General features: G+C 46.1%; 1 protein-coding gene across 3 annotated transcripts; it reads right to left on the reverse strand.

Annotated features, from left to right (window-relative positions):
• Window positions 1-9117: 9117 nt before the first annotated feature.
• CSNK1A1 (casein kinase 1 alpha 1) lies at window positions 9118-44266 on the reverse strand. Of its 3 annotated transcripts, none has more exons than XM_086621669.1 (11): window positions 43845-44266; window positions 42875-42981; window positions 30390-30516; window positions 28502-28600; window positions 25992-26075; window positions 22571-22710; window positions 19192-19270; window positions 18124-18198; window positions 16810-16916; window positions 15850-15962; window positions 9118-10613 (listed from the first exon to the last, which is right to left on the reverse strand). In XM_086621669.1, exons 1-11 carry the CDS (start codon window positions 43965-43967, stop codon window positions 10606-10608), a joined length of 1062 nt encoding a protein of 353 aa, XP_086477795.1. In that variant the 5' UTR covers window positions 43968-44266; the 3' UTR covers window positions 9118-10605. The 3 variants fall into 3 exon arrangements, with proteins under 3 accessions (XP_086477795.1, XP_009977765.1, XP_009977767.1); XM_009979463.2 differs by having other exon boundaries at window positions 15814-15962; XM_009979465.2 differs by lacking the exon at window positions 25992-26075 and having other exon boundaries at window positions 15814-15962; window positions 43845-44264.
• Between the last annotated feature and the right edge of the window lie 20043 nt (window positions 44267-64309).

Here is a 64309-nt window from a genome sequence, read left to right on the forward strand (position 1 = left end):
AGATGAGCAGGGAAAGCTAAACACACAAACACACAGCGGCTGGGAGTTAGAGAGCCTGCACAGGGCAGGAGCAGGCAGCTGCTGGGATGGGCCCTTGGGGCTGCCCAGCTGCTCTGGGATCCCCTTACAGCTGGGGCACCTGTGGGGTCTGCACAGCCACAACAGGCCATGAGGAAGGCCAAGAGCAAAGCTCACACTGTCCCCTCTCTCCAGCACTGTGCCCTTGCTGGGGTCTGCACCTCAGCTGTCACCTCCTCCAGCACCTGGCCTGGCACCCGCGTCTCCATGCAGAGCAGTTCTTTCAAGGGCAAAAATAGATGTAGCACCTGTTTCCCTTCCACCCACCCCATCCCACCAGACCAGGACTCCTCTCTCCCTTCCTCATAACAGCCACAATCCAGACTCTGGCTTTTACTATCTTCTCCCTGCAAATGAGCAAGGGTCAGGCTTTCGCATGGCTGTTCAGAGTCAGCCTAACCTGCCCTCCCCAGCTTCACGCACCAGCAACCAACATCCTGGAGCTGCAGAATCCAGCCCAAGCTGCAGCAGCCAACAAGGGTTTCATCACTCAGCCTTGCCCCAGGTCTCGCAGCTCCTGAAGTGGGTCTGTCCAGCCTAGGAGGACTAGAAGAAACAAGAGCAACTTTGTACTTGCCCTCAATTAACGAGTGACCTATTTAGAAGAAAATCTGGGCTAAGTGGGATGAAGGAGCCAGAGCCAGCTGCTTAGGGGTGGCATGGCACAAAACAGGCTCAACCCAGGAGCTCTAGATTCATATGGGACAGAGAAGCCAGTTCAGAGAGTTTTAAGTAATGCTCTAAAAGTTTTTATAGCTGCAGAAGAGAAGCCCAGTCTGGAAAAAACCTCACTCTGCACCCTCCTTCCTGAGCCCACCAGCAAGCAGACGTTCCCTGCCACCAGCCAAGGCTCAGCCAGCCCCAGTGCCTTGAAGGCAGGTAGAGGGACCAGGAGACAGGCACAGGGTGGATGTATGGGCAGGGGCAGCCTGTTCAGCAGCTCCTGTCCTGCCAGAGGTCACAGTGATGCTCTCAGCTGGGAGGGGGGAGCCAGGGGAGCCAGAGCCTCCTCACAGCGTGGGAGCTGGCGTTCCTGGGTGGGAGGAGGAGCCAGAGTACGTGTTCGCCTGATGAAATCCTGCTGACAGCACGAGGGCTGTTTCAACAAGATGGCAGCTTGGAAAGGTGGGTGCCAGTCCTACCCAGCAAGCGTGTTAAAAGGAGAAGTGCTTACCTAACAGGACCTATGAGTCAGATGTGTCCCTCTCCCTCTAGAGACGGCACTGCCCCGAGCTGGCAGCCTCCCCTCCTGCTCCGGAGCCTGGGAAAGCCAACTGCCCTGGACCAGCCCTGGTAGGAGCAGACGCCACACCTGGGGGCCTCTCTGCAGGAAGGAAACTGAGTGGCAGCTCTTGTGTTTGAAGCTGAAGCACTTCCCACACTGCGCTCAGCTTTCCATCATCGGTACCGCCACACTCCAGCTATCAGGCAAAGCCAGACTAGGTGCTAGGGATTTACCACGCTCCTCCTGATACGAGCTGAAGCAACGAGCTGCTTATTCTCTCTCCATCTGAAAGAAAAGCGGTGTTATTTCTCGAGCTGGACGGCAAGGAGCCGGGAACTGAGTGGGCAGCCAGACTGAGCTGTGCTATCTAGTGGAGATAAAACGGTCCCTTTTAATACTTGTTTTGAATCTATGTGCAACACACCGCAGCCATTTGCCTGGGCCCGCTCGCAGCAGCAGGTTAGCCAAGCAGGCAGAGACACAGCTGATGCTGCAGACCCAGAGAGGAGAGGAGATGAGCCCTGGCCTGGCTCTGCCATGCTCTGCCCATGCCTCCGCACCACCTGCGCCTCTTTCACAAGCTCTTGCAGCAGAGCTGTTAAAACGCTTCAGCCAGCCCCCAGCACCATCGCTGGCCTGGCCCAGCAGCACCTCCAAACACTCCTCTGCACTTGGACAAAGTGCTTCAGAAAACCTTTTTCTTGGGGAAAAAAAAAAAACCAAACACGCAGGATCCCCAGCAACCATCCCACTCGGGGCACAGCTCCACAGACTGTCACAGCCCTGGCAGCTGGGCATGAGAGAATTTTAAGGCTTCAGCTGCTTTGTGTTCACCTAACATCATCCACAGGAGGTTTAGCGGAATTGAGGCTTTTCCCACAGAGGCTGCTGGGGCTCAGCTGCAGGTGGCAGGCCCCAGGATGACAAGGCAAGCCACACAGAGCCGGCCCTGCCGAGGACATCCCCCCCCTTTGCTGTCACCCCAGGCATGCTGACATGCAAGGTAGGAGCAGACAGAGCTGCCGCAGCAGTATGGGTACCATCTCCACATGGTACCCCCATGCAGCCAGGATGCTCATGGCTGTTCCATGGCACCAGGGTGAGGACCTAGCTGGGTGGAGGGGAGCAGGGTGCAGATGGGACCATGCTCTGGACTGGGCCAATGCTTTGGAACCCACTCCAGAGCAGATGTGCAGGTCTCCAAACCAGGGCAACACCCTGAAGATGCCAGCAGTCAGCTCCAGGGCAGCTGGAGAGCTGTTAAGTGAGCTGATGAGGAGCTGGTTCAGCCTTTAGCTCCCATAATGCTGGCAAAGAGGCTCAGATCAGGACTTCAGCCCCAGCTCTCGATTATCACAGCAAGAATAAAAGCAGCCATAGACCCGCGTAAGAGGCTGCCCTGCTCTTTTAGAAACAGGATTTGAGCACAAGCACTTCTTTCCTGGAAAGCCTTCCCTGGGGTTTGGGATTCCTTCCCATCCCACAAAGCTCCCCTCGCAACACTGATCCTAAGTACCCCACATTCCCTCAGGACCAGGGCTCAGCCACATTAACAAGCATCAGCAGCTGGCAAGCTATTTAGAGGAGCAGGATTGTTCCCAGCACCACTTTCCTCCCCTATTCCCTGCCAGAGGCACAGCCTGCCAGCACTGGAGGTGACAGCCCTGCTGCAGCCCACATGCTAGAACCTTGCAACCTTGCCACCGTGTTCCACACAAGCCACCATGCTCCACACAAGCCTCCATGTCATGCCTAGTAAGAATCAAGCGTGCAAATAGCGTCTGTGCCCTGCTTGCTCCAGTATCTTTGTATTTAAACTTCTTCCTAGAGGTTACATGGAAAAACGGGGTGTTTGACAGGCAGCATGGGCCAAAGGGATGCTGCAGCTCTGGGACTCTCCGTGTTGGGCACAGAGCTGCAGCACAGGGCTGCTGTGGCAATGGCGCTCCTTTGGACAGCCAAATGTAATGCTCGGGTAAGAAACGTGTCACCTCCTGCAGCCCCCAGCCCCCAGGCTCAGGCAAGGAGCCCTGTGGAGGAGGGTCACCAGGACGTGCTGCACGCCTGGCTGGAGTGAGGTGGGCTGCTGTGAGCCGGGGCTCACCATGTCCCAAGCACGGGCTGTTCGCCCTTCACGCCAGGTCCCTCGCTGCTACCCTGGCTACAGAGCTCCATCAGGGACAGCTGTTCCCGGCTCCAGGATGGAGGGGGGCGAAGGGCAGACCCTTCTGCTGCCTTCACTGTGTTTACCAGTCACCCAGCAACCCTGCCGAGGGGAGTGGGCACCTGCTTTGCTTTCACAGCCTGCCCGGCTGCTGAACCTCAGAACAGCAAGGCAGGGGAGAAGGCGAGAGGACCAGAACCAGGCTTCCCATTGCCAGCAGACAGGGACAGGGACTGGGCAGCTTTCCCGGGGCTTCCCGAGCGGACACACACACCAGAGTCTTCTAGGAAAGAGGAGCAGGCAGCTGCCTGCACGATCTTGGCACAGGGACCACTTCTGTTAGAGCAACTGCTTCCTCTCCCTGCTCCCTGCCCTGTGAAGGGCCATAAATACATTTAAACACACCCTGCACGGTGCGCGTCCCACAGGCGTCCAGGTGTCCCTTGTCACCCATGTTCAACTGCTTCCTTGGAAAAGCCAGCCCAGGAAGTGTTGCCCAGCCGCAACTGAGCCAGTCGCATCCAGTACTGTGATCCCACCTCCTCGCAGCCACTGAAGGGATCGCGCCCACACAGGCACCCCTGCCTCCAGCTGGGTTTTGGGAGACACAGGACTGGGGTTGGGAGTAGTGGGCTGACAAACTCCAACAGTCTTTCACCAGGAAAGGCTGAGCGCAGCCCAGATGGGACCCTGTGAGCTGTTTGCACGTCGGGAAGCAAAAACAAGCCATTTCCAATCAGCATCGAGTTCCCAAGGCCCTGCTTTGCCTCCTGGGAACACGCTACCAGGCTCTGGTAGAGCCTGCTGGCACACTAGCCAGCCCTGGCCGGCAGCGGGCAGAGTGCAGCTCCGTGCCCAGCTCACATCCCACCTGCACGGTCCCGCGGCCGGGAGCCCCCTGCCAGCAGGTACGGGCAAGGTCAAGAGGTGCAATGTAAAAAGCTGTCACCAAGCAGTGACTTATGCCCGTCATCAGTTTATGGGATTTGTTAACAGCTTCAGGCGAACCAGCCAGAAACTCGCTACGACCACATCAGCTCAGCTTTCACACCTTCCCACGCCGGGGGAGCAACACCAACAGGGTGCATTGATGCTCCTCGGTTACCCAGACACCAGCAGTGCAGCAGGGCCATGGCAGCACGAGCCCATCTAATAAAAGGCATCAATTAATTCTTTCCAGGCAGCACAGGGCAAGAGTGGCCACAGGTGGGGTCCTCACCTTTCCCCCCTCAGAAGAAAGGGGTCTCAGGAAGGAAGGGAGCCCTTCCAGGATATGACTCAGCAGGAGTTTCTGGCCATACCTGCTGTTCAAACAGGGCCATGCAGCAGGAGTTACTGAGGTCTGACTCATGTCATAGGAGTGCCGGCCCTGAAGGAATACGGACACACGCTGCACTGTGCAAACACTCCTGATGCTGTTCGCAGGCTTCGCCCCACCAGGTAACCCTGACCCAGACACGCCTGCTGCAAACAGTCCTGGAACACCAGCTGCTGCCACACCAGCAGCCGTGAAGAGGAACAAGATCAGCACAAGTCAGAGCTGTGCCAGGGGAAGCCTTCGGCACACAAAAACAAATCTATTTGCTCCCGAAGTGATTTTTCTCTGCTTGAAGGATTCACACCAGTTTCTGGCTTTCCCTCTCTGCTCGACTGCCCCTGCCTGCACACCACGGCCAGCAAACGCTTCTTTGCTCCTCTCTGCCCGACCTGGGCAAAGCCCTACAACAGCTGCCAACAGATGGAGATCTGGCAAATCGTGTCAGCAGAGGCCAGCCAGGCTGGTCCAGCTGCAGGCCAGCAATGACGAATTGCTTTTGAATACCAGAGCAAGCTGCAAGCCCCAAGCTGGTCCTAGGGTCAGCCAGCTGTATCTACCTGGGGACGGAAGGACTTGCCAAACATCACTCCTTGTAGTTACACAGAGATGGGCTCAAGGATCTTTAAAATTACTCATGCTGCTGAGAAGCGCAGTTACCAGTTGGTGTACAAAAATGAAAGAAGCATGTGCAGCAGCAAGAGCGACGCAGACAGACATCAGGGTGAGCTACGCCAAGGAGACCAGCCTTAGAGCCTGGTGTTCTCACCTAAACACATCTGACAGTCTCACATGGAAAAGTCCCATTGTGCTGCTTTGGCATCGGCACATACCACAGCGACAGATGGGGGACTGATCCAAGGTGCAAGAACGGGAAGAGTTGTTCATCATGCCCCTGGTCTGGTGGACCATGAGGTCCCACAAAGCACAGCTGAGTCATGCCAGTACCACTGCTTCACCTTTGCCGGTTATCTGAATTGTGCTGAGTCCAGCACCTGCCCTGTGTGTTCACAGGGCTGTAAAGGACAAGGCTCATTACATGGAGGGGCTGTGACTGCAACAAGGAAAGCTCAAAAGCCAGTCTGCCCTGTATGACAGCAGGTACACTCCTTCAAGGTCTTCTGATGATCTCAAATTGCTTTCATTCAAAAAAAAAAAGTTCAAAGTCTGTCACCTGCAAAGTAGCTCAAGGCTCACTATTATTTCCAGGGTGGCAGAGAACAGGGAGCAGCACGGGCAGGAGCCTGCTCTTTGGGACACAAGCTGTGCACGCAGCAGCTCTGAAAGAGCTTCTCTGCCAGCTATACAATTGATACCATCCTTCAAACTCAGTGAGAGAACAGAAATTAAGGCCAGCTGTGTTTACAAAAAAACAACCTGCATTATCAACAGGAACCAAAGACTACTAGAGAGGGAAAACAGAAGAGCTAAGACTGAGTGTGGTCAGGTACTTCCAGAAGCAGCCCAATGTCAAAATGCCATGCTGCTCTCTGAAAAAGAAGCTGCATCACCTTGATAGTTATTTTATGGACAAAAATACTTGTACACCTATCTCTTGAGCCTGGTGTGAGAATACTCCCTAGCTCCTCCCAATTTCCAGCTACCTGAATTCAGCACTAGCAACAGTCACATCTAAGAACATCTCACAAGATGCAAATAGTCAAGTTAGCATCTTAACTGAAAAGACTTCATCCCTTTAGTACTGAGCTTTGCAAAGCAGCTGAGCCCACTGTGGTTCCTTTAAAAACAAGGACATGGTCCTGTGTTTCAGACACAGCCTTCCCCCAACACATCCCCTTTCCTTCATGGTTAAGGACACCACAGTCTTGGGTCTGTTTTGAAACGCTTCGATAATGCAGCTGACAACGATGAATGTCCTTGTGTCCTAGCACAATCTCAATTCTTTGCATACAGACCTGGTACCACCCTCTCCCCTTCCTGTTTAGCCCAGGATAACATGGATTACATTCAAGAGTCATTTCCACATTAGAACATGCCATGAACGCAGTCCTTCCACTCAGGCCCAATTAGGAGGGTGGGCACTTCCTCTGCACGGTCTCTCACCTCGTGTTTCCAGAGCCATTAGTGCTCGGAGCAGACAGCTCTTCCTCCCAGCTCACTTGTCTGGAGCCTGCCGTGCTCATAAACTTGTCTTACGACATCAGGCTCATATGAAATCATAATTTCACTGCGATTAAGTAAGGAGCAGATGGGGCTGATGGAGCTGGCTAAACAACAAATCTTCTAAATTGGAGAATGCTGTCAAGAGACATTAAAGCCTTATGCAAAAAGCCAACTTGAGATCACAGAAAAATTCCAGCTGGGAGGGACTGCAGGGAGGCGTCTGGCCCAACCTCCTGCTCCAAGTAGCACAGCTATGTCCTAGGTGCCTCCACCTCTGCTGCAGTCCGTTTTAGGAAAAGCACAGCACACAAAGCACATTCAAGTTCTTGCAAGTTGTAAGGAACGCACCTGAAAAAGCTAACTGAAACAACAGGCAGAACAATGCAACAGCAGAGCAAGTTGACACATTAGGTTGAAAAATAATCCCCAGCTAGAACTCAATAGAGATCAGCAAAAAATAAATTAGGATGAGACACACTGGATGGGCTAGAAACATGTCTGGCTTTCAGAGACCAACAGTGTTTTCAACACAGCCAGGGCTTGAATTTGTCACTTACTACGAATACCCACCACCACACAGAATAGTGGACAAGGCAGTGAGAGTGACATTACTGATGTTACCAAGAACTGAAACCTAGAGCAGTCTGTCCTTCTTTCAGAGCCTTTTATGTCAGGAGAGGAAAAGGCTCTCAATTGCTTCTAACAGGAATGGCTTAAATAGGTTAAAAATAATGAACCAGTAATGCTGCACATACAAGCAAATCCATGCTCCAAATTGAGCAATCCTTTAAAAGGTGGCTTTAGGACACCTCTCAGTTGTTCTTATAAGGAGGATAATAAATTGCTTTGAAACCCTGTATGCAGCTTAGTCAGACAACGAAGAACCAGTTGTCACAGCCTAATGTCATTACCTGAATTCTAGCACTTTCCAGGGAGCATGAGGCTGTAGTTCTTGCGCTTTATGGACTCTGTTACAATGATGGTTACTTGTAAGGGCCTGGGATTGTTTGCAGAAGTTTGACTTTGCATCAGGACAGCAGATAAACCTCCCAACACAACCTTTGCAGAGCTGCAACCAGAAGTCAAGATCCACATAGTTTTTAATGCTTTCAGTTTTAAGTCTGTTACAAACCAAATGGATTACACAGCAAATGAGTGTTCAGTATCACAGCATCTCTTTAAGGAAGGTTGCCATCTTGTTCGCTGTTCAGCATGTCTGGTGCAGGCTGGTTTTAAACACAGCTGACAGTCTAAGCTCACACTTCTGTGCAGAAATAAACTCTATTGAAAGACTCGCTGGACTCCAAGCTCTTCCACAGGACAAGGCTTGCAGTTGCAAGAACTACAAACCTCTCAGTTTTGACATTCCAAGCATATGAACTGTTCTTGCTTACATTGCTTATCAAGGGCAGTTGTTTCTAAAATTTGACAACCCTCCTCAAAGTCATGAGTAAATTTAATGGACAGAGGAAATAATTTCTTCTCCTGAAACCAAATTATTTCCTCCGACTTTTGAATACCTAATGTCAAAGCAAGAAAACTGGTGCCAAAACGATTCCAAGCAGCCACTCTGAGAACAGCTGCCAAGAAGGCATTTCATTGATGCTTCCTCCCCTTCTGCCAATGCATGTTGTCAAGACGCGTTGCCCAGACAGTAGAAATCATTTGTAAGGACATAACACAGTATTCTAGATGCCAGTTCTTAAACATACCAGTTTTCATAGGAGGCACTGCTTGTAAAGCATCCTTATTTGGACTCAGAGCCTAGGAAAACATCCCAGCCAGAAGAATAAACTACATTTCTTCTTCCACCTTCCAGGTAACAGACCGCTCTGACTCAGAAGTTTCCAAATGCGCACTGGTATCTCTAAAGCCTGGCAGACGTTTTGCCTCCCTGTACTCCCAGGTTATCTAAACAACTGTTTATTAGCACACAGTGTTCTCCAGCTAAAGTTTAACGTCTTCTCAGGGCAGATCCTTCTCGTAAAGCGAGTATGCATAGTGACCGCGCACGAGTGCGGCCTTGGTCCAGATTACCACTCCGTGACGACAGAGTGCACAGTGTAAGTATTATGATCTTGAAGAAACTGTTTTCAAAATGAAAGACCTTTTCAAACAGTAAAAATATGAAGTGTGAGCAGGAACTCTGCTTACATGCATGGAAACTGTCTAAAAAGCTAACATACAAACAACATTTACACAATAGGCATGTGGCAGCATTTTCAGACATTTTTTTAATTTATTCTGACATGCTATAAAGGAATAAATTACACTGTTAAAGAATTACCAGCAATAAAAGTATTTCTTTCTTTCAGCTGGGCTAGAATAGGAGTGAGAAGGAAGACAGCCTGGGGCAGTAATCAATGTGAACTCTGCATGGTGTGAGGCTGTCCCCAAGAACAAGAGTAAATCTGGTCATATCCACTTCACAAGAACTTGAAAGAAAATGCCTTGGTTTAAAACCATTCAAATTTTTCTTAAAACTAGCAATCACAAGTCAGTCCAGCCGATGCATGACATGGCAATGCTCGGAGGCTGCCAATGCCGGGTCTGCAAAAGATGCCATTTTGTTTTAAAAAAATCCAATCTAGTATAGAGGGCTGGTCTCAAACAACAAGTTATAAAAATGCAAGACTGCCCCTTCCCCCTCAAGGAAAAAATACAAAATTTATTTAAAAACAAAATGAGGAAGAGTTACAACACTAAAATGATTTAGAAAGAAATATGACTTCTTTTGCTTAACAAATGGCCTTGAAACTTGGTTTAAAAACAGGGTAATGTAGATTTCTTAAACTGAATTAACAAGGTAAATTAAAAAAAATTTCATTTCCTTACAGAAACAGTTTTTAGTTTTTAATGAACTTGTAAACAAAAAAGCTCCCGCTTCAAAATAAAAACAAAATCCCAGATCATATAGATGTTTACAGTGATTACATTTATCTAAGCAACTTACATACAGGTTCAGTTGTAAGATGTTAACTAAATTTTGTGACAAATATGCTGTTTTTCCTTTTATACCAAGAACATTATAGAGTTAATGCAGAGTCCTAAAGATTATCTAGTAGTCGCTAAGTTTCTCTTAAGTCTTCACTTTAGATGCTGTTATTTCTAGCACAGGTAAGCAGGCAGAGTCTTTCATACGCTTAAAAACTGGAATCTTTGGTTACTACCATGTCAGCTGGCTTGGTATGTTGCACATAGAAGCCAACAACTTTAAGAATGTTTTAAGTGTACAACTTTCAAAACCCAGGGAGGAATAACCAGAAAAGAGTGCACAATTGTGAGGATTTACAATTATCACAACTGTTGCCGAAGACTGTTCATGCCATTCTTCCAAAACAATGAGATCTCATAAGCAGTGTAGTTCAAAGTAAAAAGGTAACAAAAATTGGCATATGCACAATTTTCTCCACTTGTGTGTCAACCATTAGTTAACTTTTCCACTTGAAAAAATGCAATAGAAAACTGGACACCATGTTTCACTATCTCAGTAATATTCACAATTACAGCTGCTACAACTCAAAGTGCAGCATCACTGACACTGCCCAGAGCCAGTTTATACTGATATTAAGTTCTTTACACCAAGTAAACGGTTGCCCACAGCAACTGGCAAGTGTACGTATGAACTAAAATTTCTAGGATTTGGGGAGTGACAAGTCCTGCTCCAATCTGCTCTGCTTTGTCCCATCCTCGCCATGCTCAGAAACCTGCAAGATAAACACAAGGGCAACTTACTGATACGGGATGAAAACGAGAAACAGCCTTCACATTAGGAGAATCAAACATCAGTTATGGTCATTCAAAGGGGAAAATGCTGCTCCGTCTCAGAACTGCAGAGTTCCTAGTGTCCATTTCCAAAGCTAACCAGCATTTGTCACCACCCTTTAGCTCAAACACGCACTGTCACTCACACCTACTGCTGCACTGGAAAACAGGCTTATGCACCAGCTGGATGCCACATTCCTCCAACAGGAATTCAGACCAACAGTTTGAAAACGAGATGTGTTACTGCCACTGGGAAGCAGGGTGTAATTTCATAGGATTGTTTTCTACTTGTCTGCAATGTCTTATGTTTATATCCTTGAATGTCAAACTGTCATCTGATTGCAGTGGTGCTCTTCAGAGACACAGTACAGCAGCGTCACACAGAAGGAAAAGGAAAAGGAACAACTTACCTTACAGTAACTGGTGTTCACCACATGCTTGCATGTGTGATGCTCTGGACAACCAGAACAGAAGTGAAAACCTTTGAAAGTGACTAGGAACACAGCGTACTTTCCATCCTTGGAAGGACAAGTGAAACAACTTGTGTCAGGGGAAGGGGGGTGGTCAAGAACAATTCTTTTAAGGTTGAGAACTCCAAATGACAAGTTCAAGACATTGTGGAAAAGGGAGAGTAAAGGAATACATACACAGATCTCAAAGAACCAGTTACTGCAAGCTAAGCCAGTCTTCATGTGACTGCTTACATACTCATTTCTGGTGACTCAGGTAGTGCTTTAAAGAGGTAACAGGAGTCTCAACCAAAGACTACTTTGCCAAGCAAATTTCCGTTCTGGATGCCCTCCAAACAGCATGGTATTCTGTTGATGTATGAATTCATCTGAGCAATAGCTCTGAGTTTTTGCAACAGAAATCTCTTCGGAGTGAAACACAGACAAAGCTGACCTCAGCTATAGCTTGTGTCGTCATCCAGAGAGAAGCAAGTGCAAACAACTTTTAAACACAGCTTGACATTCAATCAAAATGTGATCTGGACAGTACTAAGGAGACAGCTTTAACTCTTCCAGAATAGACTATAGGTAATTTAGAAGCGATTCAATAGCTTTGTTTGAACCCAAGCTTAGTGCACTGAAGGACAAGTCTCTTTATACAGCACTAGCAATTCTAAAAAAAAAAAAAATCCTGCACCAGAATTAAGACAGTCATTTCCACTTGAGTACAAATTCTCACAGAAACCCCAGTGATTCCTTAGATCCACTGGCATAAAGTTGTCTGTAACCCTTACTTCATGCATACAACCAAAAGTTAAACTGTTTTTCCATTTAATGTGTTCAGCAGTGAACATTGACTCATCATTTGAACCACTTTCTCCATCAAAGCAGCCAAAACTAAGTCAACAAAGGAGGAGTGTGCTCCCAGTGTGGAAAGAAACAGATCAACTCATTGCTTTAGAAGCCTGGACATTTCAAATGAAAATGGGATCCTGAACCTGAGGACAAAGGACACGCTAAAAATTATATGCTACTATTTGTTAGAACATCTCAAATCCAAGGTATTATGGGCAAGAGAACACCCAACTCTATGGGGAGCAATAGGGAAATGGATTCAACCCACAACATCCTTGCAAGTCCTATTAAGACTACATACAAGTGTTCCCAACCACAGCTGTCAAATGACATGTTGAGACATTCATGTAGCACACAAGACTGCACCAGTATGAAGAATATGCTGAAGAGTTTATGCCAGCATGTCTCTAACAAATCTTCACTATGTATTGGGCCAGCTCAAATCTGCACATTGATCACTTCTTGTCTCCAAACTTTTATAATCTCTATGATTCTATGAGCAATACTCAAATTGCTTTACTATTACTATAGGTGCAGATCTGATCAACGGTGGAAGAGTAACTACACTGTCATACTCCAAGAAGCTCTTCTACTTCAGAAGTGTTCCAACTTTTTCTCTATTAAGTGGCTGCAAACACAAGCAGTGAAAAGTATTTAGTTGTCAACTGGCCAAGTCTCAAGTAGTGAACTAAGTCTGTTCTGACAAATACTGCCACAACCATAGGCATCCAGCGAATGCTAATGGGACTGCTGATGGGCTTACAGGATTCTACACTGAAGAGAATTAAAAAATGGAACTGATAGACTTCATCCTGGAGATTGACTGCTTGAGTCAGTTTTATGACTGAGGGAAGCTGACTGTAAGCACTGTTACAAATCACACCTGAACAACTGCTGCACTGTCAAGACATTCAAAGTTAAACTTCACAGAGTCAGCAGAGAAGCTCTGTCTGTTGAAACAGTTCACCTTTCCCAAGTTCAAAACCAGCTGATCTTGCTGTTACAAAAGACACTGCACAGCATTCCAGAGAGGAACAGGGAAAAAAAAAAAAAGAAAAAAGGCGATTGACAGAACAGGCTACCCTGGAATGAAACAGAATTTTGAGCCTGAATAACCTATAGGACTCAATGAAATGGTCTAATATGGATCTGAGTTAAGGCAGCCAGGAATATCTGTAAATGAGCACACTATCCAAACAATCCAAGTCATTTAAGTTTCTGGACATTATTTGAAAGAATTAAGACTTCACACTCTACCTGCTCCACTCCCAAGATGCACATCTTCAATAGCACTTGCATTTTATACAGTATACGTTAAGATTTTTGCCAATAAATGCACCTGTAAAGTGCTATTTCCAGAACTCTCATTAAACTGGATATGGTTACCAGAGGGGTGTAATGTGATACCGTGAAGCCTTTTAAGCCACTTCAGTATAGGCTTTGCCGCAACAACAACATGAGAATTTAACTGAACTATGGAAAAAATAAACAAGATATTTCACTAATCTTCAATGTGACAGCAACATAAGCCATGCAGCCTCCTGCTTGAGCTTAGATGTTTAAAAAAAATCTTCACTAACAGGCAGTATTTTCCACAAAAAGGCACGTAGGATTTTAGAAATCCAGAATCTTTACTCTGATGAAGAGACTAAGCTAACTATTCTAGAAAGTTGAAGAAGTCTTCAGATATTTGACAAGCACTGATGCTTTGCTGACACTACAGCCTGATCGATCCAAAGGTCACAAGCCTGTTCTTCATGTTGAGGGAGGGAGTCATTCCCCCAGATGGCTGGTACTCTGAGCAAGAGCCGACGAAATTCTGCTAGACAAACAACTTTCTCCATCGCTATAGTGATAGGCCTGTTACTGAAGGACAGGGCCATGAGGAAGGTTCATCAAGAAACAGGAATGGTCTATGAGGTTCAATTGCAAGACAGCCTCCCCGTTACTCTTGCTTGTCAGTCAGCTGCAGCTTTGCACGCTGTCACTAAATCATCACCAGAGTGGAGGCAGATAATCATTGTAATGACATTTTCTTCATTCAGAGCATAGCACTTGGTCAGGGACCACCTAAGCCAGGAGAGTGGCACATTAAACCTCAGAATACTTCACTGGCAAAACAGTATTTCGAGTGCATATAACTTGATTTTCAGGGCAGCATCCGTTTACAGATCATCATAAAGACCTTCATTTTAAACATGAGCTGTTGTGAAGAATCCACATTTTTGCACAAATTATTTCCTCCTGCTCTGACAGCCAGCCTCTCCACATCCCACCATCGGGCTGGATTCAGTAGTGGGTTCTAAACTCCAGCCAGAGCTTCTGTATTTCAGGAAGCAATCTAAGCTTGGGTGCTTAATCACCAAGTCTGCAAAGTACTGGTGTTACAGCTGAAGGAACCGGTTTACAGCATTCAGTGCTGTAATACCTGTTGGCACCAGCAAAACAAGTTGGACTCTTTATGCCACAAAAAAAGTCTGACATTTAATGGTACCCTAAGGAATTTTTTTTTCCTCAAGAAACCATTTCAGACTGAGTCTTCGAAAGGCCAGTAGATCCTTTACTTCATCCAGAATAATGAAAAAGTGCTACATTTTTGGATAGCTATTTTGACTAAAGCCACCTGGTAATGCTTGAGTGCTGCTACAATACATGAAAACCAATGTTTTGGTAAGTTTACTGTAAATGCTTCTGCATTTCTTTGACTTCCAAGCCTGCCACGTTAATATACAATTTTATACATACAAAAATGATAGTCAAGACAAGAACGCGCTGAAGAGTAGCAAGCAGCAGCAATACCTCAACAGGCTACCTCGGCAGCAGTAACTTAAACTTAGCTTCTCTATTCTCACTCAAACAACCTCATTAGCTTCAATTTTATCCACAGCTCATCTCAAGAAATCAGCTTCATTACAAGTCTGGCTGTAATACTCACTAGCTGTAGCAGTTTCACTCTAGTGACTTACGAGACTAACACTGGTAGATTTAGAACACAAATTTTAAAAAGCCTCTAGAATGTGTTAAAAAACGCGTATGTGCCTTTTCAGAACTGAGTTTTCAGTTTTTACAAAATTACATCTTGAATATTTCACAACATTTCCCTTTGAAACCATAACCTAGAAACATTAAAAATAGTCAAGAAGCCTGAAGCCCCACCCCAGAACAGCCAGATACTTCAGAAAATTGTGACTTGGCAGCCCACAGCAGTGTAGGATTACTCCATGATTTAGGCAAGATGTTTTGAGCTCGCTGGTCCTTTCCATTAACTCTGGACCACATGTCTCAATGTAAACCCACTGGAGGAAGCCAGATCATTCACAATTTTCTGTTTCCAATGTTTGAGGCATACAGAACAGAAGTAAACCCACAGCACTATACCAGCTGGAACAGAGTAGAACCCAAAGTCTCTAGATCCTTGCCTAGTTAATGAGAATCATCCCTTAAGAAGTGTTAGGTCTAGGATTTTGGATTGTATTATATATTTATATATATAAATATATATATATCATATATGTATATATATAAAAATAAATAAAAATGTCACATTCCCAACACCAAGTCAGTTTCTTGTTTTTGGAAAGTGGTTAATGCAGGAGCAAAAGATGCAGTGGTTAAAATGACCCAACATCCCCAGAAGAAATGATATGAAGAACAAGGACATTTTGGTATAAAGTTAGTAGTCAAATTCTCCAAGGACGTCTTTGTTTTTCCTTTTTAAATTAACAGCCAAATGGATTTTTTAAACCACCTCCTTGATCTAACACTTAAGTCGCTGACATTGTCCAAATTAGTGTAATTTTTTTTTTCCTGTAACGTCACTTGGTTCTTGGCTACTAACCTTTCATGTTACTCTTGGATTTGTCAGTTTGCTTGCCTGTGGGGGTTTGGGCCTGCTGCCCCTGCCCACTGGAAGAGGCTGCCTGCTGTGCTGCTTTCTGCTTTAACATTGTCCAGTCGAATGTGTAGTCATATTGGTGGTTCAAGGTCCTAGGAAAAAAAGTGAAATATTTTACTGTAACACATCCTCATTCCTCATTGCTAACACCAAGCTTTTGCTGAAAACTCTGAACTAGAGGTTAATTCTTTTTGTAAGCTGCTTTGGAGATTATGAATTGTATATAAATGCTATTACTAACTTAAAGGGATTCTTGAAGTAAGCCCAAATATCATCAAGCAGCATTTTCTTTACTGTTTAAACAAAAGTCTGCATTTGTAGAAGCAGCACTTCCTCACAACCCATCTTATCTGCTTGCACTAAGGTTCTCAGTTTCGGTGGGTTTGGTTTTTTTTAAAATATATAGTTTTAAGGAGAGACTGCAGTATTGTAGATCATAAAATAAAAATTGCTTTGGATTCCAGAAACCTGGAGGGACTCTTGAGAGATCAGTATCAGCTCTTCTTTGAAGAAGTTTTTGGTTGAGTTTATGTTCTGGTTTCTCTAACAAGCTCAATGAAACAGCACTATTCCCCTCCATTGAAATCCATCTCTGGGGCACCACTGCTAGTCCCATCACTAATCTCCAAACACTTCCATCATAGTGTGCATTTCTTAAGCTACCTGCAACTGAACTGGAAGTATGGGCACAACCTTCTAGCATTAGTGGTCAGATCATGCAACTCAAAACCAAGATAATATTTTTCTTCATGTTTAACATTGAACAGTATTTTTCAGGTCCTTTAAGCAGCATTTCAAACTCTGAAATGGAAATAAAGTCCCAGAACTCCCTACACCACACATATACAGAGTAGCTTTCTGCAGTGCAAGTCCCACAGAGCAGTTACCAAACTGATAAAGCACTGACAAATTTCTGTACTTTTCCACTTCGAGACTGACCTGAAAAGAATACGGAATAATTGCCTCAGATACATGTAATCTGGTGCCTCTTCAAAGCGCAGGCCACGACAGTAGTTCAGATACATGGCAAATTCTGCAGGGAATCCCTGTAAATCAACAGTGTTAATCAAGCCATGGCTTGCAGCAAAAAGCTTCTAACAACCCTGTAAGAAGGCAAAAAGCTGTATTTCTGTCTATAGTGGCAGAGAAAAACTGGCTGAAGATTCCTATGTGTAAATTCCACTTTGGAGATTTCCACTAATTATTAATTTATTCTGTACTTCAGAGTGGATTTGATCAGCAAGTTCTCTCCCCAGAATTGTTACATGATGCACGTTTTGCTAACACAAGTCCTCTGCTACCAAACCCTTCAACATACAACATATTTAAAGCACTTCGTCCATCCTAATTAAACCTAGTTCTTATTAACTAGGACTCTGAAATAAGTAGTAATTGTCTCTTAAAAGATTCCACTCATGTTTCCTTGATAATCTACTTGAGTATAGTGGAGGCAAGGTCAGTTACAACTATTAAGTGTGAAGACTTAAACCATGAAAGACTACTGTCAAAGATTCCCTGCTTTACATATTTATACATTTAATGCTATATTAAAGCCTGTATGCAAATAGGTAATAGCGTACAGCATAGTGCCATACTACAAGAAAGAAAACAGTGTCACAGTTCAGCAGCTTGGAAGATGTTGTCAGACTGTAAGGGTATATAAAGTGCATGATTAGGAAGTGCAGTCCTTCATGCTGCTGTTCGTTGTACAAAATTACCACGTGTTCTCAAGGTCCTTTGTTAACAAGCATGTGGCTGCCACAGTTCAAGAGAAATCTTAAGACCCAAAGGATAGCATTGGAAAAATAGCATTTTGTGACATGGCTTTAAAGATCATTTGACATCCAATTCCACTAAAACAATGAACAATCTTGAAGAGGCAGAAACAAGTATATACGGGCAAGCTATACAGCTCTACCTTGGTTTTACTTATTCAAGAGGGCACATGTAGACATTGCACAGTAGAAGCTGAAGAAATAAACACGCTCTTAAGGGAGCTTGAGAGCTTGCACAGCCAACAGTCAGAAGAACTGGAAAGATGGCATGAACTATGCCAGAGAACAGCAGTGAATGCCTGCCCTGTTTCACACACTGACAGTCTTGTTGGGTGGCCAGACACAAGGCATCCATGACTGCCAGAGAAGTATTATTCAGCAGCAAATGCCACGTGAGACTAATATATTGGCTCTAGTTTAAAAACAAGAAAGAAAAGAACTTCCATTTCACAGTATGACATCATTTGGAAACTCTTACCTTACACAAAACCTCAACAGGAGTGGACATTTTCTTTTCACTAATCTTTTCATACTTTTGCTTCTTTGTTGCAGCCTGTGGAACATGTAGGTCACATTATAAGAGATATTGTGCAACACTGGATTAACAAGGACAGTAGCAAAAAAAATTGTCAAAAATCCTTTGGTCAACCGTAAGTATTTTATGTGAAATCTCCAAGTCCCACACACTTATTGCAAAGAGAATGAAGGTCAATCTGGTATTAAGATTTGGACACAGTTTAATACCATTTGTCGCAGTCTAATGCTTCCATCACATGGCACAGCTCGTGTAGTTCTAGCTGCTGCTTTTGTCCATTAAACAGACCAGACTTGCATTTCCATTTGCCAAAGTTCTATTAATTCCCACTCAGCACCCTATTCAAGGACTGCCTGTGTGTTTCGGTACGCAGCCATTACATTCATTTGCAGCTAAAGAGTTCTAGTGTTCCACAAGCTGCTTGCCTTTTTAGAAAACTTGCAGCTGCAACACCATTTGAGTTACACAACTCTCACATGGAGGAAGAAAAACAATTAAAATATGAAAACAAATCACTGAAGTCTACATAACAGAAATAAGAAATATTTGCCATGCTTGTACTTGGCTACCATACATGATAATACTTGAAACAGGTCTGTTGCAGCTAATAATTACTCAGTCATAAACTGAAGACATCACTAAAGCTGAACTTGCTAGGCAAGAGATTATTTCCATTCTCTACAGCAATTCAAAAAGCCACTAACAATGTTATTTTCTACTTCCCAAAGAGGGCCTCAGCCTACAAGAGGACAATAATTTGCGAAGCTGATGTAATAAGCTATTGTTTAGCATAAATTTTAAGACAGTCAAACAATACACATTTTGCCTGCTGCACAAGAAGCAGAAAGAACCTTTCCTCTATGTTCTATAAATATCATGGCTTGGGAAAAGCTGCTTTGTGTAACTGAAGCTAAACATTATATACAAGCACCTGTCCAGACCAGCAGGCAGAAGCATGATATCCAAACATAAAAAACAAAGGCTGGGGGAAAAAAAAGCAACATAACCTACCTTTAATCCTTGCCAAGGCAGACTGGTTCTGTTAAAGTACATCAATACATAGCCTAGAGACTCCATGTCATCCCGACGACTGGAGAAAGATAAAGAACACAATGATTTACAAATGTTGGCATTTTGTACTTTATTGCAAACAGTGCAAGCATACCAAAATTAAAAAAAAACACAACAATTAAGGAATAAAACCTAAGCTTTGGTGCAAAGGAAAGTCTCTGTCTAATACAGCTAAGACCTTCAGGTGTTCAGGATTCCACTAGTAGACATGTAACAAGTCTTCACAAGCAGGAAGAAGGTACTGTTTATTTTTCAAGCAAGGAATAGTCAGTAGGTATTTTGTGTGGTAAGTTTCCATCCACAGTTACATTAGAATAATTTGGGAAATGTAAAACAAAAAATTAAATGTTAAATGTCTTTCTCATTTAATTAAGTAGCTTGGATAGAAACTAAAGATTTACCTGCAGGAACCATGGAATGCATTGTAAGAGAGATACATGATGTTAGCCTTAACTTTATTAAGGAAGATTTCTCCCTGAATATTACCTCATTCTGGAACAAATAGTGAACATCTAGCCCTGAAAGGGCATAATTCGTTTCTTTCCCTTTCTTTCTCAACTTCTGTTAAAGAACTCTGATTTGCCTTGGTGATTTTTAAAAGAAGTAACATTGAGAAAAGTGCACGGATCTTTAAGAGATGCCTCTCCTTTCTTCCTACAAGAAGTCTGTGTCAAGGTAGCTAGAGAACTCCAAAGTTATTGATCCATAGACTTCACTTAGAATTTGTATATGCTCAAATGTTTTCTGTACTGCATATGCTCCAGATCCACACTGTAGCCAAACACACCACCATACTTTGCTACACAGCTTTCATGATTACTAAGGCTAGTACAGTTCACTGAAGTGGAAACAATGCTCCATGATTTTTTTCCTCTTGGCAAAGTTGCCTCTTCTCAGCTGCGGTAGAATCTGATCTTTCCTGACTGCCCCTCTGCAGCTGACATCTATTTAACATGAGACAGAAAGAGAACTTATTTTTCTCCTCCCAGCTCCATTTTTAAGAGACCCTGACAGGTATTGCTGCTGCATTGCCACCCAGGCAGATCTGCAAGAAAAGTATTTAAATGGTGGCAGGAAAGACTACATACCTACTACCCCCACAAGTGAGTAAAAGGCTGAAAGCAGTACTGCAAATAGGATTACACGTACAGGTGAGGGCAGAACAGCTCCCTTGAAGTGAGAACTATCTGTAAGAACCTGGACAGATCTACCTCCAATCTTAGTATCAGAGGAAAGCAGTTGTAGGTGATGCATTATGTTACAGCCAACCCAATATAACCACTAACAATCACCAGAACGGCCTGCCTGTCACTCCCTCAACCCATATTCCAGCTCTCTGAACCACTGGGAAACCAGTTCAGGGAGCTATCCCAGAAGAAAATTATCTCGGCAATCAGCTTGGCCCCCTAAACCATTTCACCACAAGGACAATAAAGCACTAGCTGTGCCCAGGGGTCAGGGAAGAGAAGATTGGTTCTCTCCTCTTGACAGCAGCTAGCTCTGAGGTCATCTCAGCTGTAACATGAAACCGTAGCCGAAGACAGAGGGATGAAAAATGATACTAAGACCACAAACTCCAGTCTGCAAAACTTGCTAAGTCTATTAGAATTGCAAATTTTAGTCATCAACAGGATTCAGTGAACCGGTATGGGGCCATGACAAAATTACATTTTCTGAGAAGGCAGAGGTAAAGTCAGAAGAAATAAAGGGATTAATAGTTTCCATCCTCCATCCAGTTCGCTGTTTTAATGTTTAATTTCATTATTTGTTTAGTAGGAAATATTTAGTTCTGTAAATCTGTAATGAATATATTACATTTGAGCATATACTGATAAAAGTGATTTTCAGGATCTGGAAAACAAGACAATACTCTCTCTTACTAAAACAAGAAATGAATTACATTGCAAACAGCTCAAGAATAGCTGTCGTTACATGTAGGAAAACATGCCCTACAACAGTTAAAAGTATAGCACTAACAGTTGAAATATTCTGCCATAAGCTGGAGGACTGGTTTCTCTTGATTACAGGAATATTTTATTTGCTTGCCTCACTGTTGGCTTGATCTAGACAGTTTAATAGCTTTTAGCATGCACCAAGCTACGTTTCTAATTATATCAGAATTCCCAGTAGCAGCAGAGATGATACAAGACCTCCAACCAAATTCAAAAGCAATAGTCCTTTGCAGTCCCCCCCCTGCACTGTAAGGTGCTAGTACAGCTATTCCCTTACCAGTATGGCTTGGGTTCTATGGAATGTACTTACTTCAGAAATGACACCTGTCATTTACCCTACTTGACCCACATGTCAAGTAGGCTTAAATAATGACACTGACAGACAAAAAAATACACTTAAGGAAAATAAAGCAAAGAAGAAACATGGAGCATTTTAAAGCACTAAATATTTTTAAGTTACATGTTCTGTTGAAGGCGACCACTAGAAATTCTGTCATTCTCATCTTGATTAAATTGAAGGTCAGAGGCACAGACATTCATGTAAGTTTTAACTATGTCTAAGCCACCTCAGCATCATGTGGTAAAGCCACACAATTACACTTGTACATTACAACACCTAGGCGTAGGTAAGGAAGGAGGAGAGAGGCATCACTTCATCTCATGAATGCCCACATAGCACTTTAGATTGTTTGGAAGTGCATCTCCACTGGATGACTGCTAAGATACTGTAGTAGCAATATGATTTTGATCCAGATGATAAAAATGGGTTTGTTGATTAAACAAAGCTCAAGCATATATATATACACACACGCAAACACATACATACAGAGCCACAACTACGGCTGTGTATACCAGAAACCAAAATACAGTATTAGTGAAGCAGAAGACCTTTAAGTCTTGCTTGCAGGCAAAAGGAGGATAAACAATAGTTTACTAACTTGAAGGGAGAGTGAGAAAACAGGACACAGACATCAACTTTAGAATACACTCTGGCTACAGAACTGCATCTCAAGCTGGTCAGCAGTGGTATCAACAGATACCAACACAATCAGGAAAGTTTACCATTTTATTTGTGAAGATCCTCTAACAGATCCACATGAAAGCATAGCTTATCCTTAAAAAAACACAACACTGAAATACTGTGCAGAGCATTCACCTCATGCCTGCAAGACTTCGACTCTCTTCAAGATATAAATTAGGTATCTGGATTTTTCCCCCTCCTCTACCCTTGCAGAGGCAGCCCAAAAGAAAGGCACTTGCAAAGGGATATATACACTTATATAGAATTAGTTCAGACACTTCAGAAGCTTACAAATAAGATCATCTTGCAGCCTCCAAACGTACAACTGTTGTCTCCTTGAACTCACCTCTGCTCGATGCCAAGATGTGCATTGATACTGGCATATCGAGCTGTGCCAGTGAGATTTTTGTCTTCTCTGTATGGTATATGTTGCCTTGTCCTGTTGTCCCGGTACTTTTTGGCCAAACCAAAGTCAATAAGGAATAACTTAAAGAAAAATGAAAATAGATTATATTCCTATACCATGCAAGGAATCCTCAACCACTTTCACTAGGCATTAGCTACATTAAGACATCCACACAATGTAACAGCCTACAGTTAAGAGGAAGCAAATTAACAGTGCAGAGTCACAACTAGCTTTAACTAGACAGTTCAAAAACTTAACAGTGAATTAGTTCAAGCTTTTTCTCAATCCAGTGGAACAGATTAGATTGTGCTACTCAGCATCTGTAGCTTAGCTCTACAACTATTTTATGTTACTATTGTACTTTGTATCACATTAGCTCAGTAACTATAGTGCACAATTTAGGAAGGAAACCTGTATGTGCGAAAGCACACTTCACAAAAACCCATTCACACTACAGCACTTTACACACAGATAGTTAAGAGCAGCTCGGCAGCTTAATGCAAATGATGCACATCCTGTATTCTTCCCTGTGTCTCAAAGAACACTGGCCAGTCTGCAGAGCACAAGGCCAAAACCTTCAACAGTAAACAAGACATCTTGCTTTCAATCATATGCTCATTTTAAGACTACCAGAACACTATCACAGCAGCATGACACACTTGCTGATGAAATTAATACAGCCAGGAAGCTAAAGCCTAGTATATGGAATCCAATTTAGGTTTCTAATAACCAAGCTTGCCCAATGATTTGGTATGTAGCAACAACTGAGTGTGTGCTAATTAGTGTGCTAATAGCCAGCCTATCTACAAAGGTTAATACAGACTGTACCTTCTTGCGACAAGACTTCAGGACTAGCAAAAAAAAGCTGAGGCAGAAGTACATAAGGCACATTTCAAATCCTAGGAATCAGTCTTCAAGCTACAAATACAAATCAGGCTGAGCTCCTGACTCCAACATTGAATTACTACTACGGGATCAGGTATTACAACCCCTACAGATTAATGAATGGTGCAAAAGTAACTTGGGTGGGGGAGGGAGATCATGGAAAAAAGACATACGGTTCAAAAAATTCTCAGTAAAAGCCTATTCAGTATCACCTTAAAGGTGATTCCAGAACAGAAGAGAGAGCTTTAAATTCAAACAAGTACTGGAGATGGATGCAGGTAAACCTGCATATCACAGACTGAAACAAAGGGTCACTCTGGCACACTGGAAGTGCTGTGAATTACAAAGTGACACTCCACATGGAAGTATCAAAGATACTGAAAGACTGAAAGTTTCTGAATTGCACAGTATATATGTTTTAGAATTCTGGTTGAAGAATATAGTAGTCTAGACAGAAAAAAAAGCTGAAAACCTCTTAAGCCACTGAAGATGAAGCAGAAGTCCTTGAGTTGAAGTCTTGTAATGATTCATATGCAACCACAAAGCACAGCAGTTCTACATTCGATGTCCTAGTGAAAGTCGTCCTGAAAGCCCAGAAGGCTTTGAACAAGAGGAGGTAAATCCAAGTTTTTACATCAACTACACCAGTCAGATAGTGGGGGTCTGGTCTTTGCTGCACCCACCACAGCCACCACTAGAGGTAGTTATTCACTTAGTGAGCATGGATGTGTTCTCCAGCTACCAGGAAATGAGCAATTTTCATACTGAAGTACATAGTACAAAGCTTCTATGTGATTACTATACTGCAAATGCAACTTTCCTAGAAGCAAAGCCTGAGCTCAAGCGCAATCCCTTGTTTTCTGATTAAGGCTCTAATGCGATGACAGCCTCTGATGCGTAGTTTGAAATAGCTACTTCTGAAGGCCTTCGCCCATTAGTTTAAGCAAATACTACATCTTGAAAAGGAAGGGAAAATAAACACTATACACAGTCAGAATATTTTCACTGCACATTTAGTTACAAATACTAATTCAAAGTCATGTGTTTTCTGTAAACCTAGGAATCTTGCCATTAATTAATGGTATGAAGGGACGAAGTTCATGAATCCAAATAGTTAATACTAAGTGTCTCTAATACATAAATAGCTGGTGTCTAGCCCTGTTTAGCAGAGACATGGTAAGACTACTTCTTTCAAAAGAGTTATAAAAGTAAATGATGCTCTGCCTTTTCCACAGCTGTTACAAACTCTCAATATTACACCTGAAAAAGGTAATTCTGCATTCTCTCAAGAGGTATGGGCAGAACCTATTAGGGAAAAAAAAAGAAAGAAATTAAGCAACACAGACCCATTTCATGCTAGTCAAGTAACTGGTTATTATTTTATGACCCTGATTTCTCTGAGGAAGTTTACTCTGTTCCCTAGCATAGGCTCAATCTGTAATTCCCATTCTAGATGGGCAGAAGGCAAAGTAGTAAGCTCATCTTCCAAAGAGTTAAGTTGGAGGATACAGCCCGATTTGGATGAGCACAGAACACAGCGATGCCAACCAGAAGGAACACACAGATGTATTCCCACAGATAACCTCATACCACCTTAACTATGTTTGTTGCACAATCAGCGGGAAACTGAGAAGTGGGGCAAGATTTTTGCCAAGAGCAACTAGAGAAGTAGATCAAAGCCTCTGCTTCAACCGATAAGAAAGTTTCAGCAGGAGACAACAGAAGCCTGTCAGCTTGCATACAGCAGCTAGCTGCCTGAGATTTAATACACGAAGACTGTCATTGTGGAAAGCTACGGACTGATTTTACGGCCAAACTCATGAGCTATGATTCATATCCAGCAATTTCCAGCTATCCTGCTACAAACTGGCCTATGCCTTCATTTCTCTCTGATCTTCTCTTAAAGGAGTCAGGAGTACTACATTTAACACTATGAGATAAGTTCACGCTTCTCCAAGGCACAGCTTGCTGGAGTAATTTCATTTTATAAGCACAATGGATGAAAATATGAGAGTCCTCATTACACATTTGGAAAGATTTTGAACAAAAACTGCGAGGGAAGGAGTCTGGCTGAACCGATAACAGAACTTCTCCACGTGCATTCAAAGACACTGCAGGAACCCTACAGGAAGGCAAGCAGACAGCCCTATGCAGAAGTCCTACAATTTCACTATCCTCCAACACATTCAACAGATTGCCTTTGAGTTTTAAAGGACAAAAATAAAACCCCCTTCTGCATTTGAAATCAAGCACGTACATTTAGCCCTTTTTAATATCAAGTTTAGAAATAATTCCACAATTTAAACAAGCGCCACAGGGAAACATCTTAGTAACGTTACATGTTTGCCAAGTATGTCTGAATAATGCCAACATAAGAGGTGCTTTTGCAAGGTCTACATTCTCCAGAAAACAAAAACAAAACAAAAATAAAGCACATGAATTTGGGGTTGAGGTTGGAATAGGAGACAGTTCAGACCTGGTTTAATCCTGAGAAAGATGGGTCCTGAGAAGTACTAACAGTCATGCTTCTTTTCCTCTTCCCCACTGGAGATTCTAAACACTGAACAAACAATAGAGGGTGGCAGTGCATCAAACAGTATTGCTTACATTGCAACAATGGCCGGCGCAGACAGGCAACACCGAGGCGTTCGAGAAAGAACAGGGTAGCCAAATGCCATCCTTCTTCCATCAAGCACTGTAGTTTTCAAAAAATTATGTATGTTCATGTTTTTTTTTTTTCCAAGGAGAAAATTTGAAAGATGTGACAAGGTAAATTTCAACTGTGAGCCACTCCAAAATGGCACTGCCTTGACCAGGGATAGCAATGGTGACATTTGGCTCTATTAAAAAAGGAAATTGAATTTTTGCTTACAAAAGCATCCTTTGGTTCCACAAACTGCCCTTCCCCCAAAAGACATTTAGAAAAAGTAAATCTTCAGTAAGGAAGAGGTAGAAGGCATTTAGTCACCTTAAAGTTTACTTTCATAAGCATGCAGGGCTAATTTCTAGCAGAGCTGAAAATTCATTTTTTTAAGGTGGGAGCAAAATTTCTCCCAATCACCAAATTAAAATTTGAAAAAAATTATTATTTTTTTTTTAATATAACTGACAGGAAGCTACTGGAACAAGATTACCATGCTATTCTAGTCTTTGTGGCTCATTTTCTTTAAACTGTGTATAGTCATACCTAAAAAACCTAAAACTACACTTAGTTAGAAAAAGAAATTAAGTAAATACTGTATGGTGGCAAATGTTCCCTAGATAAAGCACTTGGTTCCAAACTGAAGCAACCCATTCCTCATTTTGATCATGTAAACCTATCGATTTGTACTTCTGTCAAGAGCTACCACCCTGACCTCTAAAACCCTGCAACAGTAATGAAGCCCATGCCCACAGACAGTGTTTGCCACCATATCATTACGTGGCTCTAACTAGTCTACTAATGGGAAAAAATATAATGGTTTACAGGCAATTTTGTTTTTCATTTCAGCTGATGCAAATCTAATGTGTTCCTCCACTAAAGTAAGCACAGCAGCATTTTCTAGGCCATTAATCCACATCAAGATGAAACGGAGTGCAGCAATGCCAACCTAGCATGACTGTGCAATAGTACAGAAAAATGGCCCAAAAAGAACAATTGGAAATCAGAAGCTAAAACTAGGAAAAAAAAATTTAAGTTATGCTCTAAGTCATGTAAGAAAACTAAGGAGCCTAACTGCTCAACACAGCAGAGAAAAATAGAGCTCTACAGAGGGGAAAGTATGAAACTTGGGAACAAGCAAAGTTTTAACAGCAACAGGATTACATAAAGACTGCCTTTCAGCTGGACTTACAAGCTTTTCCAACAATGGTTGTATCTAAACATTCAGTGCACTGCACCTCTTCAGACGAGAGCTTTTACCTCATGTTATCAAGCTTTCCCCTTCTAACATTCATGGCCCTGAAGTTGGCATTCATACAGGCAAACAAAGGTAAACATTTTAAACACTAGTAGTGCCTAAAGAGAGGAGACATTCTCTGATGGCATATAGAGAACATAAGTGGGAATCTTGCTTCCAATAAACAGCTTGATCACATACATTTGTCCTGAAGTTAATTTCTATTAAGTAGCATGCTTAATGCATTGCCAATGCTGCCTGTCTGCCCGAGCTCGACATACAAATTGCAGGATTAAGCATATTTCACTCAAGAGAACTAAAATTAAAATAAAAAACACTTTTCTTCTATATAAGGTTTTCAATGGGAAACATGCACCTCTGACTACATTTGCCCATCCAAACAAGGGCAACAACCTCAGCCCACCCCCCACCCTGATTTTTTTCTTTTCCACAAAGTAAATCGAGAGCAGTTTTTTGCTGTACAATATATTCAGGTACTCTACAACTTAAGAGTTTACTATCAACATATTTGCATAAATTCATTTATTTATAAATGCAATTGAAATTCATTTATTTATAAATGCAATTGATCCACATGTTGGCTATTAGCTGTATCCACAATTCTGATGGCTGAAGTCCTCTTTACCAGTCTGTCACTGCAAGATTTAACGCCCTGATGACTGGTAGGTCAGGAGCTCCCACGTTGGCACGAATTCTTTTCATCCCAGGAAGTCAGCCCCAAAGCCAAAGATAAGATTTGACTTTATCATTGAAGAAAAAAATGCTATTACAACAGTTATGTCGATAACGAAACTCCATAATTAAGAAAATTAGCTAAGTATTCTCCAGGGTTAGTTTATAATCTTGTTGCAAGCCCAGAAATCGTCTTTCAATCAAGTGCATCTCACAGGGCAGGTCAGAGACCCACATGTGTATGCCACTGCATTTAGAAGTGGACACTGACAAACCCAAGTTCTCGCATCAAAGAATCATGGTTCAGCATTCAAAACATCGGTTTTAGCATCAAGTTGTTAAGAAGTCGTGCAGCTTGAATCAAGTAACACAGCCATTCCCTTTGGATCTTTTAAACAAAGAGCATTAGACTAACCTTATTACAGTGACGCCCAATACCCATTAGGAAGTTATCTGGTTTAATGTCTCTGTGTATAAAATTCTTTGTGTGCACATATTCAATTCTACTGATCATCTGTAAAAAAAAACCAACAACAAAACAGGTAAGATTTCAATAAGAGGAATACAATTCACTTAAACCTTCAACGAAAGCATGGATTTTTAGTGTTACCTTCCTCTGCAACTTAAGTTTCTGTATTTCCTTAATGAAAACCAAAGATTTTTTTAAATGCTGTTCAAATAAATTTAGCTTTCTTATATGTTAAAATTCCGTATCTTGGTCAGGAAACGGTACATTAAATACCTGTAACTATTTCCCAGATATTTTAAGTTCATTTTTAACTACAGTGTCCCATTAAAGAGTAATTTCTTCTTCTTACTTCTAACAAAGGTTTTCGATACCTACCACAAGACAATTTGAAAGCTCATCCCCTCCCCTCTGTCCCAGTTAGTCATCGATCTGTTTATTCATTCATCATTATCACTTTTCCAGGTAACAGTTTTCATAGAGCAATTAACAACTTGATTGTGGCCCATACTGTCATATCTAGGCTACTGTGATCCAGCAAAGAAGATGCAGAGAAACTCTGGCATATCTGTATCATCACACACAGCCATGCAATTTCCTGTGCGTGAGATCACAGGACATGCATTTATGCGGTACAGTCTTCCAGCTACTAAAACACTCTTCACACAGCCTTTAGTGAGTTGACTAGTTACAACATCATACCCGTGACAGCTGTTCTACTGGACTATGACCTAAAAGCAGTTCCGTGAACTGATATCACATCTATGTTTCCCAGATGATGACTAATTAGTGTTTATCATCCAAACGAATACGCACGAAAGCCATACAGATTCCCTGGAGATGCTCTAACACTCAGACTCTAGCTAACTGAGCATGCAAATGGCTCTCTAAAGCAAGCATACCACTCACTTAAGGCAGCTGAGAACAGGGACAGCTGACCTTGTCTTCATACAAACACTGTGAGCTTCCTTGGCCAAGAGCCTGGGATTCTACGAGCATCTGGCTAAGTGACAACTTGGTACTAACATCAATTACATAATATTAGATGAAATTTAAACTACCATTGAAAATTCAACTCCAGAAACCCTTACTGCCTTTCGAGTAGCTGAAGACACCAAAATCGACCTATTTATTAAATAGCAAGAAATAAATATGGCTGGTCATTTCAAATGCTGTACTCTCATGACCAAGTTTAAAAAAATATCAATTGCTAGAAAAAGACTAAACACATAGCTACTCCTGATGCCTTAAGTAACAGACCTCAGTTTTAGAGGCCTTGATTAAGCTTGAGGTAGAGTGGCACCTACACTAACAGCTTTAAGAACTGTTTTTAAGCAGCACAACCACCAAAACTGTACTTATTAGCTCAAGGAATGCTACTAGAAGTTACAGGAGGCTGTGAGTGTGTAGTGACATTCAATAAGAACAGATCCGCAGACCTGAATGTTGCCTGCCTGTCATCACAGCTGGCCAACATGTAACAGGTTTCCACTGAATCAGATCAGCCATAACTGGAGACTGCTTCAGACCTTCTACCACCACCCGATTGCTGATACCGGGAGTTAATCCACCCATATTAGACTCAATACTTTATTAGTTGCCTTGTTAGATCTGCAGCATCAAGGAGTTGGTATCTGTGCTGCCTGCCCACTACAGGCTTATGTTCATTTTGTATGCCACAGCACACAAAGCCACCACTACTTCGTTCCTAGATAGGTCAAGTGTTCACTTAGCTATATACAACACTGCATAAAACGTTATTTAACCCACTCAGAGAACCACATTGCACAAAATGCTTTAGGGTTTTCAACTTCCTCTCACTAAGATTTGTACATACCTGGTCTGCTAACATAAGTACTGTTTTCATCGTAAACCTGCGAGAACAGAAGTTGAATAGGTCTTCGAGGCTGGGACCAAGAAGATCCATAACTAGAACATTGTAGTCCTTTTCTTGACCATACCACCTGCAACAAAGAAAATTACTCAGCATTAGCAGGAATCCTAACGCCGCCCAGGATACCATCGGCCCTCTTGGCTCCAAGGGCACAATTGCTGGCTAATGTTCAATCTTGGAAGCTAATCAAAAACTAGGGCTAGTAGTGTCTTATTTTTCCTGGAAACAAAGTCTGAGGACAAAACAGAATACACAAGTTGGCAAGTGTGTGTGTGCACGTATTTAATCTTCCCTTAAGAGGAAACACTACCACACTTTAGCAGCAACTGAAATATCAAACAAATAAAAATGCAATCAAAGCAAAATCCATTACATGTCAATGTACCTAGGTGTGTGTACAAAGTCTGAATGGAAACTCATCTGCAGGACACTTTACACTCCTATCATTGCTTCCTGCAATATATAACTTCACAGTAACATTTCTAAATGCTTTAGGCTTTGTTTTCAGGTATGACTTGTCTGCAATAGACTAAAGCAGCTCATGCAGTTAACTCATACACTTACTACCTCTTAGTTCACTCATCCAAATTTAACATATGGCAATCAAGTTCTACTGTCCTATGAAGTTGAACACAGAGGCTCTTTAATAGGTTCTCAACATCATAAAGGGAAAAACACTTAAGCGTCATAAAAACAAAAATAGAGATGTAGCAATATTTCAGTTGCAGCCAGACTGACCGTGACATCCATCTATTAGCATCTGATATACCAATTTGGAGCAAAAAGTTAAATGCTACCAATGCTGTGAAAACAAGCAGAGGGCTTCCCATGCATATTTTTTCTGCCAATCCACATGTAGCATTTCTATCATAATACTGCTTTATATTATCTGCAACTGGGGGGGATAGTGTTTCACCAACTAAACTGCCTGGAAAGACCTACAAATGTCAGTTGTGAATTTCCATACTTGAAACAGGCACTGAAAGACAGAACCTGAATATTCTTCTCTACAGTACTTCTGCACATTCCAGATACCTACAGTTAAATGAGAGGTGTGTGTGAAAAACTGTATAAAGCTGTGTGGCGTACTAGTACATCACTGTAAAGATTTGACACCTTATCGATCCAAAGGCTGCATTTTGCCTTTGCTAGGCACATAGACCTTATGACAAGGACCCAGGACCAGTAATCCATGGAAAAGGCACTGACCAGCTCTCTCCTGAAGAAGTCTTGAAATTTCCAAGAATGATGGTGCAGACAAGATACACCAAGTATGTATCTCATAATAAGAGCATGTGGATTAAAAAAAAATGCACAAAAAACCAACAAAAATAAGATTCGGCTCAAACACAGTAGTAGCTGGGGCTTAGATCTGTACAGACATTTTATTTTCACTTTAGGCAATGACTCTGTAAGACTAATGCATAGCTGCCTGGAAAATAGGTATCACTGATAAAGCCAACAAATTCCTTGGTACTCGCAGGATTCCAAGCTTAGCTAGGGTAGTAAAATAAAAAGTTTACAAAACCACCAAGGAAAGATTCTATATTTGGATTTATTTCAGGAACTACCGGCCTGTACCTTCCCACTGTCAGGATTCTAGTAGAAACCATGCACTTTGTAATGCATTGTTATAAATTCAACAAAAGTTATATATGGGCTGTGGATCATACTGATTGTTTTACAAGTCAGCCTAGGACCTTTATTGATTCCCTACATCAAGAGGGGATGCAGAAAACATGTATTTTGAAAGCAGTCATTCAAATGAAATGTCAACAAAAGAGTCTTCCTCCACCATGTTAATGATCATAACAATCCTCTATTGGTTTTTGCCTTCTAAAAATTCATTGAATGTACTATAATGTACAAAAAACCCTCACAAGTGACTCAGCTGGGAAAGCATGTTGATGGAATCATTTGATAAAGTCTGTAATTTATGAAAAGGTTAATATTCACACTGAAACCTGACACCAAGCCACGAAACATATGCAATTTGAAAAGACCTGCCTAGCTAGGCCCTTTTAAGGAGTGATCAGAAGACAGTTTCAACTGAAAGAGCAACTAAAAAGAGTATTTAAAAAACCCAATGCAGAGACGGAGAAAGAGTCAAAATGAGATTCTGTTGAGAGAAGTTCTTAGTCAACTAGAAACTAGTTTCAGTTCAAGAATTACTGATTATGCCTGTAAATCTAACTTCTTGGTTCCTACCAAAGTCACCTACGCAAACGGCTGAGTAGTTTTGACAAGGCTCTATAAACAACTCCATAGGTCACAGTTGAAAATGAAATGTTATGGTCATCTAAAGCAATGACCTGTCTAGTTATTCTGTCATACGAAATTTAGACTTGTTGTGAAGTAGTCTACAGAATAACGAGCTGAATTGAAGCATTCTAAGGAGTGAATCAGGATCTAGATAAAACATGATTTTCTTCAAGAAATGGAAGTCCAATTGAGATGCTGAGTGTAATTGTTCAGCACAGTAATGGTTCAGTGCCCAAGAGATTGCAGAATAAGTGAAAAAGATCAAAGGTCAGTCTTCAACTGAGCTAAGAAAATTTAGTTACAGCATCACAGAAAAAGTGGAGCTGATGAAAAGGAAGCCTACCCTGGGAGCTACATTTTCAAAAGCATTTGGTTCCTCTATAGGGATATCTCTGCTTAGTAAGTGAAGTAATTCAGGTTGATTGCACAACCTCCGTTTGGCCTACTTCTGTATATGCACAAGAAAATTTTAATCTGACCATTTTGCACTGGTAGAAAGCAGAATCAACTCTGCAAGACAAATAAGACAGGACCTCTTAACATTTCATGTTTACCTGCCTGTAATTCTTCAGAGAAAACTGCTCCCTCTATTCATTTCACTACTGGCAACTGAAACTTCTGCGAGGTTATTGGAGTAACTTGTGCTTTATTTACTTTGCTAACACTGCAAGCAAGTTTTCATTTCCCTTGGAACGTTTCCAGGGAAAATGGGATTAAGAAGTAAGGCTACATCATGTACCTTCAAAGTCTAGTAGCTGCTACTACTGGCAGCTCTGAGTAAAAACACTAGAAGTCTTGGCTGTTCTTAGGAAGCCTTGGATATGATGATACGTAAGAGCTTGGCAAGTACTCTTTACTCCCATATTTGCATGATCAATGCAGGATGGCATATGAGCATACATTTTGATCAGCACAAATTCGGAGTGCTTTGGAATGCAAGTGTTAACACTACTGGGCTAAAGTGCAAAACAAACTGAGTACAATTCCGAAAAAAAGCTGGTGTGTCAAAGAAATCTTCAGAAGTTTTAATACTGCATCAACAATGAAACTTGGACTGAACTACTAATATAAAGGAATGATCTATACAAAGCCCTGGGCAACTGTTAGATGACACTAGCATCTCAGAATGCAAGCATCCCACACATCTGTTAGAGCTCCATGGATTTTATCTTCTATTTTTTTTTAAGGCACACCTGGAAGTACTCTCTCTCATACTAAAGTTGAGGAAGCAACAGCAGCAATGCATTTTAATCAGGGAGAGTTTTGGAGGGGAGTGGCAAGTGAGAGTAAGAGATCTAATTACTTGACAGTTCACTTTGGATGGGTAATGACTCTGCACACAGTTACACACAAAGTATCATCTCAAAAAGGAAAGCTAAGTTACTAGACTAGGGAAACTTATTATTTCTCTAATTCACTCTCACAGTGCTGTACGTGCCATTAGGACAGACTTCCTAAATTGAGAATTTTGATTCTGTAGCTCAGGTCTGTTTATTATCTACTTATGTCAAAAAAACAAAGTACGGATTATTACCAGCTCTCCTGAAGAACAGCAGTAGATTATTTTATTGAAGACTATACCAAAGGTTAACCGGAAAACATTGTTACGAAGAGCTAAGTGTTACTGTTGAACAGGCAGCATAACACTAACATCTGATACCCCAGTCCACACTCAAACTGTAAGGCACACCCAAGCTCAACGCGTGCATGAAAAATGCTTCGTCACTCTCCCTTCCCTCATCTGTTTAAAACTACAGATCAAATTACTACAAATCAGTTAGAATACAGTAAACATCCTTTATGAGGCTTTCCATCAAAGCATGGTTAAAGATTGAACGCAATGACCTTAATTTGACTTAAGTGACTTGTCTAATTCAAAAGACCAAGACTCACCACGTCAGCAAGTTTCCAAATCATGCGGTTTAGCAGCCTGATATATTGCCCCAGTGTACGCACACAGCTGAAACTTTTTGTAACATCCTGAATTTCAGTATTTGTAGCTCTAAGCTGTTTGAAAATATTTGGTTTCCAAATCCCATACAGTAAAGTGGATATGACACCAGATCACATGACAAGTTAATGTTTACTTGAGCTCATGTGGGGCAGTTTGTTTTTTTTTTTTAATTCCCTTGACTAACCTTGACATAAGCAAGTGAAGTATTGATGCATGTTTAACACTTAGTAGCAAATACTGCAGTCAGGTCTACTCAAACTTACAATCGCTTTCTGTTTTCAGAGCTGCAACTTCCAAAAATTGTATGATGTCTATTTCAGCAACTACATATTTCATAAATAATGACAAAATAAATGTTTGACAAAATGTTTTTTAATTGTTTGTTTTTTAACTGAGAAAATATTTCATACAGTTATTATAATATTCTCCTCACATCTAGTGTATCTTCCTTTGAAAGGGTCAAATTGAGGTAGGTCAGTTAAAGAGAGGTGAGTGAAGGGCTAACGGAATTCAGACACAGCCTATGAAATTATAGTTTCAGACTACTGTACCACTTACACAAATCTCAACTTCAGATCAAGATTAACTAAATTAATAACTGTACAATCGTTAATCATGGTTAAAGACACTCCAAATCCCATGCTTTCTGAAACCATGAAGGCAGTAAAGGCATTGTTGCCATTGGTATGTCATTTTGTCTTCTTGTACATGAAACCAGAACACCAGCTCAGTATCACAAGAAAGCATTCCTACTACCAGAGCAACTGCAACAAGACTATTCTGTTCCAGCTTCAAAAAAGCTCTCCTCAATCAACACATGATATGCCAGGTAGCCTATCCTCCACCAAAGGCTTCTGTCAATTCAATCACTGACTATTCCAGTGGAGGCTGTGACTATCTGGAATTATGGACATAACTGCAGAAGTTCATACTTTCATGAGAAAAAAATTATCTCCTGGTCCCTCACTGCAAGGAAGTACAATGCTTCTGTGGCAAGATTTTAATAGTTGAACTCAAACTTTTAGACTTCCAGAAACCTTTATAGTCACATTAAAAAAAAAAAAGGCTGATTTGGACTTCATTGACATTACATAAGCTTTTGTCACTTCCATAATTCACAGTATGTGACCTTATGATTACTCTGCGTAGTCCTATGCAATTAGTTTCCCAGCACTTGGGCTTTCCAATACAAAGTGGAAGAGTTCACATGACAAAAACGGAGACTGTTAGAAGAACTCAGGTGGATAAAAAAGCTATTAAAACAAAAAGTATACAGTGAACAAGCAAGCTGGAAAGAACTTACTACTAGAATGACCTGAGGTCCCCTTATTAGAAAGTCTGACAAGTCAGCAGGCACATGAGGGTGAATATGCAAGTCTGGAAGGCCTCACGAACACAAAGGATTCAGACATCCTACAGAAAACCAAATGACACTGAACCGATGAACACTCTGGAATTGTATTCCATTTCTGCAAGCACTAAGTCAATTATACAAAAGTCTCTGAACAAGGCATTAGTCAGATGATGAGACTAAAGAGAAAACACAGACCTCCCTATAATCATACAGCTCTAATACCTGGCACCACTGAAAAATAATAAGTAATCCTAACCAGCAAAAGTACAGGTATTCCACAAAGAGACTGTGGAGCAATTGATACCAATACTTAAGGAACTGACATGAAAGCCCTGTCATCAACATTAAAGAAAGGAAATCCAAATCAGTACAGGGACAGAAAAGAGATTTCAAGAAAGATGGGAAGGTGATGACCTCTGTAATCATGTAGTCAAACAACTCAGCAAGGCAGCTATGGAGTTATGCAACTACTCTTTATAGAAAGAAGACAACTGTAAAAGGGAGATGGGTATTAAAAAAAATCAGGGAATAAATGAAGAGGAGCTGACTGCCTATGGGTACAAGCATTTATCTTTAGGCACAGAAGCGCTCTCAGTGTCTGACAACAGAATCATGAGCGCTGCTGTGCCAGCCTGGAAAGTTTTAACGTTGCACCTGACTGATTCACAGAAAGAATAGCATGTTGTCCAAAAGAGGTGGTGGATTTGGACCAAAGTGGTCCCTTCTAGTCCCATGTTCTAGACTTCTCAGGACGGACATCTCCTGACAAATAATGATGCTCCAGACAGATTGGGAAGTATATTCTGCCTGTAAAAATATTTGACTCTTAACAGATACTGAAGCAATACACATGAAAAAGGTAATCTATCATCATAAGATTCATGTTTAAATTGACGTGTATTTTATATTTCTTGTTTATCTCCCTTGAAGCTGGAAGAGCACTTACTGTTAGCCAGCTAGGAGTAATATAAAGGAACTTAACGTAATATGGCATGACTGAAATACTGAAGTGGAATATTTAGCAGATGTCATCTAACATTAGTTGCCATGGTGAGTGTGAATTAGGCCACCCAAGTACTAAATAAAGAAACAGCAATGAACACCCTACACTATGAAGTTAGACAGACTCTATAAATAAAATTCTGTATCATTTTTGTACAGTTATGAGAGAAATATGAATATCTGAAGTATGCCAGTGCAACGCATATCCTGAGCAATAAAGTAATTTCATCTGCCTAGTGTCACATTGCCTACATACTTCATGTAGTTGACTTGCTGTTTTGCTAGCTGTTCAGTGAGGTACGTTAACTCCTGGTAGGAAGCAAGGAGAAGCTAAGTTAAGTTTCTTTCATTAAAGTCAGTAGGTTCAGTTCAGTTGAGAAAGTAAGCCATTAATCTGCAGTAGGTACAGGAAACACTGCTGAGGAAAAGAGTGTTTCAGCAGTACCTCTGCTGATCACCTGTTCCAAACAAGAGTGACACTGAACTGAATCACATACTTTTGCAGCTCTTTCTGTAAAGGCTGAGCTAAGGCAAGGACAAAAAAAAGAAAAAACAAAACCAAAAAAGGACAGCTTCATTTGTTTTCAAACTGTGGTCTCTCTTGGATGCTTCTAAGGAGTCCATGAAGACCAATTAAGACAGAAGCTTAGACTGCTATAAACCACGAAATCTTGTTTAAAGACATTCATTCTCTCAGTAGAATTTTTTTTATGTATTAAAGACTAGCTTTCAGTTTTACTTTGAGCTACCAGAACAACACGCAGCCTCTTATCTACTTGAGTGGTTGTGCCCTTCAGTATGCAGCCTTAAGTAATAACAGAAGGTTAATTAATAGGAGGTTCCATTGCTAGAGTCTTCCTCCTCATTACTTGCAGACTTATATGAAAGTATCACTCTTACCAATTAAAAGAAGACAGAACTTTTCAGTCTTTATCTAACTACTAGTTTTGGATTTAGTTGTTGTTTAAGATCAGGGGAAGCGCTGGGAGGTGGGGATGTGTGTGGTGTTTTTTGTCTGTGGGTTTGGTGGGTATTTTTCTGATTATGTTTTTGGTGTTGGGTTTTTTGTGTCGTTTTTTTTTTGTTTTAATGTTGCAGAAAGTTATTGGGAAAACAGTTTAAAATGAAAGTGTTTGAGAATTGTATTTACACATTTTTTTAAGCACTGCTTAAAGACATCAAAAGTTGAAGTGCTCAAGGAAAAATCCATTGTGAGAATAACCCTGAAGTTACCAAACTTGACCACATTTTTCCACTACATGTATTACTTAGCGAAGATAAATATGAGCAGAGTCTGTTATTAACAGATAATCCAACATCATGGCTGTAAGCAACCAGAAGAACAAAAATTGTAGATATTTTTATAGATTTTTTTTTTTTTTGAGAAACTTTACACTTCACTATTTAGAAGACTGCACGGTGATACATGGGTGGCAATACTGAATTTCTCAACACCAAAATATTTTGCAAGAACTTACAGCATTGAAAAGTTCAGAAATGTTAAGGATTTACTTGCTCAGTTTGCAAGAGAACGTTAAAAAAAAAATCACTAAGTCAGTAGTAGGTTTTTAAACTTACAAATGACTAAACTTAAGTACCATCTTGATTAATCTCACATGCTGTACAGTTATCTCTTCGGCCTTGCCCACACAAGAACACATGCAATATCTGTTTCACATTCACTAGGCTCTCTTCCTGCTCTTAAGTGCAACACTTCTAATGTATCCCCAATAGCTACAGCTGGTGCCAGCATAGCTGCTCTCCATTTGAAACTGACAATAATGAAAACAAGTTATCCCATTATATTGTCAGGAGAAAAATCAGAAGGCCACTTTTCTTTCCAAACTACATCTGAAAGATCACCTAAGGATAATCTTCCTAAAGGATATGAACAATAGTTGATAAACACCATAAATGGCAAAAATCAAGAGTCCCTGTCACAGATAATTTGAATAATTGCTTTTGTTAAGAGTGCTTTAACGGAGTTACACTATGAACAAAACAACATACAAAATCACCAGACACACTCTGCTGCATTCCTCTAAGCCAGAACCAAGAACTGGGAATAAAGGTAGATAGTTCAAACTAATAGGATCAGTACTCAGTTAACAAGATTACAGCTAAAAATGCTTTGCCACTGAAAAAGAGAGGAAAAAAGAAAAAGACAGCTGATGGCTGAGAACAATGAGAATAAGCCCAGCAGAATATTGCGGACTTTGCATTGTGTCCTAAAGGCAGATCAGATTGTTAGAACGTTAAGCTCGGTTCAAGAGCCTTTTGTGAAAAACAAAGGTAATAATCAACCAAAATTCGTACATCAAGAACAAACCACAGCTTAAAAATCTGTAGCACATTTATATAAGGTTTTGTGAAACTCCGGAGACAAGTTCAGAAACTTGGCTACTCTTCCAGGAAACAACAATAAGCAGCAGAAGTCAAAGATTTGCAAGTCTAAAAGGGTTTAGAATATTCAGACAACAAAGACATTCCAATCTCAATTTTTGCTATTTTATGTGCAAACAACGTGTTCTGTTACAGTGCGAGTTCCAAGGCCCCTTGAGTCATCTTCCACAACTGAAAGTTCACACTTGATCCCACAGGAGCAATATTAAAAACCAAAATTTTAACTCCAAAACTGAGATTTTGTTCATTAGTTTTCTTGCAATCAGTCATAAAGGTCACCAAATCAACCTTAAAAGCTATAAAAAAATTGCTTGGTTCTAGATAAATTGACACTCCAGTTATGCCCTTATCATTACTATGTCTGCAATCACATCAAAAGGGCAGAATTCAGCTGTAAGAACAGGTGCCCAAAATGAATGAGCAATCCATACCTCACCTATTATTTCAGCTTTGTGAGTCAAACAACCACAGCAGACCACTTCAGTAAGGCAAAGCCACATAACACAACTTCTACTAAGTTGATCTTGGCCACTGGATTAATTTAGTAGATGAAAAGTAGAGAACAATTCTCTCAAGATTCTTAGAGGAATGCCAAGATTACATGCCTGTTTCCCAAATGTGTAGCACTGAGATAAAAATGCTGCTGAGCACAGCTTACACAGCATGGCAACGGGAAGAGCTTAGAGTGAGTCCTTAATTTTCTATCACATGCTCTGTTTATGCTGTTGTTGTCTAAAGGCGTCACATTACACAAATTCTAACAAATGTATTGAAAGATTTTCCTTCAACTTGATTCATTCTTCAAAATACACTGAGCCAAGAACAGCTTATTCCGACTTGACAGCATACCATTATAAAACAATGACGGAACTTACATTATCAATTACACATGCAAAGTGACCTAAGTACAAAGTCATACATTCTCCCAGCTTAACTACTGCCAAAACGCCATCTCAGAAAAGCCTGAACTGTCTGAAACAATATGCACAGTAATTTCCCTTTGGTCTTAGTCTTTGTAATCATCTATTCAAAGACTTGTCCTTGCTAAGCACCTCAGTGATACACCTCATTTGGTAGGCCAAGTCCTCCCCCTTAGACTCAGAGCACCATGGATTCTATTTCTGCTAAATGCATCACATTTTAGCGTTTGTCACAAGAACTGTGCTACGTTCCTTGCTCAGATTCCTCTTAAAGAAGATAAAACACAAAAATACTATTACAAAAACTGTAACTGTATTACAAAAATACATCAGGCGTGACCACATGTCATATAGCAAGACGACAACTAGTAACAGAAGCCTAGTCAGAGAACCTGCCAAGCAGCACCTGCTACATACAAACAGATTTAAAATTAATGCTGCGCCTGAAGGCAAAAAAAGGTTATTCCAAAAAATTTTCTGAAACCACTTTTCTAGAAAAACACTACGAAGATTAACACTGTGAGAACCTGAAAAATTTTAAGACTCACTGACATTATCAAATAGATCACCTTTAGCATGAGTCTATGAATCAGAGTTGTTTTGAGTATTGCCTCAGTTGTCCACTCTTACTCAGATTCGTATAATCTTGCATTATTTTGAGAGGGGAGAAAGGACGAAGTGTTTGTAAAAGAAAGGTTGTAGCTCAGACTTCTTAAATGACAGTCATCAGTTATACAGAAAAAGTCAGATACAAGAACATCAAACATGGGAGAAAGAAAACTTAAAAAGATGACTACTGTAATTTAAACCAGAATCAAGTTTCTCACCATGCAAGATTATTTCCAGTATTTCAGCTTTAAATAAAACGCTTTCACAGGGCGTTTTACCCAAAGCCAAGAACTTACTTTTAAAGAGTAGCTCACTTCTGTTACATGGAAAAGTTGAAAAATATGCAACTTAGGCCTTGTTATAGCACCAAACATTCATTTACTTTTTTCAAAAAAGAAATAGTTTAAGAACATCTGCTTTTCCAGTTTTGTGATGAAACACCTGATATCCGCTTGCTTTGGCTCTTTTCCCAGTTATCCCTCTTTTAGCATATAACTATACTGTGACAGCTTCCAAAAGTGCAGTTTCTATTCTTTCAGTCGCAAAATAAAGACATCTATTTGAAGAAAAGAAGGAAATTGTGGTCTAAAATAAAGACTAAATCTGTTTTCACATAAGCAACTCTGTATAAGTTAGAAGTATTCTGCTTAATTCAGGGTGGTTTACTCTATTCCTGCAAAAGACTGTAGTGAATGAGGACAGATGGCCAAGACAACAGTCTTCTCTGCTATATAGCTCCAGCTTACACTCAGGACTACAGCCAGTTGTGTTGGGGGGCAGAAAGGGGAGGAGGGGAGCAATAGCTCCCCTCAGAAATACAAACTTGGTTTAGATTTTGTTAAAATTTATATGCTATCTAGAATATGTCATCGTTATGACCCTACAATAGACCCTATATGCCACTATTAATATAGATGCACATACAACAAAGTCAGGAAACAGTTAACAGATTAAATGGAATTCACAGTTTGACCCAGTATCTACATCAAAATCATTTCTGCAGCTCAAGGAACAAAATTCCTTTATGCCATAGTGCAAACATAAGAAACATTAACTTTAAAAACAATTACTAATAAAGTTTTAAAAAAGAACAACTTCTTGTACAAAGTCTTTCTGGGAAAAAAACGAAGCTTCATTTAATCTATTATGATGCATAGATTCAGCAGCTGGGAACTAACCCAATATTACACCTCCATAATCTCAAGAGAAATAACTCCTCCTAGAGTCTGCTGCACCGGTGACTTTCTTTCAGATCAGGAAATTTGTAAACACTATTGAAAGTTTCAGACAGAATATGAAACAAGGAAGCCACAGAACAAGCAACTGGGAGGGATCAATCCTGGCACTTTAACTGTACGGAAATCCTACTGACGCATCTGCTGTGGGTAACAGAAAGGGGCTGCCATTTCGTTCCTGGTTGAGGTTCTCTGCAGTCTCAAGCCTTGCAGCACATAACTATGAAAGGAAAAGATACATGCCTGAGCACGTTCCTTGTCCCAACACAAGAAAGGGGAGGGTTAATCACGTCCATCCGCCATTTTCTGAGCGGAGGAGGAAGACATGTTGGAACAAAAAAAAAAAGCAACAAAAGAAAGCAGCCATTTCCAGTACCAGCTCCAAACTCTCAACCTCATCAAGAACATTGGCTCTCACCGAGAGTCTCACACTTTGTTCTAATCACGACAGGAATTTCTCACAGTTCAGGAACTGCTGAAGATCTCACTTTAAAAGCACAGTATGTACGGATAAGAAAAGACAGCGGGACGGTGGGGAGGACACCCAACTAGTCATAGAGCTTGGAATGGAGCTTTTTTCCCCTCAACAGCCCAATCCCTCCCAAATAAATGCCTTTTCAATGGTGGTGCCCTGTCTCACACTAACATTAAAGAAAATCACTGTAATGGCATACATGAACAATTCCTACCGTATATGTGGGATGCCAACTCCTCCCTGCAGAATCTTGTATAGTTTGCTTTCATACAGCAGCTGGGGATGTCTGGCCTTCTGAGACTCCAACTTTACAGCAACTTCCTAGAGTGAGAGGGAACAAGGAATCAGAGCAGAGCGTCCAACAACCACAGCCTTGTCACTGAGGTTTTAGGGGCACAGCACTTCAATATACCCCACACACTCCTGCTGCAAATGCTTTGAGATTTTTATTTTTTTTAAGCTCTCGGTGCTCATCGTCCTGCATTGAGTTGTGTCTTCAAATAAAATCCATATCGTGATGATTTGTACATAAATATCCATCCCAGGTCATGAAACTGAGCTGGAGATGTAAAGCCTTCAGATCCATGTAAGTGAGGAAGAACATACGTGGGTGTTTCTTCTTTACAGCTCAGAACCGTGAGGGGGAGGAAGGAAAGGAAAAAAAGAGCCGAAGAAACAGAGGATCTTCTTTGTTACTGTCGATGAAAATGAGATAAAGTGTTCCCCAGCTGAGAGAGAGGGGGGGGACAGATGATTGGTGGGAGAGGGACGACTCTGATCGCTCATAAAAGACAAAGTATGTTTTCCCACAATGGTGGTCCCCTCTCCCTACCACTCGCAAGCGAGCTATGCAACTGCTGGGTGGGGAAGACCACGACCACACGACTCTGCTGTCGGCTGGGGCAATGTCACCCCCCTGGCGACGAAGGCCGTCAGGTGAGGGAAACTCCTCAATCCCAGGGCACGCGTCTTCACCTCCCCACCCCACGGAGGGCGGCTCAGCCAGCCTGGCGAGATGGGGCCGCCCGGTGCCTCGCAGGCAGCGACACTGGGGACAAGGGGGGCAAAACCAGGCTTCACGTCGGCCTCGGGAATGTTATCGCTGGTCTCAAGATCCCCCCCGAGGTGCGGAAAGGACCACGCCGGCGGGCCCAAGGAGGTGAGGGAGTGCGAGCAGCCCTTACCTCCCCGTTGGTGATGTTGATCGCCAAATAGATGTCCCCGAAGGAGCCCGACCCGATCTTCCGCACCAGCTTGTATTTGCCTCCGACAATGAACTCGGCCTTAGAGCCGCTGCTACTCGCCATGGCGAGAGGCAGCTGAGGGGCCCTCCCGGCGCTGAGAGGCTCGGGGGGAGAAAGAGGGCTCTACCGCCGCCCCAGAAGAGAGTAAAGGGGCAGGAGAAGGAAAAGGAGAGGAGGGGAGGTGGGGGCAGAAAAAGGAAGTCTGGTCCCCGCTGCTCAGCTCCAACCGGGCCCCTCAGGCGGGCGCCCCCCTCCGCGGCTCCGTCCCGCTCCCCGGTCGGGCAGCGCTTGAGTCTCGGCGCCCTCCAGAAAGGCGAGAGGCGGCCCCCGAAGTGCTGTAAGGGCAGGGAAAGGGAGAGGGGGGAGGGGAAGGGCAGGGCGAAGCCTGTTGGCTCCGCCGGGTCCCGGCCGCCGCCGGTCCCTCACTCGGCCGCCGCCGCCATCTTGTCTCTCAACCACCGCTACCGCGGACACAAAATGCCCCCAGCCTGCAGCCGCCGCTTCTTCACCGCGCGGGGCACGCTGGGAACAGGCGGGGCTTCTGGCACGCATGCGCTGCGAAAAGCCCGCCTCCTGTCGCAGCGCGCCTGCGCGCAGGGCTGAGCGGGCGGGACGAGGGCGGGAAGGCGGAGGTGATACGCCCTCTGCGCATGCGCCTGCATCATCCGCCCTCACAGCCAATGAGCGGCGTCTCTCTTCACCCGCCCCTGGCCCAGCGAGCCGTCGCGTGCTGGCTGTGCGCATGAGCAGTACCCGAACCCGAGCCCGGGCGGAAGGCGGAGAGAAGCGTACGTGCCCTCACCGGCTTCTTAAAGGGCCAGGCGTCCCAGCCCCGCGGCTTGCGGGCCTCGGCCGGGTCTGCCCTGGGCACTGCCCCAGTTGGGCTGGGAGGCACCCGGCCCTGCTGGCTGCGAGGGGGCCCTGGGGTCAGGGAGCAGGAGGCAAGGCCGGGCCGGTCACTGCTGTGACGCACGCTTCACGCCTGCTTTTGCGCGGGGCTGTGGCCGGGCTGCTGGCACTGCTTCAAGGCTCTTATCAAATCCCAGACCCGAGTCTGCTGTGTGATAGTGGGCTGCTTTTATATATAAATGAGCCGACAACAACCTGCCGCCTGTTCTCCTGCAGCACCAGGGCCCTCTGGCATCTGGCAGGTGGTCGGGCTGAGCCGAGGGCTCGGTGGCGCCTTCCCCCTTCATGTGCACACATAACGTCTGCCTCATTGCCTCTCCCTGCTCCGCCTGCCGTGTCAGATTTATCCCTCCGACCTTCGGCCTCGGCCTGCTTGGATTGCAGTGCACAGCACTGCACATCCCGCGTGAGCCGCGTGCATTTCTGCTGGGAGTTTCTCAATCCAGATGTGGATTCTGGAGAAGAACAAGGGGGCTGTCGGCCCCCTCACAAGGACTGTGCCGCAGGCAGAGCCACCCGCCACAGCCACACTCTTGGCCCTGCAGCCCCTGCCTTCATGTGGTGACACTGGGCTCCTCTTCTTCCCCAGATCGCTTTGACCCAGCAGCTTGTGCTCCAGGAACTGTTTCTTGCTGTCTGTCAAAACCAAGCTCTCCTCTGTTGCCCCCTCGCTCGGCGCTGTGAGTTTTTCCTTTGCAGGAACACAAAACTGTGAATTCCCAGTGACTCATCATCACTCCCTGTCAGCGTGGCGTCTTCTGCTGTGCAAGCCTACATTTGGGAAATGATTCAGTCTGCAGGAGAAAGAAAGCTCCTACAGTAATGTAGTTGATGCATGTAGAAGGAAAGCCTACTCAGGATGTTTGCTTTTAAGGAGGTCAGTCAGAGAAACTGCTTTCCAGCTTGCCTGGTGCACCCAAAGCCATGACAATAATAAAAGGTTTGATGCACAGATTTTTTTGGATAGCTAACTATATTGGAGAAAAGCGAGATTAAGAGGGCCAGGTTAGGACACTGCTATATCAGTAGGAAGTTGTTCATATTAAGGTAGAGGAGTCCTCTTAGCAGAACAGTGTCCACATAGTGATAGAGGCTTTTATTGCACTCGCCATGTTGCTTTCTAGCTTGGTAAAGGCACTGTGGTACAAACACTCTCTGTCTGCACAAGTGCAAAAAAGTCCTGGCTTGTGTCCATCTGGCTGTTAGGCAGCAAGGGAAGTCTGTGATTTGCCTGTGTTTCTTCCTGTGGTGGACTCAGTCAGCTACAGGATGACTCCATAGTGAGAGACCAGGAGGACTGGAGAGGGAAGATTAGCACCCAGCAATGCTCTGAACTGCAAATATTGGCTCCAAGTTCCTTTTGCGTTTCAGGGAGCTTAGATCCAAGGTTTTACTACAGGTCTCTCTGCATCACTAACAAAAATCAAATGCAAAGGATTCAAAATCAGCCTGGACTGTGCCAGATGCACCAGAATGAAAACGATGCTTCGACAGCAAGCTAGCCTCCAACTCATTCCCACCTCGGTTCTGTCAAGGAGCATTTGTGCAAGCAAGAATATCTGCACTCTTGTCACTCAAAGGGAATGTGGATCTTGTGCGGAGGAGCTCAGATACATCACACACTAGTTAAGGGGGCTGTAGTTTCAAGGGCAAATGAGGTATGTTTCAACATCACACTCATTTCTAAATGCAGAGCCCTTGTGTCCTCGGTTGCCCTCACATTGCTGTGAATGGTGATTTGCAGACAGCTTAGGACTGATGTGCACTTAGCGGCCTTTGGGGTTTAGTTGTTTTTAATGGTTGCTGTGGATGGGATTTGAGCAGTTTGGAAGCGTTTGGCTTGAGTCACGTATCCTTGGAGGAGCTGGAAAAACAGGTCTGCAGCTCCTGGCGGGTAAGTAGACCACGCATGGGTATGCAGAGGAGCAGGATCTCCTGGGCTATGCAATGCTGCCACCTCCTGCCTGCCAGGGGACATCTCTGTGGCCAGGGGACGCTGCCGGTGCCTGGGGCCAGGGGACGTAACACAGGACACGGACTGGTCGAGCCGAACTTGGCACAAATGCACCCAGGCACACATCTTCCCCAAAATGCCTGCAGTCTAGTTGGGTGTTGTGCAAAAAAGATGACCAGCTATCAGGATTTGTGTTTTTTTTTGTCTTGGTCATTTTTAACATGCATAATGGGTCCTGCAGTAGGGATAGCAATGGGAGAATTCAAAGGAAGATCAGTCTAGGCAATGTGGGAAAGGCTGTGGGACAGGCTGGAGGATAGTAGAGAGATGGCAGAAGTCAGCCAGCATAAACCAGGCTAAAACCAGGACACTGAAGAGAAGAAAAACCTACTAGCACAGCGGCAGCTCCAGCACCCCTGATCAGGAGCAGTAGGAATACCTGCGAACAACCTCCTGCACTGGGACCAGGGGTGTGGGGAAAACTTCCGCCCCATCTCCAGCTCTGGCAGCTCCAGGCATCCCGATGTTAATCGGCCAGGTGAACGAAGAGCTGGACAGCCCCGTGCACCAGTGTCCCACCGTGCGTCACGCCGAGATGACCTCAACCTGTTTCCCATTTCCTCACTCCTGTGGTTGCAGACCATGTCTGTTTGCGGGCTAGGGACACCGTGTTGGATCCCACCTTTCAGATTTACATCTCAGCCACTCCAGAGCTCTGTTTATGTCCCCACAGTGGCAAGGAGAGGTTGGGTTAGTTTCAGACAAGAGGCAAGGTGCGTGTCTGTTTCTGGGTAGGCAGAATTTAACGCAGTGAATGAACAGCACTGTTCAGAGCATGACATTGGAGGAGACTGATAGCCTGATGGATCCTAGATGTCCAGAAGCTAATCAGATCCAGAGGTGAGTCTCACTTGGTGTGTTGTCCCCTCCTGTGTCAGGACAAAGTTCACCTGTGCAAGAGATTTTGCTGTTTTTTGTATTGGCCAACAGATCTGTTCTGTCTTCACGCCACGGTGCAGGAAAATTCCCCTCCTACCCCTTTGTGGAAAATCGCATGCTATGGCACTGTGTTTGGGGTTTGTTTTGCTGAGCAGTGAAGATACTGACAGTCTGAAAGCAGTCCTGGCCTTGTAAAAATCCTGCCGTGGCCTCTGCCTTGGGGTTTGTGTCCTGAGTCTTTAGGAAAGCACAGAAGCTGGTGAAGACAAACACAAACAATACCAAGATCTGCAAAAACATAAAAGTCACAGAGTTACTGATTTGATTTAAAATGGTATCAATTAAAAACACTGCAAATGTAAGTCGGGAGGGGAATTTTAGGCTGTGATTTCACTGCAGCTGGCCTCATCTACTGACTTACTGCTGCTCTCACAGGCTGGTCTCACTTCTGTGTCCACCTCCCCTCCTACACACCCCGCTCACAATGCCCAGCTCTGGCAGCTCGTCAGACCCTCTGCAGGTTGATTCAGCTCTCCAAGACCACAGAAAATTGTCCAAATGGTTTCTCTTGGTGTTTTCTCAGGGTTAATGTTCTGCCAGACTAGCGACTCGAATGGCTCAAGGAGCTCCAGGGGACAGTGCAAGGGTTGTCCTCTGTTGGCAGTGACGTGCTTTCAACCAAAACACCAGACAGGAGCGGTCAGATGGGAAAACTGAAGAAACATCCCCTGCTGCCTGGAAAGGCGCTCTGCGGACATCTGGGAGAGAACACGAGCGTCACTGAATTCACTGCTAACACGGAGAACACCAGCCTCAGCACCACCACCAAAAAGGATGGGGTGAACCAGACCGCTAGAGCACCTGCAAGCTATTCTTTAGCTGCTGTTTGTTATTATTTTTCACATCTTTCAGAGACGCTGAGACAATGAAAACATGTTTGTAGCTGCATCACTTGATAAAGTGAAAGGAATAAATCCCCTCTCTTCTCTTTCCAGAAGACAGGCCAGAAGACCTGCTGCATGACCAAGCCTCCAGCGTGACTGGCCCTCCTTGATCCCAGTATTGCTCATCCTTTATTTGTGCCTGCTTTGCAACTGAGCATCCTCAAACCTCTTAACTGGATCTCAAAAAAGGAGAGGAGTGTTTCTGGTGTAACAAACCAGCTGTTTGATGCAGCACTGATGGAGGAGCATCCTCTTTGCATGCGTGCAACCGTGTCGGCAAATAGGTGCTCATCCTCCTGGGCAGCAGGGATATCCCAGGCTTCTGTCTAAAGGCTCTGGGGGTGGGAGGAACAGTGAAATGACAAGCTAAGCAAAGTCATGATTGAAAAAGTCAAAGGGCATGCAGCGCCTCTGCTCCGGAGCAGTCAGCTCACGTTCAGATCAATTCATAATTTCAGAGCCTCTCTGGAGTGGAGCTGCCATCTCTCAGGGCTTCCCTCCTGCTGCTGCGGGTAGGACCTCTGAGCACCAGGGATGTACGTCCTGAGCGCTTCTGCAATACGGACCACGAAGGGCAAAGTTACATTCTGCAGCTGAGCTGAGCTGAACTGACAGATCCCATCCCTCTGCCCAGCGGCACAGTCCTGCTCCCTCCTGGCCAGCCACTCCGGCAATCCGGCCCCTTGCTGAGCTGATGCACCTCCTGACCTGGCAGGAGATGATTCCCTTGTTTTACCAAGATAGTTTTCTGATGGTTTAGGGAATCAAACTATCTCATGGCAGGGTGCAATAAAGCTGGAGCTGATGCAAAGGAAAAAGAGGAGAGGAATCACCAGAATCCCAAAATCTTTGGAAATAAAACTGATAGCTTCTGTCTTTTGACTTGTCCCTCTGGCCACCCAGCATCCGCTCCTCTTCAGAGGGGCACATTCACCCTATATATCCAAGAAAAAGCGAGGTCCTTGTCTTCAACCAAGGTCCAATCTGCTCTCTGAAGTGTTGTCGCAGAGAAATGGAAAATCCAAGGCAGTTTTGCCCCTAGTTTTCCCTGTAAGTGAGCAAAACGTGGGTGCAGTTGAACAAACCAAGACACTGCCAATGGTTTTGCTGTGTTCTGGGCAGCCAAAATTACCTCAGTATTTCTTCACTCTTTGGCAGGAGAGTCAAGGGAGTTTTTAGCATGGCTGAGGGATTTGTATTTTAAATTAGATCTGGGTTGCAGGTTTGTAGAACCAGTGGGTTGCCTGTCTGGGGACACTCGTTCTGCTCTAGCACCTCCTCGCGCTCCCCCTGCCCACACCGTTACACCAGCAGCGTGCCCTTCACGCAGGGCCGCTTGCCCTCCCTCCTGAGCCCCTGGGCTTCGGCTTTGCTCTGACCTTAGATGACTCTCCATCCAGCTATTTTTAGCAGGGCTTACAGCATTTGGGAAAGCGGCTGGAGAGGAGCAGCTTGAGCCAGTAGGAACCAAACCAGTCTCGTGCTGGGACCCCACGTGAGGTAGCTCACCTTTGGACAGTCCTGTCTGCATGCCCACCGAGGACACCTCGTGGGGTGGCTTTGCCACTCTCTGGCCAAACCCTGCTCTGCCGCAGGTGCCTCTGGCAGAGCAGGATGATGTCGGGCTCACCGGGGCGTTGCCGCAGGATGGGAGGGGATCTGGTCCCTCCGCATTCCTCGGGCAATGGCCTGCCTGACACCCACCCACGCCAAGGGCATCCATGGGCACGAAAGAGATGCTGCTGGCCACCCCTGCCAGGGCCACTTGTCTCTGCCCTCCTGCCGCTCCCTCCCCTGCGCTGGCAGGGCCAGGCACAGGGCTGCGGGGAGCCAGCCCAGGGAACTGGTCCAGGTTGAAAATAGCTCTGTTTTTCCAGAGCAGTCTGACACCGGCTGTGTTTGCCAGGCTGGCTCTCAGCGCAAAGCTTCAATGCCAGTGCTGGCACAAGGCAAGAGGCACCATTATTTTTGGCAAAAGTGCCTGCTTTAAGTGTTCACATGTAACCCTCAGAAAGTTGTCATCCCTTCTAGTCCGGGGATACAGCCAGCACAGATGATGCCTTATTGCATCAGAAAAGATACCAGCAGCCATGCCATGTCTGACCCGGAGCCTGAGATTTCATCTCCGGCACTGCTGCTGGAGAAGGACAGCAGAGACAGGCAAGGCTGGGGTGAGCCTTCCCCACTTCTACCAAACTCTTGCATTGGACCACATCGTGTCTCCGGACAGAACCCATCATCCGCAGCCACGGCAGCGTGGATGTAGTGTGGTGTCTCGCTCGTCCTCCGGCAGGGAAAGGAGGACATGGGGGGCCCTGGAGCTGGGACTCAGCTCTGGGCAGAGCCTGGAGGAGGGCTGGGACAGTGGGACAAACCTCATTCTCGCAGCGCTTGAATTGAACCAAAGGTATCTGCATCCAGGAGAAGGTGTCCAGGAGCTAACAGTGCCATTTCCAAGCCTTGCAAGAAGTTAGAGGGGAATTCTGCAGTCTGGGACATTCTTGCCTGTTTGGACAGAGGGGTTTTTTTATGTACCGCAGGAAAAAGGGGATTTTCAAGTAATTTTGATGATTCATAGGAAATGTCATTAGTGCACGGCTGAAGCTCTACCAAGGAACTTGTTCCCTGGAAGACTCTTTCCTGCAGAGTTTCTCTGGTGAACATATTAGTGCCAAGAGCAGTGTCTGCAGGCTGCTGGGATTGCCCTCGCTCTGCTGCAGAGCTTGGACTATCCACCCTGCCAAAAATGTTCAGAAACATGACATCCCTAAAAGATTAGCTCTTGACGGAGCTAATCTGGTTTCCTTTGAGATACCTTGTTCTACCTTGCCTCAACTCTCTGAGAGGCCATGAGATTTCCAGAAGCAGGTTCCTTCCCTAATCCAGTGCCAAGAGGCTGTGCAGCTCCAGCAGCGTTTGTAGGTGGATGGAGGAACTGCAGCTCCTGTCCTTTCACAATCGCTGGGGACAAATTGCTGAACAGGGGTGAAGCTGAGGTCCAAACTTCCCAGTGATGTCAGACTTGAAATTGCTTTGGGTACTTGAGCGGATGCAGTGGGAGGTGAGGCAAGTGACTGAAGAAGTCATGGGCCAAAAAAGACGTAAATGGCAGCACAGCTGATTCACTGCATGTCAAGTACTATGGATGTCTTCAGCAGCAGTTTCTCCAGTGCTTTTCAATTAATTATCCTGCTAGTGCAGAGTATTGGTATTTGGCATCCGAGGCACATTTCCTCTGTGAGACTGCTGAAATCAGTCAGGTTCAAATCACTCAGGTGAGTCTCCTAGAAATGGGGACAATTTCCACACGCGAAATAATTCAGCTTGTGGATGACGGCTGATACACCTGGGAGTAAATCTTCCTCCTAAGTATAATTTCTTGAACCATTTTAGCAAACATGGATTTTTATACATGCCATGTGCTCTGGTTTAGGATGGCAAGGAGGAGAAAAGGAGTGAAAGCAGGCGGTGCAGAGTATCTGCTGCAGCAGCAGAGCAAGAGCCTGGAGAGCAGGATGTGGCCAGTTCAGTCCTATCTGCCCAGTGCAGGCTTTGGCTGGGCTGGGTGGACACCCAGGAGCCAGCTGAGCACAGTCCATCCCAGCAGATCCCCACCATCCTCTTCTTGGGGTGCTCTGGGTCTCTTTACACATTGAGAGAGGAATGGTAACAGAGCAGTGAGCAGAGGCTGCATCCCCCTGTCCCCCAAGCCTCTCCACAGCAGGGACAGTCCCTCTGCCTCCCACCCCTTGAATCTTAAAACGCTTAGAGGCTGCCTCTTGATGAGCAGATTGCAGATGAGGGACCCAATCAAGGTCTGCTGGGGCTGGTGATTTTATTACTAACAGCACGTCATGCGGCAGCTTTGATCTGCACCTCCTCAGGGGTCATGGAGTTAGTTCTGTGGAGTCAGGGAATTACAGTTCCTTCATTTTTATTTTTTTTTTAAAAGTAAGTTAATTCCTCCCACAATTGAAAAGAAAAATACATTTGAGAGCACCCCAGAGAGCCTGGAGAGCATGGCGCAGCAGAAAGGAGCCCCATCTCTCCAGGGGCTTGTTTGTAAATGCGGTTTTTAAACATGCTATTTCCTGGGCCATCATCCTGATTTCTAAATCCTGGGGGAGATTCACAGAAGACTAGCTCTGAGAGATGCTGAGTGCTGGCCCATCTCCCAGATGCTGTGCACAAGGGCATGGCACTGGAACACTGTTGGGCACAGTATCCCAGGATTTGGACTCAGGCTGGAGCACCTGATTCCAGACAAATTGTGGCTGGAAAACTGGGGCTCCAGCCCCTTCGTGAGCGTGTCCTCCCAGGGGTAGGGTCCACTGTGTCTTGTCCCTTCCAACAGTCACCTGCAGGCCTGAACATCTTCTCTAGTCAATGGAGCAGCTTTTCATGTAATTCAAAACCTGATTCTTGTTGAAATAAAAAAAAACCACAACCATGAGCTGAGAGTTGCTGTTTGATTATGCCTGAATTTTTTCTCTCCCCTCCTCCAAAGATCATCACGAGCTCCGGTTCATTAGCATTTGTGAAAAGCACAGGGTGGAAAGTGCCAGATAAGGGGAAAGGCTCATCACATGTTATTGTCACCACAGTACTGGAAATATCACTAACAAATCAATCAGCCCCTTGATGTGCAAGGCCCCGCTCCACATCTCCTCTGGAGCGGCAGTAACACCATGTGGGTCCCACTTTATCACCCGAGGAGCAGAGCGAGCAGATGAAAAGGGTGCAGGCTGTCCCGCTTTGATGCTCTTGAGAGCGAGCTCTTTCAAGGGCTCCTTCATTGATGGGCCTTCAGCTAATTTTAGCGCCGATGAACAGCAGCTCTGCACAGCTCGGGGGAGCAGGGGTCATGATTTGCAAAAGCAGGTGTCCGTGTCAGACACGTCGGCAGCCACAGAAACAGCTCTGCGGGATCTCGCGGGCAGCCCATGCTCCAAACCAGCCGGGGACATGCCAGCTGCAGTGCCAGAGCTGGGTGGCAGCGAGAACCTGTGGGGACAGCGTAACTCGGGCTCTGTGACACAGCAAGGCAGCTTTTGGCCACGGCGTTTCTCTGCTGCACAGAGGCACAGGGCCAGTCGTCTGGCTGCTCTGGGAGGAAGCTGAGTGCCTTGAAGAGCAGGGAGCTTTGCTCACACCCATGATGCAAATTCGGGAGCAGCACCAGCTAGAGCCAAGCCTCCCTTCTGCTCTGCACCGACTGCAGCTCCGGCAGGAGCCACACAAGCTCCCTCTGCATTGTCCTCTGCCGCGGGAGAGAGGGTGCTGGCTGGGACTGGTCCTGGCTCCACAGCAGGAGGGCACCTCTGACAGCCTGGAACCAGCTTCAGCTGCAGAGCAGCTTCATGATGGGAAAACAGCTCTGCTAGTGCCTGCTCTGTGCCTGGGCTTGTTGGCACTGAGGCTGAGTAAAAATACAGGTATTTTTATTTATCACTGCATGAGGCTGTGGGTGCCGAGCTCTCGTGCCCACGCTCCTTTCTGTTGGGTCTGTGAGGCCACGTCTGTGCGGTGGCGACTGACACCTGGCACAGGAATGTCACACAGCAGGGAAGGCTCGCCCTGACCGAAGGTGCTGCTGGCCTGGTGCAAAGCCCACTGTTACCTGGGGAGCAGATCGAAATCTCTTGTGACTCAGGCACAAGACTCATTGCCTCTCTCCAAGTGAGGTGGTTCCCCTGGTGCCACAAGGTCTCTTGTGATCCTGCCTCCAGCCGGACACAGAGTTCCCCAGGGTCTTCAGAGGAGGGAAAGGCATGTGGTGCCGGAGCCATGGCTCCCTACAGTAAGCCCGTGTTAGCCGGGCTGATGGAGTCAGGCTCCCGGGACTGGCACCCAACCCGCCGTCTGAGACAGGTGAGTTACATCACTCTGAAGCTTTTCAGGAAAATTGAGACATGTGGGACCTGCCTCTGCTCTGCAGGGAGGTAGACAACGAAAGCTCCGAGACCAGAGGGGAAGAAACGGATGTTTGACGTTCACCCAAGGGTAGACCTGCCGCAGCCATGGGGTGCAGCAGGTGACACTGTTCCTCTGTCCTGTGTCACCTCTGCCTGAAAGGTGGGCAATGCATCCAGAGCATTCCTTGGATGCTGCAGCATGAACTGCAGCAGCGATGCACTGAGTCAAAACAAGCACCAGGTCCTGGCTGGGAGCTCTGCAGCTGCGGCGTTGGATATCCCCAGCATCTCTGTGCTGCTGTACCAGGACGGTTTCTCATGGTGGGTTGGGGAGGGAGCCACAAAAAGGTTCATTCCCCCTCAAGTGTCCTGTTCACTTCCTGAGGGTCAGGTAGCTGCCAGAGTGACCCACACTGCGACTGGTGTGTTCAGTGTCTGGAGCACATGAAGCCACATCAGTCACCTCTTTGAAAAATTATCCTGGAAACAAACGTTTCTAAAACCAGAAATTTCTCCTTGTTTCACCTTTGCTAGACCCTCTCCCAAACAACAGAGGAGACAGCCCAGAGTCAGATCTTCCTGTCAAAGCTGGCAGAGTCACATCTCTGTACCCAGCAGCTGGTACCTGGCTGCTGAGAACTGGTGCATTGCAGGGAACTCCAGGCACATGACAGTGTCTCTGCATGCCCTTGCTGTGAGGTTTGCTTTATCACCCCAGGGAACTGGAGATGATGTTCTGAAACCTCCAAATTCAGACTGAACTTAGTCTCTGGCTGCCTGGGTATCACAGTGATCAGATCATACCATATCGTCAGACCATGTGGCAGAGGGCAAGCAGAAGACACTGGAGTCAGCCACTGTGTTCCAATAGCCAGCGCCTGCCACCTCTGAGCTGACTGTGAGCATTAAGAGACAGAGGAGAGATGTGCATGCAGAGATGCGGGACGGGGGCAGAGGCAGGACTGAGTCCTAGCAAAAGAACTTTTTAAAAATGATTTTTTGTGACCAGAACATGTGTTGTGATTTCCATGAATTCCCAGAGTCTTTTCCCCTTCTCTGTCTTGAGGACATCACCAGGCAGCTGTTAGCAGCAAAGTATTTGCTTTCGTTATGCTGTTTGCTGCCTGGAAATCCAGAGGAGACCAGGCAGAGGGATGCTCCCTGTAGTGAGGCATTCCAAAAAGCACTTCAACAAAAGTAGTGAACTTCAGTTGATTTTTATCAACCATTCTCCTAAAACCAAAGGGAATGGGACCTTCTCGTGGTGGCATGGTTGGTCAGGCACACAGCACAGATTGGGCTGAGCCCCGTGTGTGGGGCAGCCTTCCTGCAGAGCCTGCAACCGGAGCAGTCCAGGCTCCCCTTGGGCAAAGATGCGGTGTGCCATGTTCCCAGGGAGCTGCCTCCTTTGTGGCTTCACCTCAGGGCAGTGATTTGACAAAACGTAAGAGCTATGCGACAGCTCATCTGGCCAATATTCTGGCTCCAGCTGTGGTTCATGGCAGATGTTTACAGGGGCACGGAGTAAGGGCACAGCAAGACTTCCTGAGTATAGTCCCCGAGCTCCCACCAGTCCTCCAGCCTTAATGAAGAGATGGTGGTTCTTTGTATTTAATAACTCAAAGGAATTTTCTTCCATGAATTCATCCAGTTCCTGTTTAAATGCTTTGCATCTGTCACATCCTGTGGTGAGGGGCTCCACAGTTTAACTATACATTGCACCAAGAACCACTTCCTTTTCCTTGTTTTCAACTTCCCTCCAGGTAGTTTCATTTGGAGCTTGTACTCCTACACTGGAAGAGATGGTGAGTAATCTCCCTCTCTATACCCTCACATGCCTCCCAAGACCACACAGATCTGTATCACACCCCTCTCCCTCATCCCTTTTCACGGCCATGGAGCCATTCCTCACACAGAGGCTGCTCTGGAGCTTGGGTCGTTCTTGTTTTCCTTCTCTGACTCTCTTCCATATCTCTCTTGAGATGGATGCAACGGGGAGAGCCAGACCCGCGCTACGCCTCCTGAGCGTGGGCACAGCACCGGCTTGCGCAGCAGCAGAGTTTCCTTTCTCGTCCTATTTCTTTCCTACTCACTTGCAACATTCAGTTTTCTGCTTTCTCTGCTACAGACATTTTGCAAACATCATTTAGCACTACTGCCAGGATCTCCTTCCTGGGAGGAGACGCAGTGGTCAGAGCCCATTACTGGGCTGCCAACGTTAGGACTGGTTTCTGTGTGTTTGCTCTGCCTTTGCCTGCGTGGAGTTCCCTCGGCCGCCTTACCATCCCGCTGCTCGGTGAGAAGGACCCAGTGGCTCCTTGCAGCCCTTGTCTGTTCTGCTCTGAAAAGATCAGTGCTGGTGGCAAATGTGAGCACTTTGCTATCCCTGCCCTTTTCCAGATCATTTCTGGACACACTCAGTGGTTCTCCATGGGTAACCTCCCTCCACTGTGAAAACAGACCCTTTACCTCTGCCTTCCCTTCCTGCCTGCAATGACTGATCTGCCTCTAGCAAGTCTTTCCTTCTCCCTCCCGTACAGCACCATGTCCCTGAGGACATCGCACTGGACACCCCAGCAGAACACATGAACCAGGTTTCCTTCCCCGCATCCTTGCTGGATGACCCTCTGATCCCCCTTGGCCAACAGCAGGACCCAAGGCTTGGCAGAGAGGTCCCTAACTGGAAGGTGTCAAGGCTAGGCTCCACCATCATGGCCTATGGAGGAGACCTGCAGCTGGGGCGTAGGCTGGTGAGTCAAAGTGGGTGGGAGAGCTGGCATCTCATCTACACACATTAACAACAGAGATGTCCCTCTAATGCTGCAGTCATCTTGATCCTGGAGGGAAGGAGATGAAGCAACGGGTGCTGACGCACAGGGGAGCTGTGTTTCCAGCCAAAGCGATTGACAGGCAGAGCACACCTGGCCGGGTGCTGCTGCTTTGGCAGGAAGCCCAATGTTGTTGGAACAGGGATAACCTGACAGGCAGGGGTGGGCTGAGCTGTACGCGGCCCCAGGGTCTGGGCAGCTGGTGTCCAGGCTGACCAGGAGACTCTCCTCTCAGCTGCCGGACCTTGGTGCCACCAGCCTCCTGCCCATTGTTTCGTATTCCGTGGTATTAGCTGCTGTTTTTTTTTCCACAGAAAATTCCTCCCCAGTAAAACATCCTCCTTGCTGAGATGTGAGGAGGTGGGTAGAGGAGGACACATGGACAACACCATGAGCTGGTCCTGGAGCCTTGCAGCTGCTGCTGGGGATCCAGGGGCCTCTGGACCTCTCCTTCTACCTCAGCCTCTTTTCACCCCTTCTGGGTTTGTTTGGCCCCATCTCTCTGTCCTCGCAGCCTTGGTGTGGGGCAGCCCCACCAGCACTGTCCTGGCAGGGATCTACAGTCAGACCTCCATCAACGTCAGGCAACTGCCCGCCCTCAGCTCTCCACAGTTTCCAGTGGAGACGCCCGGTTCTCCCTGCTTGATTGTTCATCTGCTCACGAAATGAAGGGGGACCCCAGGTGTTAGGCTGCTCCCTTGAAAAGGCTCTTGCCCATGGGCTTCCCCAGCACATTGCACAAAGCCCGAGGGCTGCTCACCCCTGCCCTCCATGCCAGCAGCGCGTGGGCTGGTGGCGTTCTGCGAGGTCTTTGCTTCAGGCGTCCTTACCATGCTGTGAGACACAGCACATCGGCTGGGATTCCTGGGCTGGGTTTGTGTCTTCAGTAGTGGAACAAGCACAGGATGATCCCTCTTCAAGGAGGCAGCTGTTGCACTTGCCTGTGGCGGAGACACAAGCCCTATCAAGGCAGAGTCACTCCCAGTTGCGTCAGTGGAACAAGGGATGGAGAGCTTGCACACGGGCGGGCTTGGCAGCTTCAAAGGGCTGCTCTTGCCTCCCTCCCACCCTGCGTTTCTCTCTCGAGCAAGAGAAGTCAGCTCCTGCAACATCTCCCACGCAGGCAGCAGCTACTGCGATGACTTCAGAACAACTGCTCTTGCAGGAATTTGCCTGGAGGAGTGGGTGCTGGTGGGACTCCAGAGGTACCTGATTCCAGAGGAGAAGTGTCTTTTCACGCCCTCACCTTGCACAGGAGAGCAACTGCACCGGGGCAGGGGGGTACCGGCAGTGGGGTGCCTGGGTACGTGGGTAGCCCAGGGCAAGGACATGGGGTGCTGCTGGGAGGAGGCAGTGGTCACGTGAAGCTCCAGCTCTGCGGGTGAGTGGTTGTGATGACTCGGCAGGAGCAGAAACTGTACAAAGTCAGGCAGGGAGAAGATATTGGTTTGATCAGTGGAAATGACTAATCTGCATAAACCACCAGAATTTTCTAAACTCTTCTTACCTTTCTCATGTCTCATTACCTCCCCACTCTATGCAGAAGGTGCTTGGTGAGATGGCACACTTGCCCTGTGGGATGCTTTGGGCAAGGCACCATCACTGGCACTGCCCTGTGGTGGGGTGTCAGTGGCCCCAGCTGGGGCCAGGCTGGCTGGAGACATTCATCCTTCCTCCCAGAGCCACAAGGCGCTGCAGACACCCTAATCCTTTCCTGGCATCCCTGCCTAGGTGCCCATGGACCATACACACCTCTGTGTGCTGCTCAGGCATGGCTTTCCCAGCTGGGCCAGGGCAGAGGCAGGGACTAAGTCCTGCTTATAGGTTTGGAGACACCAGCCCCCAGGAAGGGCCCAGTGTTCACGTCCTTGATGGGCAGGGATGGGAGATCTTGCAGACCACAGCCTTTATAAAATAACCTGTTTGCTAACTGGGTAATTGTGCTTTCCAGCAAACTGCTGTCCTTCACCAGCAGAGATACCAGCAAGAAAACCAGCTGCCAGCATCCCTACATTAATGGGAGGAAGAAAAGAATAAATGTCAGTACTGCTCGGTTCATGGAGCACGAGATGGCCAGGGGCTCCCAGCAGAGCACTGCTCCACACTGGTCCCGAGATGGCAGGCACCTCGGCGTTCAGTGCCCTCAAACCAGCATGTGACTTTCTCCTCGAGCTGTCCTCACCATCAGCTGGCACAGCTCATAAGAGGGACGTGGGACAGATGGGTGAAAGGTTCGGAGTCACCGGCCCTGGGAGAGAGATGGAGATCTTGGTGTAGGAAAAGTAATGGAAGGCAGCAGGGACTCGGTGAGGAGAGGGAAGGACCACAGAGGCTGGTGGACATGAAGCTTCAAGCACTCAAATGTGGATGCAAGAGACTTGAGCTGCTGTAGCCTCAGAGAGGCCAAGAGGGGCTGAAGCCTCCTCCACAAAAGAGGTGTGCCTCAGGCCCATAAATAACCCTCTTAGAAATAAAAAACTGACAATTTATTCCGCTCAGATCAAAGTCTATCTCCTTATTTTTGGGCAGTGCTCTGCCTTGTGGTGCAGGTAGTGTCTCCCAGCCATGATGCTGAAGCCTGCAGCTGCTTCCAGACCACCGGAGCTATTGCAATTTCTACCTGCTCAGGAGCAGGCCCTCAGCACAGCCCTGGCCAAGTACACGACAGGATTATCCCAGCAGGTACACGCAGCCCTCCTTCCCTCCCACAGAGGATTTAAGCACAGCTTACATTAGCTGGGAAGGGACGAAGGAAAAGAATAACATCTATGTGTTTTTTCAGGAGTTGCTCATGCTGATGGCCAGCTCAGCAGAATGAAGACCTTTCATTTCACAGGCTTTTCCCTCCCTTCCCTAGCACCGTAGCTCGGATTCCCCTGCTTTGCACAGCATGCATGAACAATGGTGTTGGAGGCAAAGTCCACTTCCTAGATCTGCAGTGTGGGAGGAAGTTTTGTGATTAGGACGCACCTGCAAGCGCAGTCTTGAGCTGCTATTTTTTCCCCCATGTTTTCATTTCCACCGTGAACGGCTGATAGCAGTGTGTGATCACAAAGTCCTTTCAAGACGGGAAAGAAATCCAAAGAACAGTCATAATGGAAAAGATTAAATGGAGGAAATGTAACTTTCCTGTGCAAACCTGCTGCTCGGAGAGGAACCCCCGCCTGCTGTTATTAGGCGTAGCCTGAACTGTCGTGCTTTGCATGGCTGGAAGTCGTGTTTATTTTCTGAGCAAGCCCTGTCGAACTCAAAGCTTATCTGGTGTGTTCCCAGAGAGCCCCCTGATGGCTTTAGCTTTCATCCGAACAGTCTGAGCTTTAACGTTCCGGGTCGCTGGGAAAATCCCAGTTGACAGCAAAAGGCTTTCCACGAGCCAGGAGAACTGTGGAGTGAGATGTAGGTGGGCAATAACCACCTTCTTGGCTGAGATGGTACCTTCTCCCCGGACGGCTGCACACACGCCGGGCAGGCACACGTTCCTGCCTGTGCTTGGCTCTGGCTGCTGGCAGCCTCCCGCCCTGCAAACCTGCCTCCCTCTTGCTGGTGCTTTCACCGTGGTGCCTGTTTTGAGCCAGAGACCAGCACCATCAAGCAGGTGTTTCTCCAGCCTCTGGACTGGGCCTGTGGTCATCACACAAGGAGTGTCATGGGAGGAACTTGTCCCACCAGCAGCTTGGGGTTGTTTTTTTCTTAAATACTGCCAGCAAACAGCTGGCAGAGCGCTCCTGCTGAGGCAGTGGGTATGAAGAGGGCCGGGCGGTGCCGTGGAGGTGGCTCAGCCTTGCTCTATGAGAAGCATCCTGTAAAAACAGTTTTGCAATGAGGTTACACAAAGCTGGCTCTGTTGTGAGAGAAGGCAGTCCTGCTTCCCTGCTGCCTTCCACAGCGGCTGCGAACTCCAACGCACGGTCCCACGCGCAGTCCCACGCCCTGCCACCGCTTGCCGGGTTTCGTGTTGCCAGGGTGGGAGTGCTGGTTGCCCACGGGGGTGCTGATGCCAAGAGTGCCAGGGGACAGCCCACCACACTGGGACCCTTTAGCTTGGCTTAACCTGTGCATAACACCTCGCTCTGGGACCCAAAAAATTGTGCTTGACCAGCCGGTGCCTGTTTGCTTTTCCCTTGTAAGGAGAGCCAGGCCAGGGCAGCAGCCTGCACTCACACCTCTCTGGGGAGCCCTAGAGTGGTGACAGTGCTATGACACTGCCCAGGGTCCCCGAGCCACATGGGTGAGCCAAGCAGAGCTGCAGCAGCCCCAGTACTGGGGCTGGATGGGAGGAGTGCAGGGCCAGCAGCACGGCAGGAAGGAAACAGCTTGCAGTGGGGAGAAGGAGATGTCAGGTGCTCCCCACAGGGCTCGATTGTGAGGACATCCTGCTAGGAACTCGCTGGAGCCAGGTTACTTAGCGTCTGAAAAAACAGACTGGAACGGGAAATATGCCTATGGCATGAGCTGGCCAGGGCGGAGCGGGTGGCTGGGGATGCTGCCCTGCTGTGCCTGCCCCAGAGGGGCAAGGACACTGTCTGAGGGGGAGCACTGCCCTGCCGGGACTCCCTCGGCAGCCGCGGGAGTGTGGGTCCTGCCCTGGCCTGATCAGCCACAAGATGCTGATGGGACTAAAGCAGTGGTGATGTGGTGACTGGCCTCAAGGGGCGACGGCTTTGTTGCATGCAGCAGTAAGAGCGCCTGCCCAAGGATGGAGCAGGGGAATTCCTGACATCGCTGTGACGCCACTCAGCCAGGCATATTGCTGCTTCAGAAGGTGTCTGGATGAGGACTGAATCCCTGCTGCCACCTGCAAGGAAGGACAACATCTCTGTCGCCATGGCCACAGCCAGGTAAAGCCCTCGCTGCCCAGTCATGTGTGGGTCTTTCCCCTGGCCACATCTCTCCCTAAGCCCATATGGTGTGGGCCAGACTGAGAACCATTCTTGTGAAGTGGCTTTACACTGGCCACCCACCCAGCCAGGGGACATCGCTGTGCATTGGCTTCTCCTCCAGAGACCTGCCTGGGTGGTAATGCTCCTGCCGTTTCCCATCCCTGGCTTGTCCTGCCGTGTTGCTGCCCAGCTTATCCATCTGCAATCGCTCCTGCGTGCTGCAGCATTCCTCCAGCACAGGGACGGGGCAGGGGCAGTTTCATGCTCTTGGCTTGGGGCTCCCAGCACAGCCCCACAAGCTGCACCAGCCTCTCCGCTGGCAGGACCAGGACGGGCCACGGGCAGGTGGGAGGGCAGTGGGGCAGGTGTCTGGGCAGGCTGGCCCTCCTGGGTGGCAGCCAGCAGGGCAGATGTGTGCAGGCCCCTACGCTGCCCTGCCCAACTTATATCACCCCCCCGCCTCAGCCGAAGGGGCTGGCTCACACCCCAGCAACGGAGATGGAGGGAGACACTGTGCTGGAAAGCTTGTCCTGGCCCATGGGGAGGTTTGGGTCTAGACACAGATACCACCCGTGACCTGTGTGAGTCACTAAAGACTCAGTCCTTTTTACTGTGACACTTTTTGGACACTGCAGGTCAGCCTGGAAAAACCCAGGTGCCACCATCCCCTCCCTGCGGCCAGGCTGAGTACGAGCTCCCAGCCGCAGGAGCTGGCTGCAGATCAGCGTCCCTCTTCTCAATAGCTTGTTTATAAGGATGTAAACACCTCATGAGTGAAAAAACAACTTCACACCAAATAGCCACTAGCTCCCAATGGCCCAATCTCTGCAACCACTTCCTTGGTTATATATTTTCGCTTCTGTTTGCTCTGGACCCTTTTCTAAGCAGCTGGGAAGTGATGGCAGAGCAGAGGGGCATGTGGCTGGGGGGTAACGCAGCAGGAAGCCTGCGCATTCATGGATGGGCTTTGGGAGCACCGGGGTGCCAGCCAGCTCCCCTAGCTACTGCCAAGCCGGCAATACACTGGAGCTGTAGCAAGGCCCTAAAAAGACACAGAGGACTTGCCTGGGTTTATTTACAGCAGGAGCGAGCCAGTGCGTCCCTGCTCTCCAGCCAGGGCCTGGTCACTAGCACGCCGGGGGCTGCCATGCCGCTGGCTGTGTGGCACTGCGGTTTGCGGACAGGCAAGGGGAAAACGAGGGGCTGCGGCCGTGGTGCCGGGGGCTAACACAGACCCAGCTACAGCCCTTAGGGACCACCTAGCTGCTTTTGCAGCTGAGAGCCCCCGCCCCACCGCCGCCGCCGCAGGTGCGACTCCCGCGGCTCGCTACCCCCAGCCCCGCTCCCGGCGGGGCTCGGCTCACCGGCGGAGGCGGTGAGCACCCGCTGCCAGCCCGGCTGCCTTGCCTGGCCGCCTGCCAGCCTCTCCGCCGCGCCGCGCCGCGCCCGGGCGTGCGCAGGGAGCGCGTCGCTGCTCATCTGACCGGCGCTGCTGGCCGCGGCCCCGCACTGTGCGGCGGGGGGGACGGCAGGGCCCGAGCGCGGCGGCGGCGGCGGCAGCAGCAGCTGCGTGGGTGCCGGCACCCCGCGCCGTGGCCCGGCCCGTCCTGCCCACGCCGGCCGTGCCAGCCCCGCTGCGGCGCGGCGGGTTTATCATTAACGTCCGGCAGGCAGCAGGAGAGCGGCCGCAGCCGGGCACAGCTCCCCGGCGCCAGCACCTGCCGCCTCCGCAGGTAAGCGCCGCGGGGCGGCGGGGGCACCGGGTTTCGGAGGCGAGGCCGGGGCCGGAGCAGCGCGGGCAGCAGCGGGTGGCGCGGCCGTGCCGGAGCCCTTCCCCGGGGCCGCGGGAGCTGCGGGCGGGCAGCCGGCACCGCTCCCCGCCGTCCCCGGCGAGCGGGTCTCCGGGCGGTGGCTGGGGACACCGCCTGGCCCCCGCCTTACGGACAGGGGTGCTCGGAGCCACCGAGGCGGCAGAGACATGTCGGAAGCAGGCAGCTGGGAAATGGAACCTGCGCCTGCCCTCTCCGCCTGGTCCA

The sequence above is a fragment of the Tauraco erythrolophus genome, chromosome 16 (genome assembly GCF_009769465.1).
Source record: "Tauraco erythrolophus isolate bTauEry1 chromosome 16, bTauEry1.pri, whole genome shotgun sequence".
Taxonomy (NCBI): domain Eukaryota; kingdom Metazoa; phylum Chordata; class Aves; order Musophagiformes; family Musophagidae; genus Tauraco; species Tauraco erythrolophus.

Excerpts from the sequence above, each read along its gene's own strand:
- CSNK1A1 (XM_009979463.2), bottom strand. The coding sequence starts at position 43,967 with ATGGCGAGTAGCAGCGGCTCTAAGGCCGAGTTCATTGTCGGAGGCAAA. Across the intron at positions 18,199-19,191 it reads TGCCTTGGCAAGGATTAAAG|GCTGCAACAAAGAAGCAAAA; the intron begins GTAGGTTATGTT and ends CATGTTCCACAG. Across the intron at positions 16,917-18,123 it reads CTGTTGAGGTTTTGTGTAAG|GGATTCCCTGCAGAATTTGC; the intron begins GTAAGAGTTTCC and ends GTTGATTTACAG.